The sequence below is a fragment of the Helicoverpa zea genome, chromosome 16, assembly GCF_022581195.2.
Source record: "Helicoverpa zea isolate HzStark_Cry1AcR chromosome 16, ilHelZeax1.1, whole genome shotgun sequence".
NCBI lineage: Eukaryota > Metazoa > Arthropoda > Insecta > Lepidoptera > Noctuidae > Helicoverpa > Helicoverpa zea.
Window position 1 is genome coordinate 2006129 of NC_061467.1, and position 65206 is coordinate 2071334.

The 65206-nt window shown below is 34.5% G+C and overlaps 1 protein-coding gene and 1 non-coding gene across 4 annotated transcripts; one reads left to right on the top strand and one right to left on the bottom strand.

Moving 5' to 3' along the window:
- The first annotated feature begins 10226 nt into the window (after window positions 1-10226).
- On the top strand, window positions 10227-56775 carry LOC124637411 (broad-complex core protein isoforms 1/2/3/4/5). Of its 3 annotated transcripts, XR_006985238.1 has the most exons (9): window positions 10227-10384; window positions 27149-27189; window positions 36821-37038; window positions 39181-39363; window positions 39860-40324; window positions 42108-42267; window positions 42653-42700; window positions 48945-49268; window positions 49849-49985. XR_006985238.1 is itself a non-coding variant. In XM_047173847.1 (8 exons), exons 3-8 carry the CDS (start codon window positions 36853-36855, stop codon window positions 50193-50195), a joined length of 1389 nt encoding a protein of 462 aa, XP_047029803.1. In that variant the 5' UTR covers window positions 10227-10384; window positions 27149-27189; window positions 36821-36852; the 3' UTR covers window positions 50196-56775. The 3 variants fall into 3 exon arrangements, 2 of the variants coding, with proteins under 2 accessions (XP_047029803.1, XP_047029802.1); XM_047173847.1 differs by lacking the exon at window positions 48945-49268 and having other exon boundaries at window positions 49849-56775; XM_047173846.1 differs by lacking the exons at window positions 48945-49268; window positions 49849-49985 and adding an exon at window positions 43965-44206.
- Trnal-uaa lies at window positions 37807-37890 on the bottom strand. The gene has a single exon. It is a non-coding gene; the product is annotated as a tRNA-Leu (tRNA).
- Window positions 56776-65206: the final 8431 nt, after the last annotated feature.

A 65206-nucleotide genomic window follows, 5' to 3' on the forward strand; every position in this document is an offset into this window, starting at 1 on the left:
GTCAATAGTCAGTGAAGGAATAGAGAGAGTGACCTGTATGATCCCTTTAGAGAAACTGCTGACATGACCACAATCGGCTTGAAACCCATTATCATTATTGTCTTAGACAGTGCTGAAATATTATGTTTTTTTATCATAACACCGAACAACGTCCCTTGCCTAGGCGTCAGTGTAGTAGATATTTTCTATGCTATACGTACGAAGTTAATTGGGACAAACTGTAGCTTATAAAGTGGTAGTTATCTACGAGATGGTAAAACTAATATTAGGTGGACATCTGCTTCAGGGACTTTCCTTAGATTAGTCTTCAATATTTCCGAAGTACTCAATAGGTAACCAAATAATACATAAGTTTTGCTCTGATATTAGTGCAATTAATTATAACGGAAATCAAAGAGACGACGCTTTTTGCACATGCATGTTGTAATTAGCTAAAAATAGTTTCAATATTTTATAATCTTTAGAATTTTGTAAGTTCTATACAATTTCAAGTATAGTGTAAGTCATAATATTGGCAACATTCTGTTTGAAAAAGAGTCTATGAAGTTTCTTGCCGGTTCTTCTCCATAAGACACACTCCTTGGCATCATGCACCTAGCTATTGAAGAACCTGTAATACGACTATATGACAAACTTTTTAAACAATAAAAAAGTTTTAAACTTTTATAATTATATAGGTAGGTATAACTTATAAATTGACATTATTTGATGTCAATTATCTTTTGAAGTTTTTACTTAAATAACTTAAAAATAATTTAATTTAATTACATAGTTATATACATAGATATTTACATCATACAAAAAAAAACTATCTTTTAAAGTTAAATCATTTACAAGACCAGATCTCATATAACATATTTTCAGAAGCCTCTTTAATGAATTTCGCGCTCAAAATTTTTTCGAAACAGCCATCCTTTCAGGCGTATAACGTCAATTTCCTGTAACGCAATCACCTGAAACATAATCCTACATAATAATATCCTATTAGTGAATTTAAAAAGCCGGCAACTCTGCGTCGGGCTCGCATCGGAGCCACAGGCTTCGACAACATCCCTATATGTTATCGGCATATTAAAAATAAAATTATATTGTTATCGGGGTGGCAGGGGCGTTCCCAACCCCACACGATGTATAATAAATTCATTTGCTGTAGTTTTTACAGTAATAACCCTATTGGTGGAAAAATGACTACTTTTCATTTCGGCTACATGTGTGCGTGTTGTTTTATCTCTTTTTATCGCCAATACGCCTGTTTTTCGGGTGTAACTTTTTTTGTGCAAAAATGGTGGTTGATGTGTACTTGGACGGTAGTTGATTAATGTTAAACATACGCCCGTGTGTGTGTGTGTGTGTGTATGTGTGTGTGACGAGTGTTCTAGGTAATGGATACTGAATGTATGGAATATTCATTAAAAGGATTATAAAGAAATATGGGTAATGATGTGTTAAGATATTAATTTAAAATACTGAAAGGAAATTTTAATGAATTCTATGATGCTTTTCATCAACGCATCTACTATACTAACTCGTTACCGCAACTTTGTCTGCTCAATTTTATTAAATCTGCTATTCCTGAAGTCAAGCAAATATTATCTACTATATTTAGCTGTAATTTTTAATTGTATGCTGTTTGGAAAGCTATTAAGTACTTTACTACTAGCTTGGACACCACCAACTATACCTATAGAAGATAAGCAAGCTGGATTTTATCATAACAATAGGTATTAGTTTCCTTTATTTAAATCAACTAGTGCCCATAAAAAATACAGAACATAAACCATACTTAAAAACGAATACATACAAATCCTTAACAATATTTCAAATGCAAAAATAACTGTCTGGCTGACTAACGCTCTCACAGAAAAGCATTGATACACAGACAGTCTACAGTTTATGGTACAGAAGAGCGACACAGACCACTTTTTATCCCGATGCGAGAAGTTGGGAGCCCCCTTGGCACGGGCGTGGAACCATTGGCGACTTCTCAGTATTTTATGAATGAGTAATTTTTATCAAAGTCTTCTTGATGTTTTATTGAATATTCAATATAATTTTAATTCTCCCTAAAACTACCAAAAACTTTTAATTCTTAGCCGTCTTACCACAAAAACTTTTAAACGTCAGTTTATGCCTTGTCTAAAAAAATGACAAATTATGACGTGGACATATGGTTCATTTTGCAGCCAAATTTTTTTTAGACAAGTGTAAAACAGGGGTTTAAGTTTTTGTAGTAAGGCCATAGTAGTTTTAGTAGTTATTTAAGTTTCACCTGAAAATGTTCAGTTAAGTGAGTTATCTGAACGTGAAAGTAATTGATGCAAAGCGCGTTAGTTAACTAACTCGACTAACACCAATTTAGTTCACCTCGCCATCAAAATATTACTACCCGGAAAATGGGATGCTGATGCTGAAAAAAAACTGTACAGAACTGAGCAACGAGCTGGGTAAACTAAAACTAATATTATGAAGAGGAAAAATTAGGAAAAAATATTGTTTTGTGTTGTACGAAACTAAGGAAGAATTTCAAAACGAATTTCAAAAAATCGATCTCTTTAGTTTCTTAGCTACAATATTGCATAGATATAATGACAAAGACGGTACGGTAAGGTTATCCAGGTACGGGAAGTTTTTCCGGTATGCGGGTGAAACCATAGGAAATAGCTAGTAACTTTTAATTATGCTCATAACAAAATATGCTAATAAAAAAAGAGTTTACATGTGTCCAGGTTAGGCTGAAAACCGTAGAAAAAAAAACGAAATCATTCATTATCTTGATATTGAAACACTTCTTAATATTTGTTATTATAATCGAATACCTTAGCGGCTTATATAGGATTATGTGTATGTTGCAAAATAATCTAATTAATTTTATATTTCCGGATTTTTGGATGGTTCGAGAGTAAAAACTCCATCTAGCGTATCAAAAAGTGTCAAACTTTGTTCTTTACGATTTACAATAGAACACTCAGTATTTTAGTCACAGTTTTTAATGGAGAATTTAGACCAAAGGCAAAACACTATTTCTGGAATTAAAGATGGTGATTGCTCACTAGCATCATACATAGACAATCCCCATGTTTAGTATCATAATAATTAATCAAAGATTGATGCAGCTTGTTACCACCCCTGATATGACGACAACGACACCTCTGCCAAGAGTGTGACGACAGAGAAGAATAATCAAGATTTTGAAAAAAAAAACTTACTATTTCAAAGTCAATACATTTTATACTAGATCAGTGTTATTAAATTAGCACCTTTTCACGTCATTTACATTGGACAACACCTTCAAATACAGTCAACTTTCACCTCTTCCTAGTGTTATGGCTGGTGATAAGAAACGGTGAAGACCAGATTCAGCAACGGATCCCAGTTTATTTTTCTTTTTTTATTAAATTAATTATTTAAAGAAAGGAACCGGAATACCTCATTTCTACTAGTTTTGATTAGCTGAATAGACTTTAAAACATGTTCCAATGAAATTAGATACTCGTTCGTTTTCATTTAGATTTGCGTCCAAAATAATTCAAAACTGCCTAAAATGCGTCTAACTCAAATACAATTTAATGATTAATTGATTTGTTTTTAATTACCGCATGCTATTTGAATACCATTCATTTTCAACTAATCTGGAATGCATAACACATTTCATTGATAAACATATTTGAGCAAAATAAAACTAATTTTATTATTACTGCCCATAATACACTAACTTATTAAGTCTGACAACCAGTCTTACCTAGGGGTATTGGGTTGCCCTGGCGATTGGGTGGCGGAGGTCAGATAGGCAGTCGCTTTTTGTAAAACACTGGTACTGAGATGCATCTGGTTGGACTGGAAGCTGACCCTAACATAGTTGGGAAAAAGCTAAGCAGATGATGATGTTGATGAATACACTAACTTGTATTTTTAGTCCAACTAAGTAATTATTTGTCGACGTATACCGTAGTTTCAACTGTCAAAATTACCCTTTTTAAACCACCTATAAATAAAAAATTTTCGTCATAAAATACTAACTCCTAGCCATACTTAAAAATATCTAGCTACATCTGTCATACACATTGCACATTCGTAGCCGGCTACAGAAACTCGTAGGCGCCTACGTAGTTTGCTACGAGCATAACCCCTTGCGTAGCATGGTTTATTTTTATTTCTACCCTCTACGTGTGAGGCTATACTTGGACGGGGGGTCTGTCCACATTGCTTAGAGGGTTTTAGAAGGTTTTTTACACATATGGATATACACATTTTGTTGTGAATTCGTCTTTGATGACGGTTTTGATTAGGTATGTCTGTTTTTGAATTGTTCAAAATAGGATTGTCAAAATTGGACTTTTGATTAGATTGCTTTTGGCAAACTAAACCCTTACTTGGGAAAAGGCTAGGCAGATGATGATAAGGTTTTAAAGTGTGGGTTTAAGTGAAATGCGAATAAATAATTGAGTATTGAGTATAAATTTCTTGCAGAAATAAATACTAATTATCACTATAAAAAATTGTTGATGGTGATAAAATTCTAGATTCGTGTCAATTTAAGTCAAACTGTGTTCACTACCAAACATAAAGTCTTGGTTAAATCAGACGACAATTTGCGATTTCCTTCAATTGAAGCATTACCTTTACCTTTAATTAGTTTGTAATTAAATACAGTTCATAGCATTTGGTTCATTTATATAATTTTTTTGTCAAACAATATTTTAATGATCATTAATTGATACACAATAATTTTTTTGCTATGTATTTGTCATTAAATATTTTCGCACTGTTCAAATTATATAAATAGAACCGTATATTTTGCATTAGTAAAAGACTTGTAATTTACTCGATGCATATCACTGTAGTTCGATTTTTTTTATTATTATTGATTTATTGCCGTATTTTGTAAGGCTTTGTTAAATTAAACAATTTGAATATTCTTTTCTTAATTATAAACCAGTTGATTAGTATAATTTTCTTTATCACAAGTATATTTCAACTCAGAAAAAGCTAATATAATGTAAATTTAAGAGTAACGTATAAAGATAGGGGCTTCCTCAACCTTCGATTTGAAGATGACCCAAAAAATATTAGTTCATTGCAATCGAAAGCCACAAATAAAACACGTAATGTAAAAACAAACATTCCGTGACTGTAACCCATAGAATTGTCATCGCAAATCATCTGATACCGAGTAACCCGGAAAAAGGCAAAAAACAGTACATTCTCTACTAATAAAAAGTTCTAATAAACATGCAACTAAGCACAGGCTTCCGGGCAAATAAAACATAAAAATATATCCTATTTTCATAGGGCGAGGGTGTGGGTACAGGGTGGTTTTCCCACCCCTGGCTGCGCAAAAACCCAAAAACATCGAAATGAAAATGAGTATAACGGGGAGGGAGGCGCGCCTATGTGTTGGTAATTCATTTTTAACATTACACTTGTGTGTGTTTTAAAGTACAGTCGCGATGAAGAATTGTTGGCTATCGTCGTAATGAGCTAACTCTGATGAACTAATGTTTCTGTAGCTTTGATTAGTTCTCTTGTTGTATGTAATTTGGGAAGTACTAATTAAGTGTAGGTATATAGGTTTGACTAGGAATTAGACAAAACCAAAAAGACGCCCGAATTAGATTTAGAAACCCGCATTATTTCTCGATCGCGGAACAATTTAAGAATGAAACCTACCGATTTATATTGGGATATAATATCATAGAATATTAACTCTCTTTTTCGCTGCTCTTGCGCATTTCAATTCTGTTATATTGACACTGACTGTTAAATAAATTTTATACTATCTGATATTTAGGATATTTGAAAATTAAATATTCAATTCCAAATCAATGCACATCTATCAAGAAGTGTGAAGTACCTAGTTTTTGGTTCGTCCCATATACCCTTTTTATCCATGGAAACTATTTCCGAGCTTTCGTAATCTATAGGAAAAAAAGCTGCTACTTTGTTTGATTAGTTGCAAACGGCATTTAACTAATTCAGAAACTTTTTTAATTTATTGCTAAGTTCTACTAAGGGTATAAATATAGACCAATATCTATATCTTAACATTATGCACATTTATTGATCCTTTTTTTTTCTTCTAATTTGCTTGAAAGTCATTTAAAATCTGGACTTTAAAATGTACGTTCTTACTCTTATGTACCAAATAGAATAGGTATTAGTCAGCCATTTCTAATATCATGTACATACGTACATTCCATATGGGCGGTTTGACACCTGTTACATTAGGTACGCCAACACGCCGTGCAAACACATATTCTAAACTATGCATAACTTTAATATTAGTTGGTACTATTTACGTTTATAATATTATTAGAGCAGTGTCGATCATTATGTGGTGTGGTGGTCAATTGAAAGTTAATTAGTATAGTTAGATACTTAGTTTATTATATTATTCATAAAGTCAGTTACGATTGATTGTAAAAAAGTGAAAAATAAATTAATAATGGGTAATGTTTAATTTTCTAATCAGGGTGTTGGGGGCGACTGTACGCCGCGAGTTCGCATTGTGCTCCCCTACACACATCTACACTAGCATCAACATAAAACGCAATTTTGTATTAGATTTAATTTGAGCCGCGTCTGTGTGCGTGCGTGCTAACGTGCTTGTGTGCGTGCGGAAGTGCTTACTTCCTACGCACAAATTGATTACGATCGTCGTCGAAAAGAGGAATTTGCATACACGGGGAACCTCTTTTTTCTCTTTCCGTTTGAAAAAAATCAATCCATCTCTCGCTACGACGCATTAATTTCCTTTTATTTATTTATTTCTATTTTCTGAATTATCTGTATTCCTATGCCAGGTTTCTGGGAGTGTAGTAGCTAAGTTACTAGTAGGTGAGTACGCTTGAACTTGGCAGTTGGTGAAGTGTGCGCGAGGAGTGCATGCGTGCTAGTTGGGCATAGTGCGGTGCAGGGAGCGGCGCGGTGCACTCGCGGCCTCCGCCCGCCGCGGCGCCGCGCCGAATGAGCGCCCGATTTAAAAACTATACGGACGAACCCGCGCAGCGAAGCCCCGTAATACCACCCCCCGCGTAATGATTTTTTGGCGATGAATTTATATTCGCGCGCGAGCGGTGCCACTTTTTCGACCCCCCCACGAACCCCCTACCCCCGCTCATTAACGCAACCCAGATATGCAATTCTGATCTTTGACGAGGAGGCTGTAGTGTCGGCGGGCGCCTCGCCGGGAGAGGTGCCCCGTTTTGTTTTTTCCCGCCCGGCTTCATTATTGATGGCATCGGGACGGTAATGCGGAAGCATGTGTGAACGTTTCATTACAAAAGGTGGACGCGGCTCGTGTTAATATTGCAGACCGGCCGGACCCGACCGGACGGGTGGACGCCTCGGAAAAAAAAACTTTACTCACAAAAAAAGATAGAAAATTATATAACAGCCGCAATTAAATTTTGGAATTACGGGTTCGGTCATAAGAAAAAATAATTTTGAAAGTTAGGTTTTGGCGCGCGGCGCGGAACTATCGGGACGCGTGTCGGGGAAAGTTTCTGTGGAAGTTGGAGCGAAGTTTCGTCACGTGCGTGTGTGGACCGGTCGCCTGACGGATTGGCCGGCCGGTCGCCTCGCGCCAACTCCTCCTCGCGCTAATTCTATCCCAATTCTACTATCCGAATAGTTTTTATTGGTGCATATTTGTCAACAGTCGGATTAAGTTTGTTTATTTGTCCGTCGTGTTCTGTTACCGGACTTCGCTTCTCATATAGTGACTTTGTTGAAGTTTTGTTGTTTGTTTTTGTTGAGTTACATTTTTGTGCGCTCGTCGGCGGCCGATAGAAAAGGTAAGTCCTCTGCATAATTACGGCATAAAGTACGGGAATCCGTTTATTTTCTCACATTAAACTCTTAATTTATTCGTTGAGTAACGCGGAAGTAAAATTTGTTTGGAAGTTTAAAGTATTTTTTCTTTTGTGGGGAACTATTTAAAATTTTATGAAGATGATGAATTTGCATATTAAAAATGTGAATGGTCAATAGATATTCTGATTTTAATATGTGTACAATTAGCTGCCCCTGGGTGTATATTGTTATGTAAATGTGGTCTGGTGGATGCAGGGGCTAGGTGAGCTGCAGGTCGGCTCGGACCTCGCGTTAGACAAATCTTGCATAAATAATGACCATCGTCGAAGGATTGCATCGGCTGACCTTAGCATTGTGTTCGTTACGAGTCGGTAATAACACGAATTTATTATAGCCAAACGGATTTTTCGTACTTTTTGCTGTAACAGATTTTTTTTCTAAGATGTCACATTTTTTTTTAATATTTCTAAAGTTATGTTTTTTTGTCATCTTTTTTTATTACAATAATTTAGGTTTTATTAGGTACACATGGACCAGAGAAAATTTAATATTATTTAGGTACTAACGCCGTCTCAATATTAGGAGAGCCCTAAGCCCAGCAGTGGGACATTAACTACGATAATACTATGTACATAGAAACCTATTTATTTAATTAGTACGTCAAATTAAAAACTAAAACAACAAAATTTGACGTTACAAAAAAAATATTGTAGTGTTAAATTATAATTACACATACACTTCATTAGTAATGGAGGAAATTGATAGTAAAAAAATTACGTATTAATACGTTGACCTAGAACTTTCTGAAACTAGAACTATCGCGAATTTTATCTTATCGCTAAAAACAAATTATCTATGTGTGTCGCTAAACTATTGGTCTAGCACAATTTTTGCATACGGACAGACATTTTTTATCTTCAATTTAAATAACGACTAGTTTTTTTACCTTCTATTAAGTTATTTTTTTTCTAGGATATGATTGCAGTTCTGCTTACTCATGTACAGTAAGAGGTATTTTTTATAGGTACTTCATCGTCGTACGAAGAATGTATTTGTACTCCTATTAATTACATTTAATGAGTTACCTACTCCATAAGTGTAACATACATTGTACAATTATTATGTCTTGTATTTTAAACTAGCAAAATAACCATCGTTTCCTACTATTCAAACAAGCAAAATAGGTCAATGTTACATAGATAAACTGTTCAATTTATCTATGAGTAAAAGTATCAATGTCAACTTAATAGATAAATAGGCAAACTTTGCTAAAGTCATATATTTGGCAATACGAGTAATTTTTTACCACTGCAACTACCCAAAAAATAATTACAGTCGACTTAAACAACCCCGCAAAACATAATTTGACTTCTAAAAAAATCCAATCTCTTACCCAAATTACTCATACATTTAATAGCAACCCTTCAACTGCCATAATAGATCGCCATCTCCCAACGGTACCTCTAATAATTAAAAATAACTGCAAAATCGCCGTTGTCCATCTAAACCCTCTGTATGTTCCCACAAATTGTTGCAAGCCGAGCTTCGAACCCGCACCGAGCGAGCTGCAAGCCTGCAAACACCCCTTTGATCTCGACACCATTGTCCTTTCAAAATGGACCATAGATTAGGTGAGCAGGTTTTGAAAACGTCTCGCTATTGTCCGACGTTGAAATATTAATTAATTTGCAGTTTTGTTGCTGGGCTAGCTAAGAAAGAAAGTCGCATTTTGAACTTTTTGAAATGCAAAAGTTTTGCGTCTATGTGTGTAGGGTTTTCAGGTGACCGCTAAGAAAGTATGAGATAAGAATCTGTTAAAATTGTAAATTGTATTTACAAGGAATCTGATTGCGTTTTAATTACTGTTCCTAAGTCGATATCCAAAAATCTATCACAAGACTTCCTAATATAAGCCATAAAACATGAATAACTAATTAGACGATACATATAACACGCAATATCTCTCAACACACAAATGCAATTAATAAACATTGAGTCTAAAAAAATGGCGCATCATCTCATTTCTTAGATAACGGAGCGATAAATGTATCTAAGTTACCTACGCTGTACTCAGCCAATAATCTAGTCAGACAGACCATCGATTTAGTCTACCTAGGCATTCGTACACAAAATGCCAGACTAGGAAAAAAGTAAAAAAAAGCGGTGACAGACTCATTCCGTCCGCCGTCTCCTTTCTAATCGCGCCCCCACACGCACGCGCGGCTTTTTAATTGCATCCCCCACCCCCCTCCCCGGAAAAAAGGGCGAAGCACACGATGGATTAGCATAGAACCTCAGCGAGAGAACGCGGAGCGCACCCCTTCAGTTTTTGCGTGTCGGATCCCGCCATATTTTCGCGGTTGTATTTTTTCGGGGGGGCGGGGAGCGTGCCGTGCGTGCGCGCCGCCAGTCGGCTGCTGCCGGCGAGCGCGCGATGTGCATACCGACCGCGGCCTGCGACGCTGCACCCGAGGGACACACATGATCCGCTAACACATTCCTACTTATTACGTACTGTGACCAAAGTGTTGTGCTGTGAGGATTTATTACTATTATATTCATATTTATTCCGGTAAGTTTTTCTAGATTGCCTAGTTATCAATGTGACGTTAGGACTAGCAAAATTTGGCGATATCTGGGAGCAAGGTCGTGGCATACAGATAAATTTATTTGCACAAAAAAAATGTGTTAGACTTATACGGATAACCTCATTTCTGAACAACGCGCGCTCTTGTGTTACAATTTATGTTTCATTTCGCAAAATTTGTAATGTCTCATGTTCCTAATAAACGCTTTTATCTTTAAAATTGCGCCTTCGATTACTGAGAAGCTAAATTCTTTCGGCAACTTCAGAAAACCATTTTGTGTTAACAACATACTTTCAAAGTACCTATTTAATAATAATTGAGAGTTTTAAAGTGAATACTTTAATTAAAACTAGAAACAGTTTTGCCTATAAATAACTTAGAGATGACTGATTAAAAACGATAATTTGAAAGTGACGTGAATCTAAGTAATCGCTTAATTAGATTAGACTCGATATATTTTACAATATCGAAAGACCTCACATATAGTCGCACCCATATTTGTTCGTAAACTAATAATCCTTTTATAATTCAAACTTGAGATATCTAACTTAAAATAAGTAACGTATAAATACATTTTCATATCATATCATAAACTCTGAATCTTAACTTAAAATAAATATAAAGAACTTAACTATAGTTTTCTGAAAACACGAATAATACTCTTTACCAATCACCACATTTATTTATGCAGAGTTTGAACTTAAGATTTTTAAACAAACCTGAAAATAGAACTAAACATCATAGTTTCAGATAGGAAAAGAAGAACTAAAGAAGTGAATTTTATTGCTATTAACAATATTAATATTACACAACAAAGAACAAAATAAGGAAAAAAATACAAAGCTTAACAAAAGCTTACAAAAACATTAACTTAACAAAACAACATTCCGTTACTAAAAAAAACTGCATTTAACTACTTCACGCTTTCATTAAACAAGTCAGTACAAAATGCATTTTTTCCTTTATCAATCACTAAGTGCATACAACGTTATTTACCTATATAAAAGTGCATTCAACTTAGATGCATTTAAAAATAGTTCTAATGCAAGCTAAGTTGATAACGCGTTAGTCATTTTAGTTATTAATTTTATTATACCTATAGTTATAGACTCAATTTTCCGTAGAAGGATTAAATATATATCTCGGAGTATTAATATGTAAAATGCGACGGACGGACAGCGAAAGCCACGTGACTGAAACTGTCAACACTTTCTAGAGTTAAGCTACATTGAGCTGTGAATTTAAGTCTGAAAGTTAAATCGTTGTATTTTTGCATGTAAGTTAAAATAAAAATGTAAATTATAAATAAGTTTTCAATATACTTAAAATTAGACACAATAAAAAAAACTTCAGAGTAAATACATATCGAAGTCATTATTGTTGACGGCCTATAACTTGTGTAAATTATAAATCAATGCTAATAATAATGTAGAATATGATTTCGCTTCGAATACCTGTTATACCGCGGGAACCTCCAGTTTACTGAAATTCTTAACTATCACCTATTTCTTATAAATAACTTTATTCATATGATAGTCATTTATTTTCTAAGACATTACATTAATATCTTCATGATGCTATCTTTCTAACTCAAAGCATAGGCCTGTTCTCACACTGAGAAGAAATGCGCATTAATCGCCACGCTTACTGTAGGCGGATTGGCCTTTTCAAACTTCATATATCCAGGTTTTCTTGCAATATTTTAAGTCAGTTAAAATAAAATACTTAAATAACTATATTTATGATAAATCAGACCAAATTCTTTTTGTTTTTACTTTGTCATAAACTCTAGTATTTATATTAACTTAAACTAGATAGTCTACAGGATTCTGTTGTAAAATATCTACATATTTAGTGACCTATTTGCGCAACCGATCGGACTCATAATTTTGCACGTGCGTCTACCTGGCAGCTAGATAAAAATAGGACTGCTTAAATTATCTCGTAATATTCAGGATTTTTAACGGTGATTGGAGATTTTTTAAACGTAACAACAGGCTCTCTTATATCATAATTTAGGGACCTGTTAAAAATGTCTCCCATTTAATGAAATTACACAGTACATAAAATTATTAATTAACATTTTAATAAAACTACTTCTAACAATATAAATGTAGAAAGGATATTCTACATACACAATAATGTACAAAACGCCTAAATCTTTGCAAAACTTCAATCTTTTTCAAAACACGATGACAATTTTATTCAAATGCCAAATGGAGACTCCATCTCTCCAACTCCATCCACTCCACTCCTTAATAAAATTAACAAGAAGAATCCTAGGCGATATCGGGAATCAAGAAGTATGTTCAAAAACATACACAATATTAATACACATTACTATAATTAACATATTTGCAGATTACAATTGTCAAAACGTTACACCAAATACATTAAAAATTAAATAAAATTGGTTACATTTTCGCGTCGGTAAGATTTCAACTTTCCTAGGTTTAGCTTTAGTTTAATTAATAGTTAATTGTAAGCCGCCTTTAATAATAGTCTTTCTCTTTTATCACTAACTGAAAAGCGTATTCTAATAGAAAAATTATGAATATTCTTAATATTATTAAAGCAAGGAAAAAATATAAACTATGGATATTTTTTCTACTAATAAAACGGTCTTGTGGATTTAATTGAACACATTACATTACGCTTTAAACAATGTTTAAAAAAGTCTTAAGCGTTTTTTACTTACTCAGTTACACAGTAAATTAGGTTTTTGGTTAATTAAACAATCAAGAAAGATGTAACGGAATAATTTCACATAATAATTAAAATTAAAGACAAGACAAAACAATAACAGAGATAGTGATAAAATAATAACTACGTAGAAGCGTCCTCAAGGTTTTGTTCCTTATTCTTATCCTGTTTTCGCAGGATCTAAGTACAAAATGTAAGAAACGAAGTAAACAGTCCTAACCTTGTCCTTCTATAGGTCAATAGCGTTTCGTCCTGCCTAGATTATACCGAGTTACTAGGAAAATAGACTCAAATAGTATGTAAATAAAGATAATTTTAGTATACCTACGTGTAATTAGCGGTTTGTTCTAGGAAAATTGTAAATACTAGTGCTATTACATTTATTAATACTTTATTTTTTGGCTGTTAACGTTGTTTTGTAAGGTAGGCTTGGCAATCTTATTAATTGTGTTGCTTAAACGTTTAAATAAAATGTATCATTCTTAAAGTGAGTTGTAACATTTCACTATAATTTTTACCGATTACCGAACCATTCTTACTTGTCAAATGGCTGATTTGACCAACGGACGGCGAATAGGTACATATACATGTTATGGTTTATTTATTGTTCTAGTTAAATGGTGCTACCCGCCCTTAGTGATCCAACTCAGTAAATAACTGATTATAAGTTTTACCTATGTATAAAACAGATCACGCCATGTCTACATGCAATATTCAATTCAATTATTTAGAAGCGCAACTACATACTTGGAGTCCAATATTTGAGTTTTACTTCAAGTATATTAAAAAAACTACTGGTTTATAGTAGCGCTATGATCTAGAACTTTTAACAAATCGCTCGTTTTGATATATGGAAACTTTCTTGTTAAATATAAGATATGTCACTTGCAAGTCAAAGTCCCTCGGATACCAATGCGTCTTCCTCGAGACTTCACCTTACTTTTAACTAAAATTTGAAATATTTTGTAACTATATTTATCTGTAATAGCGTATCCTGTAGTTATTTATCTTGTCTTAAATTATAAATGCGAAAATAACTATTTGTTTGTCCGGCTTTTACGAAAAACTACTGAGCCGATTTAGAAGGTTTCTTGTTAAGAAATGACATAGGCTATTTTATATCTGTCTGAGGGAAGTAGATCCCTACATTTCTACTAGTACGAGAAAGTGCATATACTATCAGATTTTCAGGTCTACTTTGGAAAATTTCTAGAACATTACAAAGAATGTTATTCCTCTTTTTGGCCTTATGGCCTATATAGATTGCCTATTTTCCTGTTTGAAACAATACTCAAAATTCAGTCATTGCTTATTTAAATTCTTAATTAAGAGGTAATATTAAAATTATTTTGTGGTCTGGCCGAAGGTATGTTCACTAAATTAAAGGTAGGTACTAGGTATACTATAGTCCCAAAATAATCTTTCTAGCAAGGTAAACAAGGCCAGTCAAAATCAAATTCTAAAAATAAGTATTTTGCGGTCTAGAGGTATATTGCAGACTGAAACCATATATTTGGGCTTATAATACCTATTATAAAATAAATAATTTGCATGTTGTAGAGTCAAAACTAATTGGATATAGCGCGAATTAAATTTTTCACTACTTCAATGAAAAAAATCGATAAAGTTAACTATTATTATCAGTGTGACACGTGTATCCTAAACGTCCCATAGACTAGACCATGGAACGCAAAGGGTTCGCTACAAAATACCGCCAATTTATTATTGTATATTTTAAACTTTAAGAATCATGACATGTGTAGAGAATAAAAAATATCCTATCGATAAAATAGATATATAGTTGTATTATTTAATTAAAATATTAGAATTTTAAAGATTTAAATTATCGTGACCGCCATATTCGTTCTGAATTTGGAACGTTTTTGTTTTAATGTTGTGTGATTTAAGCATTGTCATGTCTTTATTCAGCCTGTTTATTTTTTTGGTAGATTAATTTTAAAAATATTATGATTAGTTCAATAGTGAATTAAGATTCTTAAAGACTGATATCTAATAAAATTATAGTGTCCTATGATTTTCGTCTCGTTTCGATAATATTTACATTGGAACGGAGTTAGTTTTGCCAACTTCTGTCAGTAACACGAGCCAGGTTTAATATAGCGGTTCTACTCAACTACTATTGGTTTTTATTATAAATAACTATTCGTTTCCTACGGGTAAGGAACGAAAAAATTGAAGTAAATAGAACAAGGTAAACAAAATAACAAATTACCAGTCAATAAAAAAGTCTGTCTATTTTAAAAATGAACGCTATAAATTGTTAAATTTTTATCACAATTTCAACAGCATAATGTGTAAAATTCTACATACTATATAGTTCATAGATTTCAGAGTACCCCCTCCCTTTTAACCCCCCACCGCGGCAGTTAGTTGATCTAGATTGAAGCCACAGGTAGCCGTTCAGATATAAATCCTACCTAACTACGCACTGACAGGTTACCGGCCGTTCAAGGGTTAATAATATTGCCATGGAGAACAAAATGACTAACGGAGGTGCCATAACGAAAAACCGTCTAAGAAAGTAGCGCTAAAATTGAAGGTGAGCGTGGGGCGTTACTGTCTTCGCCCTGAAACACGTCTCGTTATTTCGTTTTTGTCATGGTCACTATACAAAGACCTAGAAGAAGGCGCCTGACCTATCTACGTAATGGGATGTCCGCTCATCTTTCCTTACTTCATGAATATTGCCACCATTGGGGGGTTGGTTTTGTCACCTACTCGCGCCGCTGGCTTGTAATAAAGGTTTTGGAGTCAAATCGTGTAAAACGAGCAAGGTAGAGAATATCTCTGTCATCTTGAAGTCATTTACTGGGAGTATGTCAAAGTATTAACTGTCTTTCCAAATGTTATTAGTCAATCAAGTCGTAAAAAAAGTTATTTAGAGAGAAAATGTCTACTGAGAAATCGGGATAGAAAATAGCTATAAGTAGCGATAATAAAATCTACCCTGCTTTAAATTTTTTTTACAAAGACTTAATCAATTAGAAGTAGACTTAATCAATTGTCCAATCACATTTTAAATACGTCGTTTTCTACAAAAAAAAAACTAACACAAAATCACATTTCTAAAATTCTAACCAATCAAAATCCAGGCCTTACCCGCCGCCGCTTAACCTAGTATAGCACATCTAACTTACGTACATATATACATAAATATATTACATAAAGGAAACAGTCGCTTGGTATATTTTTTTATCTTTTGGTGAGCGTTGAACCTAGATAAGGCGAGCGTACAGCTCTGCCTAGATAGCCTATGTTAACACACTTTATTTTTTATAGTATCACCTCAATTGATTTGGATTTTTTTAAAAAGGGGCATCGTTAGATACCCAGATACATTGTACCTGCGTATGTAAAATCAAAATATTTGGAAAAAATACTAACCAGCTCATGTTATATTTGTTCAGAAGTTTTTTTGACGATAAAATAGTGAGGAGAAGAAAAAAGGCATTTCAATTGAGAACCTCTACCTTTGTGGGAAGTAGGTTAAAAAGGTAGATATTATCTAAAAACACGAATTTTATGTCCAGTTACAGGAAATATTTAGAGTACTGTGCAAAAAACGTAACCCAACCTTTATAAAATGTAAACTAAACAGGAGCATCCCTATTTTCTTTGAACAGTCCGATAAGCAAAGAAAACATCGTATATTTTTCTTAGCCTACCATATCAATGTAGTACAATTATCCGCCATTCTTGTTGCATTACATACAGATTCTTATCTACCATTTAAATATTTTTATCACGTGCTTAAATATTATAACAGCAAGAACAAGAAACTAAACCCAAATTAAAAAGATCTGAAAAACCGCATGCTCTAGGTATAACCTAATACTAAAAATAATATTCCAAAATGAAGATAATTAGTTCAAATGTCAATCAAACTCAAAAAAAACGTGACCAATTTGAATGCCAAAGCCTCCAAAAATATATATCAGTGTTACGAAATTAAGACCCAAAAACCGTCTTTATCTTAGCCTGGACAGTTAAACACACATTTAAGAGTAATTTGAATTCAATCAGTTTATAAAAAGTCCGTTGATTTAGACGCTCGAATCCAGTAATAACGAGCATATAGTTAAGACTTAAGCAAATAGCGTAATATAGTTATATTTTGACGGCTTACCGTTATAGTTTGGCTAAATAAAATTCATACTTATAATTCACCTCGCGTTTAAGTAACAGCCGTGGGATTCGATCGATCTTAAGGTTAGGCCAGGCTAGTTCATGGATAGGGACCATCTTATCATGACGAGTTCCTCCGTGTTCAGGAAGGCACTTAAAATTGCTGAGTTCCGGCCCTCATTTTAACATCTTTGGCTGTAGTCAGAAAGACTGGCAACCTATCTTACCAATAGGTATCACGTTACCCGAGTAACTGAGTTTAGGAGACCAGATACAACTAGAGATTGAATTTTTAGTACTCAGCGGTTATACTGGAAGCCGACTCCAAACATAGTTAGAAAAAGCTAGGCATATAATGACTTATTTCACTTTCAAAGTTCTACAAAAAGTAATCAAACTTCCTAAAAAATAATGTGAATAAACAAAACATTGCTGTAGGTAACACAGTAGTATCGTGTTTTGAAATAAATACATACATATTAGACCACCCCGCGGCTTCTCTTGTTACGGTAATTCTTAGATTCCGAGTTATTATCTATAAAACGGACGAACAGACCGGAATTGTGTGTGTAAACAGTTTTTTAGCAGTAATTGTTGCTTGAACCTTTATTGTTTGTGATAAAAATGCGTTTTTGCATCTATCTTGAGCTAGGAGTCATGTTCTAATGTTATCAACATGTTTTTGTTTCATAGAATTGTCCCACACTGAGAGTTAAAATGATATTTCAAGTTATTTATGTCTTGAACAGGGGTGTAGTAGTTACTAGTCATTGTTCGAAAACTACACAGTAGCAGGTTTGATTCCTGAATTATGTCAATTAAAAGTTCTCGAGCATTTTTAAGCTATGTTTTTTTGACCAATTAATAGTATTTAATACCTACTTAATACTTGAAGCTACAAAAATAACTGTAGGTACTGTTGGTCAATATTGAAGTCAAATGCAAAGCTAGATACCTAGAAAAGCTAGTGCCTGTCCATTTAGTACAAGCAATAGTACTAGACAGCGATGGCTATTGAGTACTAGACACTAGAACTATCTTACTAAGAAAAATGTTTACTGCATGTCAATTATTATTTATAATCATTTACCAAATAGCTGGCAAGAGTTACCGCTCACAAGATTTAAAAAAAAACTTTTCAATTTATTAATACAAAAATGTTATTACGCCATTAAGGATTATTTAGATGACAAGACAATAGATTCTTTTGACAAGACCTAGATTAAGACATTTATAACGCTTATTTTGACATTTGCACGCCATGTTATGGCAGGATATGCTGAAACAAATTTATTGTAACACCTTATGTACCATATTCTAGCAAATAAATATTTGAATTTGAATTTGAATTTACTTGTACTAGCTATTCCTTGCGTGTTCACCCACTTTCTGGGAGAACCACTTCCCGCACTCGGATAGAAAGTAGCCCAAGTCCTTTCTCAGGCCATAAACTATGTAGGTATATGTGTGTCAAATATCTTTTAAATCGGTTGAGTAGTTTTGTCGCGAAACCGCGACAGACAAAATAACTTTCGTATTTATAATATTAGCAAGGATTTTTCAAGGAAACTTAACATCCAGTATGAATAGGTAACTATTCTACCATACATAGACAAATTCATACACTTATACCTCTTTATAACTTTAATGCGGATAAAAGTAGAGCTGAATCATTTGCCTAGGCTTTTCCCAACTATTTTGAAAAAAAATTACCGGCACCACGACACTTTTCGATATCGCATAATATGAAAAAATATACTATACCCTATCCAATACGTATCATATATCTATCCGTTGAATTGCAACTAGAGATTGAATTTTGACATCCATCTAAATGTGAAATTTAGTTCGAGATAGGTTATAGAAATCCTTACTACTTAAATCCTTCATGACCTTACAATACAATAAGCGTATAAACAATAATTCAACTCTATTATGTATATGTATAATTGTGTGTTTATTCACTGCGGTTAGTTTTTTCGTATCCTGTGTGACGATTCGAGTCTAGCCGTCTGATAAACTGTACTAGCGAGCACAAAAGTGTCTACTCCATTTTGCATACTGAATGACGTTTGAAATGAGTGCAGATGTACTCGGAACCATAAGATAACAAATAAATAATAATTACAGCTTCACGTAATAGAAATTAAGTTGATAAAGTTAAGGTAATTTTAATATACAGAATAAGTATCAGGGCTTTTCCCAGCTGAAGTTTTCTGTTATCACAATTTCCGAGAATCCTATAATTTTATATAAAATTTCAAGCCAGAGTAAAATCCAGGTTACCATATAAGTCTAACACTTTTGTTCGCGACTATACGGTAACATTAATCAAGGAAAACAGGCAAACCTATTTGGGAACTATCTGGACCTAATATTAATTATTATAGTTTTGAAATAATAGTTAATTAACAGATTGACGTCATCTGTTGCTGTGCTTAAGTTACTATTAACTACGCAGTTAGTGCAGTTACGGTTAAAATTAGAGATGCATCGTTTTCGTAAACATTGTCCAGTGTAGTATTAATCATGTACCTGTGTTACTACTATATTTATAAGCTGTCTACAGTTCTAAGTTGTTTATATTGTTTACTTTGTAGGTATGATAATAGTTAGAAGTTATCCTCATAGTTTTCTGTCACCCCTATATATTTCAATAGCTTTTTTGTAACAACTTAAAATGTACCACTAAAGTCTGTTTTTACAATCGTTAGATATCTTCTATCTGATGAATAAGTTTGACGTTTTAACAGCTTTTGTAGAGATAATATGTCAAACCGCCATATTTAATCCTCATAATATATTGTATTATGATATTATTATTAAATGAAGATTGAAAAATCCGCCCTAAAACTACGTATAAATATAATAAATTCTATCCAAACAAAAGCACAAAACATCAAAACAATTGAAAAGAAACGTGTCAATCTAACCGAATTTCTCAGTAACCGTATTAGTTAATTTTAACGAGAATATTGCGCAAACCACGGTTAAGGAATTTAACTGCATATTGTTTTAAGAACTGCACTATCAAGTCAGCGATTTGATTGAGTGCATCTCCCTTTGTTAAATATATCTTTTTGTCAGCATTAAATAGTTTCCCAGCATTGTAGAAAGTTCTAAAAAGTCCTTATAGTACATACTGCAGATCTTTTAGTCGGCCGATAGTTAATTTATACTCATAAATCAGTATGAAGATGAACGGTAGTACGCACATTAGAAAGATCAGGTATTTAGCCAGTAGTAGTTAGTAGTTTAGACTAACTGAAAACTTAATTGGAATCATGATTTTTCTTTTAATACAAAATTGCCAACTAACTATAATAAGTATTATAAATGCGAAAATAAGTACATGTGTGTACCTACCGTACTTTCACGCCAAAACTCATCATCATCTCTCGAGCGTTATCCCAACTATATGTATGTTGGGGTTGGCTTCCAGTCTACCTGGATGCTACTTTTAAACCAAATTAAATGTTATGTACACAGTCTTGAGCTTGAGAAAAGACATAAGCTACTTTTTATCCGTGTGAGAGAAGTAGGTCCCTCGGATGCAGAGGGAACCTTGGGGCACTGTTTTAGAAGAAGCCTGCACAGTGGGCTTATAAATACTCCGACGCTAAAAAAAAAACAAAGTCTAACCTTTCAACCAACCTTCAAAGGAAGTGATTTCACCTATGAGATTGTTGAAAAATAATTCATGTCAATAAATGCGCGCGCATCCTGATGGACAAGACAAACAACACATATTTAGGCGTCAGTTACAAGTAAACATGGTTTGTAATTAATTATTTTGACGTTACTTTTAATTGGTGGGGAATAAACTTGTTAGCAACTCTAAAAATATAAATACACTAATATTACAATGTAAAAGTATACGACTTATAACAGATCTTGTCACATAACTGTACCCCTCTGAAGCTAACTACTAACGACTGTGCAATACTCAAAATGTATGAACAAAACACTATCGCGCATGCCCGCCGAATGACATGGCTGACTTCAGAACGATAAAGACATTTGACAAAAGTTTAGTGTTTAGTACTTTTCTTACATTTTAACTATCATGACGTCTCTAGTACATACCATAGGAGGGATCATAAATCTATTTTTCTGCGATATATCTAAATTAAAAATATCTATTTTAGATATTAAGTAATTGATATTTTTAAAAGGGGCATCCCCGATCCGAGATAAGTTAGTATGTATTGCCGTATCATTTACCTAGGTAAAGATTAATTTTATTAAATGCACTTGTATGCATACGGAACTTTATTACATTTATTAAAAAACCATCTTGCTATTACCCACGGTTCCACCCACTTTTCGAAGGAACTGCTTGCACCCGGATAAAACAGCCTTTGTCCTTTCTAAGAGTCTATAGACTATCTGTGTACCAAATAATACTTGGTTCAGTGTTTATAGGGTGAACACGTGACGATGGATAGACAAACAGAGTTACCTAGGTCTTTTCGCATTTATAATATTTTGGATTATCATTCAGAAACAAAACAAATCAATCAATGACACTCCAATATATTTTTTTTTTAAACAAAAGAATGTATCAATTTATCGATAAAAATAAAACTAATATCAAATCCAAGACCCAAAACTTAGTAATTATATAAAAACCGCTGATTATATTTGAAAAATATATTAAAAATCTAGCTTATATGATGTTTGACACGTAATCTGAAATTATTTGGCACACGTTATCAACATATATCAAATTCGCAATCTCCTGCAACGATAACTAGCCCAGCCCTAGGTTAGTGATGTGACGTCCATTATTTTTGTCGATATAATCGTACTTTGAACTGTGACAAGTATTGTGAATATTTATTTTGGATTCTTTTATCAGGCCTTACATAAGAACTTAATATACTCGTGATAAAATGTTATGTCATCACGATTCTTATCTTACCTACACGATTTTCAATAGCTTTCATTGCTAAAAGCTGGCACTTTTACAAAACAGTTTACACTTTATTTACGTATAAAATCTTAGGGAATATTTTTATAAATCCATTTTTCATTTAGAGAATTTGTTTTCCACATTCTTAGCTTACTCACTATTCTCACAAATATATTAAATCAACATATACATCATTAAATATATTATCAAAATATCGATAAATCGACAGTGTCCCAGCCCTAAAACGTGATGCAGTCCTTATCAGAAACCTAACGTTTTTAATACCGTGCATAAATATTTGTGTATTAACATAGGCTAGTTTTTATAACGAACTTTTAGACTAAGATTAAAAATTGTAGTAGTAGCAGACATATTGAAACTTAAAAAACATTTTAATAAAAAAAAACACGTGACACCCTAGGGTGCGCAAACGCAGTTGTCCTAATCGTCCACCGTGATTGGTGATTAGCCATATCAAATAGATGAAATACTCTGTTGTAATATTTGAAAAGATAAGAAAATCACCTATCACCGATTTCGATACTAATTATGTAACACCTGCAATAAAAATGGCGGATGAATATAAAAGAGTAAAAATAGTGAGATATGTCATCATCGGCCTTTTAATCGTCTCACTGCTGGGCACAGGTCTCCTCTCACACGGAGAAGGATTGAGCGATAATCACCACGCTTGCTCAATGCGGATTGATGATTTCAGACTTCATAGTCCAGGTTTCCTCGAGATGTTTTGCTTCACCTTGAATCATTTATGAATGTCCAAGATGTTCTTTAATAAGGACGTATAAAGTTAGATACGAAGCATTGGTAATTACCTGACCTGGAATCGAACTCATACTTGAAAGGTAAGTTCTTTACCAACCAGGCCACTACGACTTGATACATATAGTTATGTTTTATATTGCATTTAGAAACAGTTGTTTCAGTATGTCCACTCCATTAGAAGAATGTAAGATAAGATAAACAAGACAAATATGCAATCGTAATCTTATTTGATATTTTTATTACCTTTTGGTACAAATCTAGTGCGTTGTGGTGAGTCCTAACGTCCTGGGTGAGCGATCTCGATGCGAACGCGAAGCGACGATTTTCCATGAAATGGCCAAAGTGACGTACCGCGGTATAGCATAGCATCGCGCTTTGCCCATGCAGGACGCACCCTTACAGCCAGTTTCTTCATCAAAAATTAAAGCCACAGTAAAAGTCAAAGTTATGTCTAAAGTAAAAGTAACGGTCAAATTCAATTTTTCTATTAGTTTTGCTGTCACTTTAGCCTTGAAAAAACGAATTTGACCGTTACTTTTACTTTAGACATTACTTTAACTTTAACTTTTGATGAAGAAACTGGCCGTTAGACTGTTACATACATATTATGTGTTAATTCTGTTAATCGATTACATATTATCAATATGTATCGCGTCAATTAAATTTTCATTTCTGAAGTTAGCCATTTGTCGCCTCGTGCTTGCGTATATTTGGTACGTCTATGGGCAAACGGCTAAAAAAGTATTTTGATACAACTTGGCAGTGCCCTAGCGTATAGATCAGAATTATATGTAGGCTTCAGGAAAGAAGTGAACCTGCTGGCAAAAATAGTACGGTCATAAAGCGATTGTGTCACTAATTAGGTAGCACTTTAAATACATTTTCGTAAACATGTAGGTAAAAACCTCCTCTTTGGGAAGTCGGTTATAAAATCTAATTTTACCGCGTACGTGGTCAACGACACACATTCTTGGTTTCTTTGTATTTTATCGTGGAAATAATAAATGCTGTAATATTTTTATAATAGTACTATTATTATATAAACCAGAGATAAGAGGTTCACTCTTCCTTATGCTGTTTTCTAAGAGGTTTTTGACCTTAGGGTCGGGAGGACTACGCTCGCATAAAAATAGGGATGTGATACAATACTGAGCACATTACATTATATTTTTGAGTAGTAGTGAGTAGTTATTTTTTCTTTTGTTCCTTTTTTAATTAGTGAAAAATATCTGGGTTTATTTTTTAAAGATCCCATAGTATTTTCTATGTAAGTACCTAAACAATACAAAAAAGTTTCGTTCAAAACTCGCCATACCTCCGTGGTGTTTAATTGACAAAAAAATGCGGATGATAAAAAAGATTTTTATCAATTTAAAAACACAGCTCAAATAAGCACTAAAATATAAGACGTACTATTAAGCAAAACCAATATAAAGAACTAGTATATACCTCCTAATGTTTATCTGGTGACCCCGAACTAAGAAGTATGAAAAAAACATTATACCAATGAATAAGTCTTTGTTTTAATAGATAAAGACGCAGTATGTTCTGTATATAAGATTATTTATTATATATAGGTATTTGACATTATATTCGCTATAGATATTTAGTTAATTTAGTGTTTGATTTGAGTCATTATCGCAATATTACTGACGTTAACTAGAGTCTTTTTCGTATAAGTTACTGTTGATATAGGTCCGAAGAAACGTTCTGTCTATCTTTCGTGTCTTAAAATGGTAACATGGCATTCAGATAGCTTGGTAGGTCCATAAAACGGATTTTTATATGACTCAGCTTAGACTTAGTTGTTTTCATCTTCTTTATATACAGAAGAAAGTCATGTTCGTTACACTACTTATAATTCAAGAATGGCTTAACCGGTTAAGCTGAAAATTAGAGGGGAGGTAGCTTAGACCCAAGAGAAAGACATAGGATAGTTTTTGTCACCATCAGACTACGGGAAGCAGTCATTTCCGTGAAACCGCGATAAAAGGACTAGTATTTTATAAAAAGGTGTCTTTCAGGCAATGAATATTAAACACGTCATCGGTTTCTCGGGACAGAAGGAAAGGAAAAACATCGCAGATACTAGACGGTTAAAATGACTAATGTATACTGCGTCATAAAAACCTTTGTACCAGTCTTTTTTCTAGACTTAGCTATACCTAGGACGTAATTCTGATTCCTTAGAGACGACTGCTCATACCTATACCTACTTCCGAAAATTGATACTTAAGATTTTTTTTCTAGGAACTAGAATTATTTGATTTGTAAACATCTTTGTAACATAGACTTCGATATTCTTTGTTCGATACGTTTTTAGAACATCACGTTCTTCTTGGAACCTGTATGCGAATAAGCTCAATTTTAGATAATTTTGCTAATGTGATGAGTCTTAAATTATATTATACGCGTATTCTGTTATGTTAACAGAGAATATAAAATAGTTTAAGCTACCCTTTCGTATATAATGACGGATAAACACACAAGGAGAGCAATTAACCCTCACTAATCCGGACGAAAACCCCGTGAAGGATAAGTCATGCCATTAAAACAAACAGCGACCCTAAAATACCTAAACAATAAGGTTTTACGGGCACAAACGTATATAACTCCACATCACTTCCGTACATAATCCTTACATATGAGAATTTTCAACCAATCGCGTGGAAGGTCAAAGTTGAAACGACCAATCGGGCGGCGTCACTCGGTATTCAAACTATGTAGGCTTGTAGCGAAAGTGAAAGTAGTCCAATCACGCGTGTGTTGGCTATGTGTGGGTATGTGTACGTGTGTGTATGTGTTGGTTATGAATGAAGGCTGTTTTAGTTAGTATGTTATATTCGAGGCTCGCGATTTATCCGCAATATGTACAGGAAATGTGGGTTAACTTGTTGGGAACTGGCGAGCTGATATTGTCTTGTGGACAGGCTTGAAGGCTTTACTTTCAGGTATAGGCAGAGGTCTTGACTGTCACTAATATAGAGAATATGAAAACCAAAACAATAAAAAGGATCACACAAAAAAATCATCGATAAGTATCTTAAATACAAATAAGTATTATCTTTCTTCAGATATTGGTCTCAAAGTTCCAATTACCAAAATCGAATGCCTAAAAACCACCAAACCTAAGAAAGTTATTACCCTAAGTGGTGATAACTTCTTTCATAATTGGACCAGAACAATTTATATCATCATCATCATCATCATATCAGCCAATTGCCATCCAATACTGATCATAAGCCTCACCCAATAAGGCCAACTATTCTGATAACAATATATGTATACTATACTTAACTAAGTAATTATAAAAGTACCTACTTATAACTACTAAGAATCTATATAGTTATATTTGTTCACTAGTTGGTCACTCGAAGATCAGTGATAAATACAAGGTGTTGATTCGCATTTGTGCCATACTTCAGGAGGAGGACATAAAATACGTAAATAATCGATTGGAATTACAGTAGACGGGAAATAGCTAATATGCACTGCTTTTTTTGTCATTGTAATGTCGTAGTATTTCAGAAGTAATCCAATTTTATGAATGAAATTTATGAATAATCGTTGCGTATGCTTTGTTTTTGCACTTGTGTGAGGGCACAGCACGGTTTTAAGGCCAGTAACACACGCACCAAGTTTAAATACGGCTAGAGGACATTGACGGAATTCCGAAAAAAAATTAAAATCAAAAATTTTCGTACCAATTTTTTTGTTGATTTGGGTTGAGAATCATTAGTATAATTACGTCCTTGACTATGGCACGGATGCAAATCAACAGCTTGTATATAAGGAAGGTCATATATATATATTGATCCTGGCCGATTTCGGCCACAGCGACTTGGATCTGCGCTTAATTTTGAGAGCTTCGCTGGTGTGCTCTCCAGTGACTGACAAAGCCAATTTTTGCAGTGAATGTCCGTTCACATTCACTGCAAGTCAGCACTCCTCCGATATAGGTGTATTGGATGGCCGCGGGTGGTCGGGCCTTCAGCTCATCTCGCTTAGCGTCGAGCTGTTCTCTCCGCCGGCTCTCAAACTAGCACACCTTGTCCTTAATAGTCCGCCTCCATTTGGTCCTATCTGCCGCCATAGCCTCCCAGTGTGACGGATCTAAGTCACATCTCTTCATGTGGCGTTTCAGCACATCTTTGTACCGCAGGTCATATGTTTTACTGAAATATATATTCTTTTGTTTCAGGTTTACACAAACAAGCTAAGAGGACTTCTATTATATTTAAGGTTAGTACTGAAATTGTTTACGTTTATTTCACGCTAAACGTATTCCCGCGGCTTCACTCGCGTCCCGTGGGAATTACTACCCGTACCGGGATAAAATACAGCCTATGTTACTCGGGAAGAGTGTAGCGCCCCAACGGTGAAAGATTTTTTCAAATCAAATTAGTAGTTGGGGTGTTTAAGGTACAAATAAATAATGCGTGTTTTTTTTTTTGTTATTCAAATGATGAACTGGTCACTTCAACACACTACTGCCAGAAGTTCCTTTGCTTAGAAATCGAAATGGTCCAAAAAAACCCTTGGAACATAATTTCAATCGATATTCCCTGAGATGCAAAAGCAAATTGCATTTGCACTCAAACGCATAGATAATACTTACAATAATAATTATACCTAATCCTGTTGTAGTAATCTTTATTTAAAACCTGATCACTTTGATAAGATATGAATAGGAACTAATGTATCTATTTTGGTCCTTTCTAATCGTCCAAGGTTCAATCCTGACTTGACTAAAGTAGATTAGCAAGAACATCCATCTATCTAGGTATAGTCATCATCCTCCGAGCCTTTTCCCAACTATGTTGGGGTCGGCTTCCAGTCTAACCGGGTTCAGCTGAGTACCAGTGCTTTACAAGGAGCGACTGCCTATCTGACCTCCTCAACCCAGTTACCCGGGCAACCTAATACCCGTTGGTTAGACTGGTATCAGACTGATACCAGTCTAACCAACGGGCTTCTGACTAGCCGTAACGACTGACAAGAACATCCATCTATCTAAAGTCACCCGTCCATATATTAATTAATAAGATCTATGACGACTTAGCTAAGCTTACCCATATTTCTTCAAAAAATCTATTCTATCTACAGACGCTGGTCAGCCTATCCGAACCTGTCTTTTACCAATCGAACATTAACCTTCCACTATTGTGATAAGGTTGAAAATGTATTGCAGATTGAGGTAGGTTGATGTGCCAACTACACACTACTGCTTAAGCCCCACCCGTTTCTAAAGATAACCATAATATTTGAAAAGATAAAGCAATGCCTACTAAAATAATGATAACATTTGACTACATAAACTGCATTAACACATGAAAAAATAGGTACAAAAAGAACCTTTCAGTACCCCCAAAACTGAACAAAACAAGATTATTATTAAAACATCATTTGAAATGTTAATACAGTACCTATTAATTTTGATATTGTTAATTAAAGCGATTGCAGATAAATACAGGTCATTTGATAGCCTGCCACTAAGCTAGATAGGCTAAAAGTTTAGACTTTTTGCTCGAGATAAAGACTGAATGGTATCTTTTTTATTTGGTATGCGTTCACCGATCACCTTAACGCATATTTCTTATCAGTTTATTTTTATGTTTTATTTATTCATTAGTCAGTTTTGCTTGGGTATTTCAGTTGTACTTATAGGCATTGATTTTCAGGAAAACGGGGTTTTAGAAAACTGGTATAGCGTCGCAATGTATGGTGCAATAGTATAATTATGAAAAAATCGTCAATGGTGCCTAAAATCTCAATTGAAGCTATAGCGAAATATGAATTTTCATTCTCTATAAACTATTAGCACCTCAAAATTGTTCAAAGAAAATATTTCGTCTAAAAATACAAATGTTTCGAATGATGATCTGAAATTGAACAGATGTTAACAGTTTAATAATTATTATTTAAACAACAGGCTATTAGATTCGCCACTATTTGTGAAGACCTTGAGAAAAAGTAAATTTTATTCATATTTGTTTTAGAACATAGGACTGTGTCTTTAATTACAGATCTGCTATTATTCTGTTAATTTTATGCTCCATTTCAATTCCGTAATTATTGAATTCCTTTTTTTAAGTATATTGGTTAAAGTCATTACGTAAATGGTTTTTATCGGGTTAGAGAAGAACTAATAGTAAAATATTCGTTTAGTCAAAAGTTTAAGTTATAATTCTTTAAAAAACAGAGAAGGAGAACAGTAGGAAGAATAATTTGAACAAAAGTACATAAAACTTATAATTAAACTATGTAGGTACCTAAATTGTACAATTATCTGTTTCTAAGTATAAACTATAGATATAAAAAAGCTGCTGAAATCGTTGGCTGTTATTATTTTACAACGCTAGTAGGTACGGCCTGAAGCCTAAACTACATGATAAGATACGTCGCCTAGGTCTCTGATAAAACACTAAATTTGCTAAAAAAATACATTGATAACACTTGACTATCGTGCCAATGTACACAATTTGTGTCTAATTCACTTATTTTGTGGCATAGTTTTAAGTTAAAATCTGTATGCACGGTTTTTATGTCGATGTTAAATTTGTGGTTACTTTATTGATGGTTATGTGTAAATTAGAAATATAGTGTGTACAGTTTAATGTAAATTATGTAAATTACTTATAATCGGTATTATTATTTTTTTTCCTTTTACCTGTTTTTTTCTCAGTTTCAACGGGTAAAATAACTTATGCTTGATCTTCTAAGACTCGGTTGCATTGATACTTAAAGTTTCGTTACAATAATCAAATAAAAACTCAAGTTTTTTACAGAATTTTATTTAAGAAAAAATCATTCAATTTTTTTTTTTTGTTATGGGAGTTGTTAGCCTTAATTTTTAACCGATATTCTAATCCTTAGAGCCGTTTGTAATACATCATAGGACCCTTAACCTTTTATATAAATAGCTCACATAATGGGCCCTAAGTGAGCCATTCACACTAGGGCACAAAAGGGCACAAATGGGCACAAAGTACCAATAGTGTCACAAACCACTACATAACATATTTTACTGAAAGACCTCCATATGACACGGACCCTAGAATATGGTCTAAGTCAAAAACTTTTGAAGTAATAAAAAAAACATTTTCATCAATTAATTTAACGATAACCTAAGGGTTAAAAAAATACTTTCATAGGTATTAACGTATTTTTTCTAGAATTACAGTTATATGAAAATCTTTGATTACAAATATCTTAAATACATGAATGAGTTGATAATTGTAATCTACCTATATCTTTTGATCTGAGATTATCAAGCTATTTTATTGTTACTTAGCAATTCAAACTAACTGATTCACGTGATACTATCTTAAGTATCTTCCTGCCTTTATACCTAACAATTTTATTAAAGTTGATGCCTTCTTATTCTGTACCTACTCGCCTTTTTGACGCCAATATTATCAAAAAGAGAGATTTGATTGGTTGTTTGTTTGACATAAATAGACTAAAAAAGTTATTCGATATGAAAAATCTTTCATTGTTGGGAAGCTAAATATACCTCAGTGAATATATTTTATACTTTATTTTCCCCGGTTACGGGCAGCGGTGAACATAGGCTATATTTTATCTGGGTACGGGCAGTAGTTCTCAGGCGAGCGGGTGAAACGGCTAGATTTATACAATCTATCCATCGTTTCTAGAGTTATCCATATCTATCCACGTTGATGCTTGAAACTTCGAATCGCTATGTGACCTCTTCAAACTTGGACCCCACACCAAAACCGTTTGTGTTTCAATACAAGCGTTTTGTCTCATTCAAAATTCCCCATTTATCTCTGTAACACATTCAAAATAGTTATTTTTTGTTTAACCATTTTATTTCACACATACTAGGTAAAAAACATTATGTATAAAAGTATGAAAGAAACTAGTAGTTCTGTTAACATAACCGCCATTTTGTTCTCGAATTTAAATGGTGTCCTCTGATTGGTCAAACTTTTGTTCTTATATAGTTTATTATAATATCGATCGCGGATGTCGAATTACAGTTAATTCTGCATTTTAGCTGCTTAATTATTATAGTAGGTTTTGTTTTTCCTTTTTCCCGGCGATTATCGCGTCTAATTTTGTCAATTTTATATCCTGGTTTGCACTATATTTCTTGCAAATTATATTCTTTTGAAGTGCATATGGTTATTCATAGTATACGATTTTAAATAGATAATTTGTATTTGAGGCTGATTCGTTTCGTCAAAATCATTTTAATTGTATTATATTTATTAACATAACCAGTAACTCGGGAAGTCCAATTATATTTTATTTAATTATTTTCAAGTACTTATTTTTATTTCCATAACTTTTATTTCATATTATCAAAATCAATGTTAACTCTCCGTACATACAAAACTATCACCAAAAAAGTCTAGCTACACAAAATCCGGTCAATTTTCAAAAGGTTAGACACCACAAGCTAGAGTAATGAAGGCAATTGCATTGTTTTCAGTGTCAATGCATGCCAGCAGGTAACTCGATTACCTATCATTGTGAGCTAATATGAAAACCTCTGTCTTTCTTATTGTCTAACATTTGTTTTCAAACTTACGTGTCATGCCAACTTAGTTATGCGCACCGAAACAGGCAAATATAGCTCTTATGTTGAAACAGTTAAGAGTGTAGGTACAGTTATGTGGCTACCGGATAAAGTGGTTGTCGTGAATGTAAGAAATGCACTAGTGAGAACTAGGGAGCGGTTCAAGTCAAGGTTTGGTCAGTTCAGGTTAAAAGGAGAAAACTACGTAAAATTGAGTTTTAAGTAACTTAAGGATATATTTCGATGTATTTTAATATCTGAGGACAACTTCCTTCGTTACTTATATGAAATTACATGTACCTATCTAAAATCTCATATTTCTATGATACTATATTTTACATCAGGTATCACTTTTTTTTGGGTGCGGAAGACCCCTCGCATCGCGGAAGAAACAGACAATATTGAAAAACAACAGTTAAATTGAAAAAATAAAACAACCAAAACCAAAGTACATATATCCATATTTCCTATTTTTATAACAGACCCAATCTTTCAGCTAATCCTGTTGACAAAAACTTCGAAAAATTTGTCAAAACACATTTTATCTGCATGCACACGGCTCGTGCACTGATCAGATAATGCAACTAATACGGGCACTAATGATAGTTTTTCTAACCCGTTATCAGTAGATAAGCAATGTAGGTATAATTCAATATGGTGACGTTAGATTATATGCACGATATTGCAAAACTTATATAACTGCGTTTTTGTTGTAATTTGAAATTGGAGCTATTAGCCCGGTCAAAATAGACATAAAAGTAGTGGTCAAATAACAAAAATTCCCACAGAGCTGATTTTTGGTGGAGAGCTAGATTTGATCATTATAAATAAAATACTAAAAGTCCCCATCGATCCCATGTGTGCGTCAAAAGTTATTCGAGGTCAAATGTCAAAATTTTTGGTTTTTTGTGTTTTTTTCGAAAACGGTAAGTTTTATCAAAAAAGTACATCAGACTAAAATTGTAGATTATACAATTTTATACAAAAATGGCATTAGCAGTTTTGTCCTAAATGTTACCATTCCTGAGATATCGCGCTTCAAAGTATATTCCATACATGACATGCACACATTTCCACGCCACCTGTGAGGTAGTATACTCGGCGCGTTTTTTTTATCGTGGTTTCCCCTGTAGACCTACTCCACTAACTGTCATGACAATTTTAGGATAGTTTAAGGGAATAATTGCCGTCAAGTTCTAATATGATGTCATTATTGATATTAACTATTATTGTGATTGTTTTAGATTTATCAGATTCATACAAAAACTCGTGGTGGCCTAGTGGGTAAAGAACCAACCTCTCAAGTATGAGTGGGTTCGATTCCAGGTCAGACAAGTACCAATGAAACTTTTCTAAGTTTGTATGTACTTCCTAAGCATATCTTGGACACCAATGACTGTGTTTCTGATGGCACGTTAAACTGTAGGTTCTGGCTGTCATTGAACATTCTTGGCAGTCGTTATGGGTAGTCAGAAGCCAGTAAGTCTGACACCAGTCTAACCAAGGGGTATTGGGTTGCCCGGGTAACTGGGTTAAGGGGGTCAGATAGGGCAGTCGCTCCTTGTAAAGGACTACTTAGCTACATCCGGTTAAACTGGAAGCCGACCTCAAAATAGTTGGGAAAAGGGCTTGGAGGATGATTTGATACTACAATCATTTTTGCAATTGCAAAAAATAATGTCAGGAGTTTTTCTGGAGCAGGTGGGAGTAAAGTTTTAATAGGGTCCAGATATTATGTATCAATTTCCAACCCCAGTCTTCTGGATAAAAATGGAAATGTCGAAGGAAAATTAGCATGCGATAATTTTCTACACTTTAAAAGCGGATTGTGCGCGACTTCAGCGGTTGAAAAAATTTTGTTCTGTGTTTAGTAATGCAGAACCATGCCTTAGGACTGCAGTACGCTGATATTTAGGATTTAAAAGTGGGCAATCTAGCCTTAGCGACAAGCCACGTGAAGGTAATTCAAAACCCCATATGACCCAAGATAATATCGAGGCTATGCGGCAGTTAATTATTGTCGCAGACCAACATGTAACATACCGTGACATGGATCCGTGGGCATTACGATTGTTTTACATTCCCCAAAATTAAGTAAAGTCTTCGTGGTAAACGTTTCAGCACACCTGAAAAAGCTGTTGACTCATACAAATCGGCCAATTTGACTACCCCCACTTCAGAATGGAATAAATATTTCAAGAACTGGGTTTAATGCATGCAAAAGTGCATTAAATATTGCGGAGAATTCTCTGAAAAACAATAAATGGTATTAACCTATTAGATTGTCTATACTTATTTCAAACGACAAAACTTAAAGGCAGCCGTCGTACATACGTGGCTTGTATGTGCATATCATGTGTAGTGTGACTTTTTGAATCGCGATATCTCAGGAATGGTAAGATTTATGAGAAAACTGTTAATGCCATTCTTGTAGAAAATTTAAAGATCTACAACTTTGGTCCGGTGTCTTTTTTTGATAAAACTTACCGTTTTCGAAAAAAACACAAAAAACCAAAAATTTTGACATTTGACCTCGAATAACTTTTGACGCACACATGGGATCGATGGGGACTTTTAGTATTTTATTTATAATGATCAAATCTAGCTCTCCACCAAAAACCAGCTTTGTGGGAATTTTTGTTATTTCAAATGTCTATTTTGACCGGGCTATATGGTCATGTGGTTTGGGGGGTAAAATATTTTTTATGATAAAATGGTAATTTTTTGACGACATTTTCTTAGGTTATACTTAGCTTTTTTCTTGCTATTCGAGTTATAGTAAAAATAAAGGTTTTCGTTCATTTTAATTTCAAGATATGCTGATGTTTTTCTTTTACAATTACTCATTATATTTAGATCATAAAACATGTACATAGTTAGTTAAACAAAGTTGGGTATAAGCTGAACTTTATTACGACACATCTAAAAAGAACGGCTTTTCACGCCTTTTTCAGATCTATGAACAGTTTACGTTCAAATAGGATGTTAGAAAATAGGTCAAGAGAAAAAGAGTTTCATAGTTGGAGGTTATGATCAAAGCAAGCTTGCCAGAGACAAGAAATAAAAAATTTACATGCTTCAGCTTCGTTGAACTAGAAAATAGTCCGTGTGTGCATTTATTTACTTTTTATCGTCTTAAGTTGGTAGAAAAGCAAATATTTCTTTAATTTTCGAAATGCCTTGATTCAATGTGGTATTGTTAGGAGATATCAAGAATTTATTTAAAGAAAACTTCGCAGACATTTGTCAAAAAGAAATTCTTATATGCCATTCTCATTTGCAATACAATTTCATTCCGTATTTACATAGCTAATTATTATTAAGCCATAATTTTTCACAATTGTTTAAACAATAATATTTCAAGTTATGGCGCACAAAAAAAAATACCCTTGACTCGCTTAAACTTTTCGGTAAATTACAAAAACACAATTGAAAGAAAATCGTAAACAAAAAATAATAGATTTTTTGAAAAGTCCAAACAAACAATTGCGATTACGAATGCCATTATTTGCGAATAAAAAAAAGAAATTTGTAAAAAAAAACAGTATTTTCTAAGAACTAAGAAAACAATAAATAAGCCACGTAAAGCCTGTTCTCATTACATTCCCGATTCAAGGAAAAACGAAATAATATGAAGCCACATAAAATGGTACCTAGTTCTCTTATTTTTTTGTTCCGACCAAAAACTTTGGAAGTTTAAAACTTGCGGCAAAGTCAAGAAGCCCAAATAATTATGTGAAAAAAAAATATAAAAAAAAAACAACATCCGAACGTGAAACTTTTGTTCTAACGTAAAAAGAGGTCGGACAATAGACGAATCGAAACCTTTTTTGTTATTCAACCTTTGCAAATGATGTTCTTTATTTTTTTTAAAGACAAATCTTTGAATTTGGAACACAATACCTTTATTACTGGGAAATTGTTGTGTTATATTGCAATGTCAACAAATTGAAAACATTTCTTAATGTATTTACTATAGTTCGGCCATTCAGAGAATGCGTTCCTGACACGTCGCGATTGAACTGACGACGTAACTTTGCAATGGCGTTGCAGTTACGATAAAAATATTTTTGCTGGTTGTTTACCGTTTTAACAATTGAGGAGCATTAAAACAACATTATTATATCAATAATCAATGAATGTAGTTACGTCGTCAGTTCAATCGCGACGTGTCAGGAACGCATTCTCTGAATGGCCGAACTATAACTAGCCGTTTTCCCACAATTTGCTCTTAGATAATTAATATAATTATATGAATTTTATCGAAGTTGGCTTAAGAAAAGACAATATATGCATTTAGGTACTTACTATTCATAGACCATTAAATAGATATTTTTAAAGTTATTCTGATGGATATGTACAGCTATTTGAGCTTCTGAAAAACCCAAGATAAAGTTCAAATGTACCTATTAGGTAATTCCCAAGTAATCATGAAATAAATTCCTCTACGATAAAAAAATTACTAACACATTTTCAACATATTTTTACTTTGAATATCATCGTCGTCATCTGCCTTGATTTTTTTCCAAATATGTTGAGGTCGGCTTCCAATCTAACCGAAAACAGCTGAGTACCAGTGTTTCACGAGGAGCGACTGCCTATCTGACCTCCTCAACCCAATACCCCTAGTTAATACTGAGATTTTTCCGTTGAACATATTTTTCAAATTCACTAGATACTTTTTAACTGGAACACATAACTCTTATTTTATCTCCGCAATAGGGCAATTGCAAATATAGGACAAAAGTAAAACAATAACATATAATTGACACTAAGTTATTGAGACGTAGGTTTTTATCACTTCGACCCATTTTTTGTAATCTTTACTTTGTTATTTATAAGTTTTCTTATAGTTTTATAATATGGTTCTGTGATAGCATAGATTTTTCAAGGCTTTATGGCTTACTTCTTATTTATTTCAACGTTATGTTGTAAGTAAACTGGTCTTTCCAACTATCATTTCTTTTTGGTGAAATAAATGAATATAAGTAATTATATACTTTCATAAACAAATAGTACCTAATTATCCTAAATGAGAAGAAGAGGAGACTTGTGTTATTTTGTCCATTTCCGTAAAAACAATGTCCTACCTAGTAAAAAAAGGAGAAATAATACTTTTTTAGAACGAAGAAAAAAAATCAGAAAATACAATATTTTCCAAAAATTGTGAAGCAAAAGTAACAATATCTTTTTCTAGTTTTGTTTTTTTTATAAACGCAAAAAAAAAAAAAGAAATAAGGCCTACCTTTGACCTTATCAGCATTAAAGTACGCGTAACTGTCTACATTTCAAGGTTCCTTCCACTAAACCTACCTCATCTTGCAGACCACAACACACATGACTCCATAGTCTTCAAGATGGTGGACACACAACACTTCTGCCTCCGGTGGAACAACTACCAGAGCAGCATCACCAGCGCCTTCGAGAACCTACGGGATGACGAAGATTTCGTCGATGTCACTCTCGCCTGTGACGGCAAGAGTTTGAAGGCCCATAGAGTGGTCTTGTCGGCTTGCAGCCCGTATTTTAGGGAGCTGTTAAAGGTGAGGATTTTTTGAATATTTTCGGTTTTTTTAGATCATAGTTGGAAAAATGGTAAGGTTGTGTTGCTGTTGTGTAAAAAATGTAGTAGGTATATAAAGAACTTCAGACAGGAATTAAAAATATACCCATAGAGTAATTTTGAATAATTACCTACATAATAATGAACACTGTTTAGAGAAAATGAATTCTAGGTCAATTTTATTTGAAAACAAGTCAACTAAAATAACTACTTATAAGAAATGCATATTAATTAAGCACCTAATTAATTCAATAAGTAGTATGAAATTAATATGAAGTTAACGAACACATTATGGTTGACTTCTACAGTACACTTTCGCGCAATTGGTGTTAAAACAATAATGTAAACATCGTAATGTCGATTGGTTCTCCTTCATTGGTAAAGACCTTGATCAAGATGAATCATTACTAGTCACAAATATGTTCCGTATACACACCGCTAGATAGCGCACTATTTTAAAATATTTATTTTCTTAGGAAAATAAATTAAATAAAAAACATTAAACCATACGGTCGCTGAAATTACATTTTTTCTTTTGCTAGGAACATTATTTATTCACAATATATTTACATTAATTGAAAATAAAATAAAATAAACTTATATATATATATACAACTTAACTTTTGCTAGTAAATCAATTTATAATACTATAAGATATGCCTTTTCTTTTAATTCATAATTAATACAAAAAAATATCCCTGAAATATCTAGTTAGACAAAATTGTTGCAAAAAGACAAAAATAAGGTTTGTCAGGTGTGGGGTTCGAACCCACGCTCCCTCTCGGGAACCAGAGCTTAAATCTGGCGCCTTAGACCACTCGGCCAACCTGACTTGTTTTGCCGTGGCGAAATTAACGAGTCTTTTCTAAAGGTAACTTAAGTAACATGTACAAATTAACTTTGTGATAATAATCCTTCGTTTAGTTTATCAATAACTTGCAAAATATTTTAATTTAAATCCATTGATCTGAAACTATCAGCAATTCGATGACTTTCATTATTTTTGCGATAAACGAATTCTTTCACCTTCATAAGACCCCTATGGGCTGTTAATGGTAATATTGTTATTTAAAATTACATGATATATTTCCATAAAAGTTAAAAGAAAATACAGAAATTATGACACAGTTATCTTAAACATAAAATGCGAATAAAATGATATGCAAAAAAGTACAAATCCACCCAGTTATTTGTTTTATAAAAACATTAACTGAATAAAACATGTTTAAGAATGTTAATTCCCATATTAAACCATATTTTTAACTGAATCGAATTAGCATAATATAGCTTACATACAACAATTAACTACTAATCAAACAAACGTTTAAAAAGTATTATTTTTAATCTGTTTTGGTCCATAATCCGAACAGTGTTGCCACGCGCAATAAATAGCGGAGTAGTTTAATTCAGCGCGACTAGAGCTCGGCTGAATATTTTATTATTTATATTCATTCCATAGTAATTGAGTTTTTTGTTTATTTATCTGATAGCCGAATGATATTTTAAGCTCCGTAGTTATTTTAGGACTGTTAGATGGATGTTTTTTTTATTATTTTTGATGTTACGGCGTATTTTTTGATGATGATGATATGCAGTGTTGCTTGCAGTTATATTTTGGAAGTACGTCTAATAATTAAACAAGATTATTATGTCTCGCTCTGTTCAGTTAATGTTACTATTGTATTCATTAATAAATTAGATAAATTATAATCTAATCAGTCCGTCTCGATAGTAAATAGTTAATCTCTACTAAATGATTACAAGCTTGACAGCTACAAATATTTTCTTACCCTTCCGGTTTAAGATACATCACAAAAAGCATATCAGAGAGATATTCAAACCATTTTCTATACTTCATCTTCTTCTTCGACGCAGCGGTAATAATTTCAGCATACAACCATAACACCAATTTAAACCTAACTACAATCAAATTAAGACTCAAAATTGAACCACTACTTCTCCAATACAGCATACCACACCAATTTGTACCTTACTACAATCACAATAAGACTCAATATGCCACATCTATGTACTTCTCCCAAATGCAGCAACCAACAAAACCTCACACCAATTTAAACCTTACTACAAACAAAATAAGACTCAAAACCCCTTTCTCCCGCAGTCAACACCATGCAAGCACCCAGTGATCGTGCTCCAAGACGTGGCGTTTACTGATCTTCACGCGTTGGTGGAGTTCATCTACCATGGAGAGGTGAACGTGCATCAGAGGAGCCTGTCTTCATTCCTCAAGACAGCTGAGGTGCTTCGAGTGTCGGGGCTCACGCATAATGATAATGCTCAGGGGGTAAGTGGCTTTTGAGGACTGGTTGAAAAATTGACACATTTTTTGTATGGTGTTGAGATTATTATAACCATGTAATTCGTCCTATTGTAATTTAAAAAATCTATGTTTGTTTTTTTGGAAATTCAAGGTTTTCTAAAACACCTGTATCAATTTCAATATGAAACTAATTTGTGAATTGAATTACATAATTTTACTAACTCATTCACTACATGAATACAACAGGTATTGCATTTACGTATAATAACACTTACTAAAAGTACATATACCTACTGAAAAATATTACATTTAATTGTGCAATACAACAAAATAATCTCGATGAATCCCTTTGCACCTGTTTTAAAGACAATAGATACAATAAACTACTACTAACTACTACTAATAAAAACGAAAGTAGAAACTTCAATTACTAAGCTCTCATGTATATTTTCAACTCAACTCATTACAACGCTACAATTGCTTATAAGAAACATGATCCTAACAGCTAATCTCCCAACAGCCACTACTGCAGCCGATGCGGGCTCCGTCAACGACTTCCCCGCACACGCCGCCCCACTCAGCCCACAGCACGCACATCAGCCACGCGCCATCCTACGACCGCCTGGAGGAAGCCCTGCTGCAGCCCACATCCTCCAGCGTGCAGCAGCTCATGCGCCGTACCCCTCTCCCGCCGCGCCGCCTCAGCCGCTCCGCCGACAACAGCCCTGACGTCATCAAACGCCCCCGTCACGACAACAACAACGAACAACCCCAGATCCATGCTACCGACTTTTCCACCAAGAACAATACTCATAGTCGCCATGAGACGGGAAACAACGGGAATGGCATTTCCAACAGCAGCTCGTCCCCTTCTCCCCGGCTGATCGATGAAGTGAAGAATGAGCCGATTGATATGTGTCCGTCTTCGAACCCGGATATTGATAGGAGCACGGATGATACGCCGCCTCATCATCATAGACCACTTGTGAGTTGGTAAAACTTTCATTTTATTATTGTTAAGAGTGATGGCTACCAAGCATGGGTTCGATTCCCAATGATTGCTGTATTTACGTGATTGTTTATGCAGACAGGTATGATTGCTTTTGATAGTTTAAGCAGTTAATTACGTAGATCCTATTATTATATTGAAAAGAGTTTAATTCTAACTGCATATATATAATAAGTAGTCGAATCTGGAACCTACCAAGTAAGCATACCCAGTAGAACGGAAAACCAGTTCATAATTCTTTAGTTACTAATTGTTTCATTAAATATTTCATACGACAATGGCGTAATTTTAGAAGCTGCCGCGAATAATTTAAATAACCTTCTCAAAACAATATTAAAACAATATGAACGTTGAATAAAACTGAAACTCAAGGAAATCTCATGAAAACACTGAAGAGACAATAGTTATGTCGTACTGACACGATTTACAGAGATAAACTATGTTTTAAGTTATGATTTGGGAGTTAATCGTGACGCAGAATAAAAATTGCTTAAATGAACAAATTCTTCAATACTGAGTAACACAATAAAAACACAAACAAATCGTCAAAAGTACTAATAAGCAATATTATCGTATTACGTTTATAGGGCTTGCTTAACGCATTCTATGAATGTTAATTCATGGAATCGATTGATTACTAAATCAATAAATTTTCCTTTGAGACTACAAGTGGAACTTAGTTAGCACAAATATTTCGACTCTAACATAAACAATTGAAGCCCAAAGTTTATACAGTAAAAATATGTAATGGTCATTTCAGTATCAAATGGCCGCCATCTTGGTCAAACATATCAATTCAAAATTGGAACACGTTCCATTCTCAATTTCCAACAACCATAGAGTTATCACCAAGGAGGTTGGAAGCTACCAGTGACAATGGCCAGTTCCAACTAGATTTGACACTCGTCAAATTTCGATAGCCTTGAAGCACCTTTATAAGAGTCATTTATACGTTATTAGTACTGAGTATTAGAGTGCTAGACACTAGAATTTGTACCCGGAACTGTTATGGTGTCAAGTGGAGTGTCGGGTAGACTGACAGCCGATAACATTGTCTCAGTCTTTGAGACACACAGAATTAGGAACCTTGACCGATGATCGGGACTGGCACTTAATTTTTTATGATTAGAAAAGTGATTAAAATATATGTTTAAAAAATGGGGAGAAAAGGCAGAACACGTAGGATGTTGGTATATTTTTGGGCTTAATTCTAAAATGTTAATTAAAAACTAAAAATGTCTCTAACTACTTCAAATTCAGACTCCGCAAAACTTCCTGAATACGCATTAAAATTCAGGAAAAAACCCCGATTCCAGGGAAAACAAACCATTTAAATAAACAAAAATAAGATCCCATTTGCGGAGAAGAGCCTATATTTTTATTAGGACGCAAACTTTAGTTATTTAGAAGTTAAATTGGTGTACCTCCTAATAGTTGACGACTCCTACCGACTTCTGTTAATATCGCTTTCTTGAAATAAGGCTTTAGGGAAAGAAAAAAGATTTTCATTTTACACTTCGTTTCCAACAAAAAGTTTTAAGAACGTAAATAATGATAGACCTACCTAAATCAATAGACGGCTTCCTGTTTCTGGTTTCAGATTCGACTACTACTTAGAAATAAACAAATAAAAGCCTACAAATATTCCTACGACATCTATTAATACTCTTATATCACATAACATACCTACTTAAGTAGCGGCCATAGATTAGTTAAATATAGCGGCGTGAGTTTAATGCCTAACTTTGTACGTCCTCAGGGAGGGGGCCCGCCGTCCCGCGGCAGCTCGGCCGATGCTGAGGAGTGCACGCCGCCACCGCACCCGCCGCCTTTCATACAGCCTCCGGAAACCAAGCTCTTCAACCCGGCGAATACATACAACTTTCCCATGGACGCACTGACGCATCCCTCTTTGACTGGTAAGATATTCTTGTTTTATAGAAAAAATATATAATATTGTGTATAGAAAAGAAAATGGACTTATCGGAACATCCAAAGGATTACAAATCGGATTTTTAATATCTAAAGCATTCAATGAAAGCTGTATTTTTTTTTTAAGTCTGAAGAATAAAATTAAATAACTGCAGCAATTAAGTTTTGAATAGGAATACATTATTTTGGCAACCAAACGTGGCAAGTGGAAATTGATGAATGTTTTCAAATAGTGATTTCTTTTTGTTGTGAAAAAGTATCTTGATGATTAGGTATTCAAAAGTCATGTTTGGTTGCTAAGAAATGATTGATTGTATTGAAATTAACTTTTATGAAAAGAAAGATAGCATATGAACGGTGTAATGTTTTCAGGTCTGCAAAGTCCATTGACTCCGGACGGCATCGCAAGTACTTCCCAAGGTGAGTGCCAGCTTGTCTAGCAACGAATTTATTTTATTGCATTACTACATATATTGAGACAAACGATATTTTTAATGCACTGTCTGTCGTATGCCACCATCACCGCTTCCTCTCTGCTCTGTCATATTAGGTTTATATATCATTATTAGGTTTTTTTTTATTATAATTTTTGTTTAAAAGTGTATGAGGCAATTATCACGTGACATATAATTTATTTCTATTAATATATGTATATTATTATAATTATATACTATTAACCTTGTATATGTCTTCATTTTGTGCTCTGTGTTTCTGTATTTAAATTAATTAATGTTAGCTTTTTGTGTTATGGTTCGATGGAGACGCGTGTAGGTACAATACTTATTCGATTTTTATTTTGGATTAGTTTGGTCTATCTGTACGATTGGGACGAATGTTTATCATTGAACCAAAACGCAATGTGGCGTGCATGTAACTGTTACTGTAACATAGTGTAATGTAACCATACGAAGATATGCTAGCTTGTTTTATAGATGTTAAACAAATTGTGTGTTAGGAAAACCCCTCACTCCCATGTCTCCGAATTAGGTTTTTGTTGTTACTTTTTGTTTCTATTTGCCGATTTATTTTAATTCTCTCATTATTTAAAAACCATCCGACGGAAACGAACGAAATGTTAACGAACCAAATTGTACCACGAATTGGCTGTAAACATTACTTTCAAAAATTTATAAAGAAAAAAACCTACTCGAAAATAAGAAGAAAACCACAAAATTAGCTTCCGAGAAATCCAATCATAACTTCGATATAAAAGTTGAGCGAATTCAGTAAAAGTTGAGTTTACTTATTGTTCGGAGCATAGCGGATCTCATGAATCATTTCTAAATACACTATCGGCTTACACTCGATCACATTGTCTTGGGAAACGGAAAATATAATAACAGGGAGATCGAACAATGGATTTTTAGTAATGGTAACTTGGTGTCGGTTTATATAAAATACGCTCAAATTATTTCATTGAAGAATTAAAAACGCTTTTGTTCGGGAAATTTGAAACAAACGTTGCGCGCGTCTGTTATGACAACGGAGCTAGTCGATCACACAATCATTGCTGAGCTTTACTAGCGAGGAGTAGGCGACAATGTTGCGTTACTAATACCGCTTCGCATAATCCGAGGCGGGATCGCCTGTCATCGTAACGGGGGGTGGCGGTGCTTATGGAGGCTACGATACGAGAGTGCATTAAACGAGCATCGACGGGGCTAACTGCTTGTGTTGTGACCAGGTGGCGCCCGCACCCCCCAAGAAGATTACCGCTGTGAGCCATGTAACAAGAGCTTGTCGTCCCTGACGCGGCTCAAACGACACATCCAAAACGTGCACATGAGACCGTCCCGGGAGCCGGTGTGTAACATTTGCCGGCGGGTTTACTCGAGTCTGAACAGCCTCCGCAACCACAAGTCCATCTACCACCGCAAGCAGCAGCCGGCGGCCGCGGCGCCCGGCCCGTTCTACTCCGTCAACTGACGCTCGGCCCGCCGGCCCCGGCGCGCGCCCCTCCCGTTGCCATTCGAAGAAACCGAGCTGCCATCCTAACCACCTAAACGCCATACTCTTGCCCCTAGACTTCGTTAAGTTAAACAAAATTGTAACGCGATATGTTCCTAACATTTGTATATAGCATAGTAATGCATGCGCATCGCAAACTTTATCTTATATGTATGTATAATTTATTATTTCTCACTAAACGTATCGTATTAACGCTCGGTGGGAGCGCAGCGCGTTGCGACGCCGCTGCGCTGCCACGTCCTCTATGGAACCAATTGGGACATCTGATCGGTACACGCATAACCACCAACCGTTTTGTAAAAAGCGCATTAGTCAAATTCGTGAAACACGTTCAATTGCCTCTACTAGGTTCAAAATTGCCACCGAAACAATAGTGGTACACTTATTGTGCCAATTGGTTCCGCTACAAGGGACCCGTTGGATGCGAGCGGTCGCACTGGTGAGGGCTACGACGGGCGTCGCGTGTTGACTAATGCGCTCATGTTGGTTGTTATGTGTGGCGCAGTTGGCCCTCTGGGCGCGGGCCACCGCTGCGACGTCTGCGGCAAGCTGCTGTCCACGCGGCTGACGCTCAAGCGGCACACCGAGCAGCAGCACCTGCAGCCGCTGCACTCGGCGCGCTGCTCCCTCTGCCACAAGGTGTTCCGCACGCTCAACTCGCTCAACAACCATAAGAGCATCTACCACCGGCGCCAGCGCGCGCCGCCGCAGGCGCAGCCGCAGAACCTGACCACCGCGCCCGACGCCAAGCTCACGCCCCAGCATCACAACATCGACTTCTACAAGTTCAAAGACCAGTTCAATGTCTAACTTCTCCAACACTCAGATTTAGTTTTTCAAAAATCTTTTATTCTCTATTTAAAAGGAAAGTAACTATTTTTATTATTTTTTCATATACTTACCTTTTTATGTCCGTAACGGGACTTGTATATTTTTTGTTTTTCAGATTGTTTTTCTCTATGAAATATTTATTTGTGAACTTTGAACTTGTAAGTAAGGGTTGACATTGACTAACATCACAATACTTATGGCTTTCTGACATTCCACTTGTTACAAGGGAGGGCGACAGATCGAGTTCCACATCATGATTGTTTATGTTAGACGTGATCGATCGATTGCGCCCGGAGAGTGCAATACTGCGGTATCAAAATGATTCCTGAATTTTTACACTATGTTAAATGTGCGACAATAAGGCGAAGAGAAAAAAAATAATATTTTGAGAAAAGATGAAAAATCTTGGTGCTGTAAATTTATATATTAGGCTTAAATTTATATAAAAAGAAACGGTGTTCGTGTAAGTAACAGAAGAGGCATATTGTTTTCAAATTATTGTGTTCATTATTTTCGGCAATTATTTATTTTGTAATTAATCTGTATGATCTCACTCTTAGATATTTATACGAGATTACTAAACGAAAATATGTAAAAAGTATAAAAAAGCTATATACACAGATATATAATTGGCTTAAGAGGCTTTCAAATTTTTATTTTTATTTTAGGTGTTTATTTTCATTTTTAAGACTGAATTCAGGATATAATAGCACCAATAGAATGAGATGAAAGATTGATTTTTGCAAAAATATATATATTTACCCGCAGATAGCACTACCACAGATACAACAGAAATATACCGGACTTTACACAACCAGGACACAGCTACCGACACACACAGATACAGACTACTCTCGCTTACTTTTGAAGTCGACACGTTATTTATCATTTATCAATTTATTTATATTATTTATCTTATTTGTCGACTTTTATACATCCTTTGCTGCCTTTTTATTATTATAATTATTGACAAACAAACATCAGTCTACGAAATTGCATTTTACAAAGTGAATCGCAAGGTGCCATTTTAAATGAATATGGCTATTTTATTTTTTAGATTAGGTCCTTTTTAGTTTTCAAGCATTAGTTTTATCGCAATCTTGTGTTTGTTTCTTTTTTTTATTATTATTATTTCGTTGAGCCTTTTTACAATAGGATATTTTTTAATAATATTTTTTTCGCTTTTTACCGACCTACATGTACTCGTATTTTTTGTACATTAAACACTCACATTTTGTTTTTTGTTTTGTACAATTGTAATTACACATTATAATTATATTATACATAATAGGTAATACTGTAAAACAAATTTTTAATAATTCTCAGTGTTAAATGTTCCTAAATTTCAACAGTGTGAACTTTTCATCTATATTGTTCCATGCTCGATGTTATTAGTAACGGAATTTGCTTGCCATAAAATAATTTAGTAATATGTCTCGATGTTGGGTGACGAAACTTCAACGCGGCAACGAAATTGAATGGAAACATGAAAAGCAAAAGGTAATGTTTTTTCTATATATATTTCGGACAAGACGTACATTTGAAAGTTTTTACATAAACGTAACATTTTAGACGTCCAAAAATAAAATACTCGTCTAATTTAGGAGAGATTGTCGCGTTAAAGTTAAATCATCCAATATAGAAATTAATGTGCGTCTTTCCTTTGTGAAGAATATTCTAGTTCATGAAACATCACTATACTGACTTTATAAAGTCGATAAAATATCACTATTGTTAAAATTTTCATTTCATAGCAATAAGGGAACTTTGATTGTAAATGTTAACATAATTTATTATAAAATGATATACACCTTAAGTAATATTAGTGCCTGCTTCATATTATTGTGTTCTTATTGACAAAAAAAGACATATTTTGCGTATTTTTTCGTGAATTTGAAAGCATTGTTAGGTAGTGTTTGACACACTTGATACCTAGATATTGATGCTTTACCTTTAAACAACTAAGAGGCTTCCTAAAATGCTATATGTTATCAAATTCTGTTGTTATTGCTAGATACATAATGCTTAGCCATTACTCGTTTAGTTAATTAGTAAGCTTTATTATGATAGTTTGGCCAATTGGAAGACTAGAGATTTGGTGCTAAAAGGAACGATGTTCGTGTTAGAAAACATAAGGGAATCGAAAAAAGGAATCTAAATTTTGTCAAATATTTCGCAACATTCCGTGTACGAAAACTAAAATCATTAAAAAAATGTTAAGTTTTTATTTGCGTAACATTGCAAAGTTTGAAACGTAGGATTGTTGTTTTTTGATTAGTAATTTAGTAATAGTTTTTCTTGTTAATTTGGGTTTGGGAAATTAAGTTAGTTGACTAAATAGGATTAAGGTTTATCTGAATTCATATAGCTAATAGAAACACATGTTTAATTTACGATTACAGGGATGTGCTGCAGTGGCAGTACGGTATTTCAGCTATATGCTGGGAAATTTAAGAATTTATTTAGTAAAAATCTTGTCTCTGGTTGGGAAAAATTTTGCCAAAATAATAAGCGCTATAGACTGATTAGAGTAAGTACGCGTTTGACTTGTACACTATTAGGCGTATTTTATAGATAAAAAATGTACATTATTTACTAAATTAACTGATAATTTTATAAAAAAATGTCGAGAACTGTTGTCGCACAGAAGGCGGTCAAAGCGTGATTAATTTTGGTATTAAAAAACTCGAAATTTATTTGTGATTTCAAAATGATCTTTGGTTGGAAATTTTTAGGGTTTAAGTTATTTTGGGATCTCGAGAGGCCGAGGCCTCGGGTTTGAAAGGGCTAGCACTACACCGTGTTCTAAGGAGCAGAACACATCCCTGTCAAAAACTATATTAGTTAGGATCTTAGCAAGTTTAAGACTGTTTCTGTGACCTGTTTAAGTTTTTATCTTTCTAACGAGTTAAGAATTTTTTTCAAACGCGCACGAATGCGTGCGTTGACTTTATCCAATGTGTTCTTATACTTCTTGTTGGCATTTTTACTTATTTTATAAGGAATCTAAATTAATTTATTGGTTGTTGTATTGAAATTTTATATATTATTTTTTCTTAAATTATTGTTCTACTATCCACGAATCTAGATATTTTTTGTTAACAATTGGCATCTGTGTAATGCAGTCCATTAGATGTTTTAATATTATTCGAGATTGTGCCAAAAACTTCGGTGTTTTTATGTTTTGTCTTCCATTTTGAGGCGAATTAGTCTTGAACGTAGCGTGGAACGCCAAAAGTAAACAAATAATTTTAATGGGCTGCACTTAGTTAATATATTCTATAATATAAAAATGATTTCGCAACACTATATTATATTCATAAATAGTTCTTTTCCTTCCTTACTTTTTAAATAAAAATAATTGAAGTAACTACTCATAAAATGTAATCGTTAAACCGAACTTCATAAATCCTAATATTGATGATAATGGCGTTTTTAATAAAAACAAATATACAAAAACAACATTGCCAGTTTTATTAGACCTCCTGTAGGAGCCCCTATATGTGCTTGTTCGTAGCGACGATTAGGTCATTCCATAGTGCACTGTTTTGTTTTATTTTCTGATTAATTTCGAAACACGCTTAGCATATCTAGTTTTCCCGCCTCAGTATTTATTTTCCCGCCTCAATCGCATGCTGACTGTTAACACCCTTCATGAGCCACTGTAGCTTCGCCATCATTTCAATTTATTTTTATTTTATTTATCATTTTATTTTAGTCACACTATTTTTGTTTTTTTAATTTTTTCTTTAAAAAAAATCAATCTGGTCTTAATGAGATCCCTGGAGTAGGTTTATTTTTTTTTAATTTACACCGCGTTCGGGGACCAACCCCATATTTTTTTGTTTTTTCGATCTGTTTACAGGTAAAAAGGTATTCACGTGCACGTTATGCGGGAAGGTTCTGTGCTCAAAGGCGTCGTTGAAGCGGCATATCGCTGACAAACATGCCGAGAGACAAGAGGAGTACCGATGCAATATATGTGAGAGGGTGTACTGCTCCCGGAACTCCCTGATGACCCACATATACACGTACCACAAGTCGAGGACAGGGGAGACAGATCAAATACGATTTTTTTAGTGACTACTCGGACGGAGTTGGCGCGGCGTGCGGCAGTATTCTTCTAGCAAAGAGAATCTACTCGAGCACAACCTACATGAACCCGCCGTACATAGCAACACTTACAAAGGTTAGATATTGTTTATAGAACCAGAAACAAATTAGAGAACAGACGATCTAACTCATTAACAATGGATTTCCTTTATTAGACTAAGCTAGGTATAAGGGTCCTTCTTAATTTTTTTCATTTCATATATTTTCTGTTCAATTTTGAGTTTATAGATTTTAGTTTGGATTTTATGTTTTTTAAGTTCGAGTGTACTCCTGAGAGGCCCTCCCCCCGCCGCCCCCCTCGCCCCCCCCTCCCGTCGGGTTTCGCAGTTTTGACGTTGTTGTGTTGCTTGGAGCATGCTTCTATCATTTTTGTTATCACGTGTCTATGTGTTATTGTGGTTGAGAGACTTTCCTTAAGATTTTGGATATTATGAAAATCTCGTGATTATTGTGTAGTTAGTCAATGTGTACAGTGCATATTATTAGTATTATTGATAACTATTAATAACCTCATACATGTATTACTGAATGATAATTAACAAACAGAAAATCACTCTCTCGATTTTCTCCATGCCTCCACGTGTTGCCAGCTAACGATATCTACCATCTTTCTGGGTAAATATGCTTAATGTAAATGGGTTGTTTTTGTTTTCCAGCAGTACCGCCCCTCCGTATGCCCCCGCCCACCGCCGGCGGTATCAACGAGCCCCAAGAGTGTCCTTACTGCCGCAGGACATTCTCTTGTTACTATTCCTTGAAACGACACTTCCAAGACAAGCACGAGCAGTCGGACACGCTGTACGTGTGCGAGTTCTGCCACCGGAGGTACCGGACCAAGAACTCGCTGACGACGCACAAGAGCCTGCAGCACCGCGGCTCCAGCGGCATGCTCAAGCGGCTGCTGAAGACGTCGGCGCTCCACTCGGCGCTGGCGCCCTCGCCGCACCACCTGTTCGACCTGGGTGCCGAGCACGGCCCGCAGCTGCCGCCCGGCCTGCAATGACCTCAGACCATGGCCTAGACCCCGGGCACAGCTCCCCGTTGCGAATACTCCTGGCCTGCTCGCCAGGCCTATTCGTAACGCGGCTCGACACTCGCGCTCACGACATGGACGGCATCATATGTGCAATATAACGGACAATGCCAAAACAATGCAGGACTATGCCGCATTTATGGTTAATCGTATTATAATTAGTTAAATATTGACGTTAGGGTTAAAAATTACATAAACAGTATTGTCGCACGCGACTGCTAGGAGTCGTTTAGTGTACGCTTCGAGGATCGGACTTCGCTTTGTGACTAGTTCGTAACAGTCGCGAGTTACGCCATTTTCTAGTGAAAATGTTCCAACAGTGTTCAATATGACAATGTAATCCAGAGCAATACTAAAGTATTAATATTTCTAGTACTGCCAAAATTATGCCAACTGTATTCTAAAATGAAATACATTTTTTAAAATCACTTTTCGATAAATGTCTAGTGTCAAATTAGATTCGATAACTGTACAAAATGAGAACGTACAAATTTTAAACCGTAAATATTAAAAGAAATGCAAAGAAAATATTTTTTAAAGAAACTTTTTTCGGAACGCCAAATCTAAATTAATTAAAATGATACAGATTATTTAGCGGTTAATTACAAAAATGTTTAGATTAAAAGTAAAAAAAAAAAATGTTGATGTTGAGTAAAAAAAATTAAAGACTTCTTAGAATCTGATTTCGAAAGTACAAAATTTAACGTCTAACAATATCTAATCTATGTGCGTTTGGCTTCAATAATAAATAAATGATTATGATCAATGTGTAAGTAGCCGTGCCTTCGTTCGTCTTCGAAATATTAATGGATGAATTTCTGAACTGACGAGGAGTAAAGGCAAGTGACGGTTCACGGACGAATCAAAGTTGGCGGTGACGTTTCGAAAAGGGAAAATGCTCTAGGGTTGCCACGCTCCGGTGGGATCCTTGAATACAGGGTCAAGAGTGAGTAAACAGACGTAGGAAATAGAGGCGCTGGGTTGCCAGAAAGTGGGTCTTCGAAAAGCAGTTCGACGATCGTATACGTGTGCATGATTACAAATCATGAAACAAAATCAAACATTTCTTCTGTATAGGAATACGTAGACTTTAGGTATTAATTAATAGAATTATATTTAACCTGTATCCATTTTCGGATTTCTCTCTATGAGTGTATAGTGGTTCTTATTTAAATGTCGACCAACGTAGCTGATGTCTCGTTATTGAAAATTTATTAGATTATTATTATATTATTCTCAAAAAAAATCTTAGGATTACCTAACCATAAGATGGCTGCAAATTGTATAAAAATTTATTTTATTTACTTATATCGTAGAAAATTGCTTGCGAACCGCGTTTTTCAGGTAACACGACATATCTATTCAGGGTGTTTCAAAACGTAACTCGATAATATCTTCAATCGCGACCCAATCTCTTAAACCACATATCACAAACATAAATATCTTTAAATGAAAGAAAGTATTTTTAACACCGTGATATTTCACAAAGCCAAAGAAACTAAATAATGTGAATAATACTTGCTGATTTGCATTTAATCCCGTAGAAATATGAAAACTTTCTGAAGATAGTTAAAATACTAAAATGTATTGTGCCATATCCATTTTACGCGTTCTATAGAATTCTCCAAATTAACGAACATATCAAGTTCTGTTCACTCAAAGTGACATGAAATCATCATTTCGCAATTAGTACTAAAACGTCAATGCAACATACAATAGCAAACATCTATACAATACGTTGTTTTAGAGCAATTAACATTATTTTTTTGCATTTATTTTTCAAATGTTAAGTAACTTGGGTATAGGATCGTAATGTAGGTATTTTTTGTATTTTTACTTTCTTTTTCCGAATGTTACATATATGTGTACTTTGTGATATGAAATACATTTAATGAGAAGTTGTTTGGTATAATCCAGATATTTTAACATTTAAGTTTTATCATTTTATCCTCAGCTTAACTAGATGTTAACGGCGGGTTGATTTCGAAGTAGTTTTACATGGACATTAGCCGGTAAAGCCCGTATACCTCCATTTATGTAGTACCTCAACTATATTATTTTGTTTTTTTATTTTTATTTCAATGTTACAGGCTGTTTAATTTTTAATATAAAAAAAAGAAACACGTCGATGAAATAATTTGGGAAATATTAAAGATCATAGAATCATATTTAGCTGGAGCTTAGAAGGGAAAAGCAAGCGGGTAGTTTGAATTGTAAATATAAGTTAGAATACTTACATAACTGAGTATCGTGGCATCGTTCGGGAATACAAGCCTCGTGATATTATTAACTAAATAGTAAATAGATAAAATCATTAATGGAAAGGATTTTTATATATTCTACTAATGGATTTATTAATAGTGAAACTTAGACTTAGTCTTCATAATGTTTTTTAAATGTTTGTGTTTATTGTTTTCGCTGTGCAATGATTTCTTATTGGTTTGGCTGTTCATTGAGCTTATTGTTGACTGCTTCGTTGAAATATTGGATTTTACATCCCCACTTCTTTTGTGGAAGTTCTTTTTGTGAATTATTTGGAAGTAATTTATCTAAATTGATCTCAGTTGACAGCTGCGTACTACATCAATATCGGAGACAGCCGTTGGTGATTGTTGTTAGCTCTTAAACTATTGTAAAATTTGTGTTAAGTTTGGATTATATGTCGGCAAAAAAGGAGGTTCAAAGTCGCAGCGTAAAAATTTAAAATTCAATTAAAAAATCACGAAAATCAGTCGCTAAAAATACAGCGAAACAATAATAATTAAAAGTATATTTTGCAATGTATACCAAAATACTGCATTTTTAAATAGTAAGATGAAAGTGAGAAAATCTTTTTTTATATATATTACGTGTAAATTATAGCAGCCCTTTAAATCCGCAATATAATTTTTCGCTTCTTCGCCAGTTAATAACGTTAAGTTTAAAGAAATAATTTAATAAACAGACTGTGTTACTAATTAGTGTAATGCACAAATGAATCAACAACGGGATGCCTTCTAACAGTACAACTTTAACAATAGCCTACACTAGATAAATATATAAGAATCGCGTACTTTAGAATGACTATATGGGCGTAGCTTTCGTCTCAAAATAGTTGCATAAAATATCTAGATTAATGTACTCTTTTATGAGGAACAGCTAGATAACGATCTTAAAGTTGAGTATTGATCCACGCTCAACACTCGGGCGGTACGTTGTGGATCTATGCTCAGTTTTCGGATCGTGTTTCGCTAGCTCTCTGGTAGCTTTATGTAGTAATTAGGCTTCAGTATCTGAGCCAATCTACTCCCAAATGTCATTTTAAAGTATTTTTATGGTCAGTTTTACTTTGCAAGATCAGGCACTTTTGTAATCAGAATAAAGTTAATACTGCCGGTTTTTTAATCCGTTTTGTATGAGTTGATAGGGTTTTCCATGATTTTCCTTAGGATTACTCGTGGATATAATAATAATTACCTAATCTTATGATAGGCAGGTAACTTGAACTTCTATATGATCGAAGTTAATCGTCTTGCGGGACTTCTCACCTGACAAATACATGTTCACAAACCGCTTCACAAAACTGTTTTCTTTTAAGAAAATGAAATGCTTTTATCGTAAGTATTACCTCCTATATTTTTAAGTATTACCTCCAATTATATAATTTAATTTCTAATGTATTAGTTTAGAGCGTTTGTTTGCCTCTGAATACAGGCCGATGTATTTATGTATGTATTACAGTTACAGCATACAGACAGGACAATGTTTTATATTTATCTAATTATATTGTAAATCGCGAACGAGATATAACACTTGTTACATAGTATTTTTTCCCATACAATCATTTTTTGTTGATCCATTTCCATGTTTAAAATGCAATAGATATTATCCGTTATTATTTTATTTGGAAACCCTGTGGTTATTAAATAAAATAGTAGCGAAACCAGATCATACAATAGTTATTTATAAATAATTTAAATTGCTCGATCGGCGGAGGGACACCATCTTTTTAAGAATAAATCGACTGCATTTTTTATTGAAACTGTTTTTTAATAGTTGCTCACAAATTAATATAAAATACTTACGAACTTGTAGTTTTCGTACGAGAGTCACAGGTCGATGTATTCTTAAGTCAATAGCTTTAATATTTATATCAGTATCTTCCACTTTAAACGTAATATAATTATAATAATTACAGTTTTAGCAATAGTTCCCAATTCGCCACAGTACCTCAATATAATAGTTACATTTATCTATGACTTATAATAAGCTACAATCAGCAGATTTTCCTGTTTTTAATGTCAATTAAGATTTTAAGGAGCTCTATTTATTAATAGTGTAAGTCTTATTTCCCATTTTCGTTTTAAATCGCCGAAAAGCGAAAAAATTTCAGACTTCAAAATTAACCTTTCAACCCCTAAATGTTTTTTGTAGTTTATTATTTTATCTTATAAACATTTCGTATCAAAAAAATCTTAGTGCCAAATATTGACAATACAATTAAAGTCAAAATGTCAATGAACATCTCTTTGTATAATTTAACTAACTATAGTATCAGTGTTAAATCTGCTAAACCTACAGTAAATAGTTACATTAATATAGTTCCGTAACTCAAAGTGCACTTACAACTTTTTATATAAAAATAATAAGTATTATATACTAAGTAACACACTTGTCCCCCCGGTCGAGCAATGTCGTTGATATCCCGTCTATAACAGTACATAAAAGAAAGTATTTACAATATACACACTATGACATACAATATACTGACAGTTATATGCTAGAAGTAACTTTTATCTACAGATAAAGTAAGGCGGTGGTGCAGTTTTACCAAAAACTGTTAATTTATAAGCAATTTTATATACAATCCGAATGTTGAGTGTTGATACTGTTGAGCATCGGATGTCGAGTTGGACGCGTGCTCAGACGCCAGTTGAGCATGACGTGTTGTAGTATACTCAGTACTTAATCTATTAAGTGACGAGTTGTTTTCTCATAATGTTTACGTTTTTATTTTTAGTAAAACTGTGCCGCTGTTTCTTGTTATGCTCGGTAACACATTTTATACACAGAAATATTTTTTTACGAGAAAAAAATACAATTTATATTGTGAAAGTTAATTAAGTGGCAATTCTAATTTACTGCATTATATTTTTGCTGACACACTTAGGATTAGATTTTTCTTTTTTTCGTAATTTAATGTATGCACGATCTGCGTTTTTATTAGCATTGATTTTCTTTTGTTTTCTTTATAAGCTGGATTCGTAAGTGATACATACGTTTGATTACCAAAAATTGGAAAATTAAATTAATAATTTATTGTATTTAGTAATTTTGACAAAAAAAAAAACAAAACGATCAAGCGTAAGTATCACTTGCGACGTTTTAATATGCCTAAACTAATATTGTGTTACTATGTAAAAGTTATAGTTTGCCATCGTTGATCAAAGATGAAAAATATGTGTTAAATTTAGTTAAATGGAGTTTTGTTATACTTTTAAAGGGTCCGGGGATGAGGTGTGTACAAAAATGATTTATAGTATTGTGTATTGATCGAATAAGGTTAGATGTGGGGCCGATAGGACCTGGTAGGCTTCTCTTGAGAATTGTTGTAAGTTACACCAGTCGGTGAAGGCACTTACAGTACTATTGTTGTAGATACCAGGAGGGTTCACGAGGGATTTTAAATCGTCACTGGATGCATGAGGGGAGCCCCGTCGGAGAACTGAACCCGCACCTCATTAGTGCCAATATTATAGGTTTTATAGTATATATTGCATAGTATGTAATTATAAAAGGTTTTCTCCAGGCTAAGTGCGCCTTCAGTTTTCCGATAAGGTTCTTATATTGTAAATTAATGTAAGGTATATTTCGTGTTGTATATTTTTCGTATGAATGCAGTAAATCAATCAGTATTAAAATCGCAATAGATATAAAATGGGGAAATCATCCAAAAATAACATTAATATATTTAAAGAATAGGAAGCCTGATTCGTATTACATTACTTGTTGGATACACTTCAAATACAAGGAGTGACGAATGTTCTTGAATAAAAAGCGCAATGTACAACGAATCAGTAAATCTGCATTGATACTAAAAGTAGAAAACTCATGTTTCAGTGATATTTAAAAAGTGGTGTCTTTACTTGTTTTGATGTTGTTGATATATGTGAATAAGGAATCAATTCGGGTTGAGTATGGTTGTCACCACGAAAATAGATTCTCGGTCACATCTCCCATTTGCGTTCCATTGCCGGTCCACAACGGTCTTTATCATGACAATACTTTACAGAGCCAGCAATGGAACGCGAAATGTAACCTGTCAATCGCGTGTCATTTTCGTGGTGACAGCATTTTTGGTAGGAAGTTAGGAACATATCAGATAGTCGGAAAACTTAGTACTATAAGTATCTTTGAATCTGACTCTTTCGTCTAAACTATACTGGAGAAAAATATATCGGTTATTTTTAGGTTTAGGTTTCTAACAAAATCTGCGTTTCGAATTCTCAGCGACGTATAACAGTTGAATGTAAGAAAAGTATAAAAATAAACTCGCAGTGATTCCATTGATGATGACGTCTTTTATTGTTTAGATTAGAACCTTTTCCCTTTACTTGTAGTCTTACATCTGCGTATGCGCAAGTGTGCACACATCTTCAGTATTGATTACTTACATAAAATTGTGGTAAGTTCCTATTTTCAGGAGTTAAGTATGCTCCAGTCTTTAATTGAAGGTTCAGGACAGTAAAATATGGTAAAAATATAATCAAAAAGTCTGTGCATCATATGCTTATGCGCAGAAATTCTGACAGCAGAAGTGGCAGTACCAATATGACTAAAGTCAAGTACCTACATGGAAAATATGCTATGAAAAAAAGTAACTAAATATAACTTTTTATTCATCTAATGTATGGCTAACACATACACACTAAGTGGAGAAAACAAATAAATAATATACGTAGGTGAAATAAGTAAGTACTGAACACTTCACAGTCAATGCAAGCGAATGGTCAATTTCGAAGAACTAAGTAAATGAAGTTTCTGAATACCATAACTACTTTTATACAACTTACTGTCAGCTACAACTTTAAAGATACTCAAAAATTTTTGTTCCAATCCCAACAATATTATTAGAAATTTAAAAATATTGTCCTCTCAGAACCGTAAAAAACCTACATATAATGTACGCTATACCGATATGACATGTATACAAAATGTCCCAGATAATCAGAACCATTTTATTAAATAAGGGTAATTGCAATCCTTAACTGGCAACATTATCAACCACGGCTACCGGGAGTCCCCGTATTTCCGTTTGGATACGCATACTTACAAAAAACGACGTATTTGCTTAAGAATACTAAATGTACGATTGTAATCTTGTATGTCTCTACCAGACCTCGGGACTACAGAGTCCCGGATTTTTGGGAGGCGAACGTGGGGCCGAAGCCAACACGCTGAAGCCCTTTTGAGACAACTTTAATGAAATGGTGACACAAAACCGACGATTATCCCTGTATACACTATAGAAATGTACCCAAGGACAATCCCCGGTTCTGTGCTAAACTATTGCTAACTATGGATGAAAACTACTTGGGCTATTGTGATGGGATGCTAGTGGACTAAGAATGGGGGAACTACGGGAACTATGGCACCTGCCGATAACAATGTAATAAATACACGTAAAAATGGCAGGTGGAGACTCGCCAACTCACTTACTGGGCCCCCGGGAATCAGTCGCTAAATCGCAACAAGGGGGCAACAGGTACATGAGCGGCTGAAGGGTGAGGATACCTCGGCGGACTTTAAACGCAGATCACGCGCTCCCTGTGGGTCCAGCATCACCGGCCCACTCGCCACTTACCACGAGGCACCTACCCTCCGAGCGGGCTGCTAACCCTACTCTAGCGACTCCACTCTGACCGGCCGGTGAAGGCAAGCCAAGAGGCGGGAGACCTATCCCCCGTCATGCTTCACTCCGGCAAGCCGGAGATGGGGGACAGTATACTCTCCCTGGAGCACTCGGATATATAGCCCCGCGGGGTTGCTACTCCCCGTCATCCGCCTCAGATGCCCTGCGGGGCCGATTGTAATATTATTATCTTACTTTTTATTGTTATCTTTTTTTTTTCATTTATTTATTTTTGAACAATACTTTATCTCAAGTAAATTTTTATAATCTATTTCTACAATGTACACACTATACATATATACAAACTTACATTACTTATCTTTATACAAAACTAAAAATAAAATACTATATACAAAATATATATAAACATAAAATATAAAAGAGCATCGATCAGGCGTCGAAGTATTCCTCCGCATCACTGTCCTCCGGAAACGTGCCCAGAAGACTGGCTGCATTGCCACGTTGAATGGCAATGCTAATTCTTTGTCCGAAGAATAAGCCAGCTTTTTGAACATATATTTTACATTTTTAAATATTGAATATAAAAATAATAAAAAAAAAAACATTTAAAAATTATCATTATTATCTTTATTTTTGAACATATATTTTACACTTTTAAATATTAAATATAAAAATAAAATACATTTAAAAATAAAAAAAATAGGTTGCCACCGATATCGGGCACAGGGTCCAAGGAACCGGTGGTTAGGGTCCCAGAGACAGAAACCTCCTCACAATACGCGCCGTATCAAGGAGTACTGCCTTCTGAATCAGTCCCTTGATCCAGCCGCCTAACGAGAGCCTCCTGAGGTGTTGGTCGAGGCTCTTGGCTATTAGACCATTGGCCGTAACGACAATCGGCACAATGACAGCCGTGTCGACATTCCACATGGCGACAACCTCGTGCGCTAAGTCAAGATACTTTATTTGTTTCTCTTTCTCAGCTTTCACGAGGTTCTCGTCATGCGGAACGGCGACATCGACTATCATCGCGCGGCGCATTAATCGATCTATCACCACTATATCAGGCTTATTGGCTGCAATAGTCCTGTCAGTGATGATAGATCAATCCCAGTACAACGTGATATGGTCGTTTTCGAGAACTGGGTCGGGCGCATACCTGTAGTACGGTACCTCAAGATCTACAAGTTTGTACTGCAGAGCAAGCTGCTGGTGGATGATCTTGGCCACTTGGTTATGTCTGTGCAAATATTCACCGTTAGCCAAACGAGAACAACCAGAAAAAATATGTCTGATAGACCCACCCGGATGGTGACATGCCCGACATATGTCAACCGTCCCGTCTCTCATGTTATTATTATCTTTTTTTATTAGCTTTTAATACATTAGTTATTTTTTTTCGTGAAATTGCTATTTCGCTGTGATTAAACACAGAATATACTTAGAATTATATATTTTTCGCGATCTGTTCATGTCTATCGTGGTTTTCTCACATTCGTATCCAAACAAAGCTTGAGTCAAAGAAATGACATGCGACATTGATGACAGTGACAGTGTCAAATCATTGACAGATAACAGCAGGGGCTGGTCACTGCCGTACTTGACTAGATTTCGGTAAAAAATTTAGAAAAGCGCCATCTGCAATCCTCTTCCTAAAGTATTTAATATCTTCAAGTGATAATAGATGGCTCTTTAATCAAAAATTAACTTCCATAAAATATCACTAAAATTATTGAAATCTAAAAATTATTTTATATATTAGTATTACGTAGGAAATCTATCAATTATTTTTATTAAATCTGTACACTATTTTATATACATAAATTATTTTTCTATAATTATTTTTTTGGTTGGCAATAAACCGTGCCAACTGCCAATGCTGAAGTTAGAATTTGAATTTTAATGGCGAGTACAGTACATACAATTTGTGTGTTAAGTTTTCGTCCATTTAAGTGTTTTCTGCTGTTGACTTGCGTTGATTTGAGTTTTACTCATCCGCTGTGTTTTCGGTGAATTAGTGAGTGAGTTGAGCTGTGCTCCTCTGTTTCATTGTTTCACATAACTTGCGAAAAGACGCCATTAGTGTTTAGTATTATTTGCGATAAAGACGCCTTTTTTGTGATATTTGTGAAATAGACACTGTTATTGTGTTATTAGCGATTAGAGACGCTTGTTTGAGTGCATATAATCATGCCGAGGCGGTGCGAATTGGGATGTTCACACAACCCGGGTAAGTGCTTTCTTTATCAAGTTCATAGTACCTAGGGCCCGATTCTGTTAATAGTATCATTAAGTTATTAATATCAAAATTGAATAGAAATTAAATCGCAATATCAGTTTTAACCATTTCGGGCATTCTGCTACTAATATTTATAAGACCAATCGTATTCCAACGACATTCGATTGGTTGCTATTGGTCTGCCGTTTTGGTTTATAGGTACATATTACCATATTATTCTTAGTCTATATTGCCATATTGCCTCAAAGTCGTGGTGGCCTAGTGGGTAAAGAGCCAACCTCACAAGTATGAGGGCGTGGGTTCGATTCCAGGTCAGGCAAGTACCCATGCAACTTTTCTAAGTTTGTATGTACTTTCTAAGTATATCTTAGAAACCAATGACTGTGTTTCGGATGGCACGTTAAACTGTAGGTCCCGGCTATCATTTAACATCCTTGGCAGTCGTTACGGGTAGTCAGAAGCCAGTAAGTCTGACACCAGTCTAACCAAGGGGTATCGGGTTGCCCGGGTAGCTGGGTTGAGGAGGTCAGATAGGCAGTCGCTCCTTGTACAGCACTGGTACTCAGCTGAATCCGGGAATTATTCCCAATAGTCCCCTCTAGCGCTGTCCTCCGGGGTGACAGCCGGGAATTGTCTTCCCAGTTATCACCGGGGTGACAATTTGTGCCGACTGTTCCCTTTGAAAACTGACTAGAGGGGACAAATGGGAAGTCTATTTCTCAGTTGTCACCGGGGGGGTGACATTTGCTACGGTTCCTTCTTCCTTCCTAAGAAAAAAAAATGTAATTACCATAGATTTCAGGTTTTTTATTTATTATGTTACATAGAATCACATAAAAAAATATATATATTATTATTTTAACTAACACAATGTCAACAGGCTTACAAAAATCGATTTTTTTATAGTAGTTAATACTACTATAAAAAACAAAAACAACATTATGTTTCCTATAATAGGCACAATCACAGATAACTTTAATTAATACTAATCACAGATAATCACTAATGGTTAAGTTAAAAGTGCTTATTAGTCGCATGCTTATTTGTAACACAGTTTGTAATCTTGTTAAATTAAATAAAATTAAGAAAACGATTGGTGTTAATAGAAATTAATAATATGTGATGTACCTATTAAAGGAAACACAATGTTGTTTGTTATAAGAAATAAAAACCTGAAATCTATGATAATTACATTTTTTTTTCTTTGGAAGATTCTATGTAGCATAATAAATAAAAAACCTGAAATCTATGGTAATTACATTTTTTTTTCTTTGGAAGGAAGAAGGAACCGTAGCAAATGTCACCCCCCCGGTGACAACTGAGAAATAGACTTCCCATTTGTCCCCTCTAGTCAGTTTTCAAAGGGAACAGTCGGCACAAATTGTCACCCCGGTGATAACTGGGAAGACAATTCCCGGCTATCACCCCGGAGGACAGCGCTAGAGGGGACTATTACTACATAGTATAAAACAAAGTCGCTTTTTCTGTCATGTGTCATGTTGTATGTCCCTATGAACGCTCAAATCTTTAAAACTACGCAACGGATTTTGATGCGGTTTTTTTTAATAGATAGAGTAACTCATGAGAAGGTTTTTATGTATAATAACATCTATTAAATAATGGAGAAATACTGTTACCCGTGCGAAGCCGGGGCGGGTCGCTAGTTGGGAATAATTCGAATCCGGTTAGACTGGAAGCCGACCCCAACATAGTTGGGAAAAGGCTCGGAGGATGATGATATTGCCATATTGCAATCGTAAATCGTTTGCAGACAATATGATTCATTATTGAATCACAGAAAAGGATAAACACGTTTATTTAAAAGAAAAAATAGTGGAATGCCACATACGCTTCAATCGTAATTGAGTCGTGATTGGATCTCAGTCGGATGTGAATCGCATGTCGCTAAAGTAAAATTAGCAGGGGCAGGATTCTGCGCAATTTTTTCTTTGAAATAAACGTTTTTATCCTTTTCTGTCATTCAATAATGAATCATTTTGTCTGCAAATGATTTACGATTGCAATATGGCAATATAGACTAAGAATATTATGGTAATATAGACCAAAATGGCAGACCAATCGCAAACCAATCGAATGTCGTTGGAATACGATTGGTCTTATATTAGTAACAGAATGCCCGATATGGTTAAAAAAGCTGTTGCGATGCAATTTCTATTCAATTTTGACATTATTAACTTAACAGAATCGGGCCCCAGAATCGTGCTCCTGAAAGCTCCTAGTCATCCGGATAAACTTGTCATCACGGGAGATACCAACTCAGTCAATTATAAGGTTGGGCGTTTAGAGAAACACAGTTCCTTACGAGTAACCATTTATTACTGAATCCCATATGAAATGATACATGATTTAATAAGATAGACATACATAGATAGACACGCGCACACATACATAGGTAATAGGTATTCATTCATACATACACTATACAATATCAGCATACAAACTTCATATTTTTGTAATTTATTTTTCAGGTGTGACACAACATCAATTTCCACACCCAGAAAAGAATCCTGAGTTATTCAAAGCCTGGGTTAATATAGTTGGTGGAAAACTGGAGACTGCAGATGATATCAAATTTTACAGAAAGCGAGTCATCTGTGACATACATTTTGCAGACAAGTTTAAGAATCGCAACAACCGTTTAAATAACATAGCTGTTCCTACTCTCCATCTTCAGGGTAAGATTTAGATCTTTATTCTTGAACTAGATCGCAATGCCACCTACTGAGTTAAAATTGCCATTAAGAAAACAAAATTCTTAATTATTCACAATTAAACTGAACTGAAATCTTTTAGGCCACCTGTTTGCAGTATATTAATATTTAATTGGATATAAAATGCAGTTCATTCACCCCTTAACCAACTCGGTGAAGGTTGTTGTTTAGTGGGATCTTAGACTTGTTTTTACTATTTCCAGGTGCTCCATCACAAGATGCTCATATGCCTCCTGCAACTCCACATATACCAACTGAACTTCCTATGCCTGAACATAATATATGGAATCTGCCTTCTACATCAAAGCAAATAGTCACTGGTACGTAAATGCTTGGCTACCTACATTCTCAAATTATGTTTAACTAGCTGCCATAATTAAATACTGCATTTTTTTTATAATAATAATCCCCCCCCCCATGGGGCCACCTTGACGTGATGGGGGAAGGCATGAACGCTTAAAGAAGTCAGTAAGAACTAGACGACCCTGTGCCAATTGGTAAACATGAGGTACCATCAGAAAATATAGTCATAACACCTCGGCTAACCCTTTCCAACTAACGGTCCCAACTTCCCAACTAACCTTCCCTTTCCCTTTACCTTCTCTTCAGTGTCTGATAAAATATATATCTTATTACTTTAAAATATGTACTCTGCAGTCACCTTCTCTCTTTCACCTCTTAACTTTTCTTTTTCTTAAGTTTTAAAACATTGCTCCTAATATAATTTAATGCGACTACGAAATAGAGTAATAATACCCCAGGCGGGTACCGGAGCTAATCGCGATGGAGAATCCCGCCCCCTTTGTATTCTGGGTGGGGGCGACGCTTTTTAAATTTCATTTTTTTCATAGATACCTTTAAGGCCACCTGTTTGCAGTATAGTAATATTTAATTGGATATAAAATACTGTTCATTCACCCCTTAACCAACTCGGTGAAGGTTGTTGTTTAGTGGGATCTTAGACTTGTTTTTACTATTTCCAGGTGCTCCATCACAAGATGCTCATATGCCTCCTGCAACTCCACATATACCAACTGAACTTCCTATGCCTGAACATAATATATGGGATCTGCCTTCTACATCAAAGCAAATAATCACTGGTATGTAAACGCTTGGCTACCTACATTCTCAAATTATGTTTAACTAGCTACCATAATTAATTACTGCATTAAGTAATATGTAACTGTTGTGTAGTCATTACAAACACACTTCAACTTGATTTATTGTAATGACAATTTAGGTTAATAATCCTCATGTAACTCACACTAGTAATTTTGATGTTTACAATGACAATGGTGAATTATTATTATTTTATTTTCAGCTGCACCTCCCAATGCGTGTGTTATAGCAGCAGAACATAATTATTGCAGTAAACATGGTATACAACAAAGACGGAAACTTAAAGGAGACAAAAGTAAGTGCCAATGTAGTTTATACCATAAGATATCCAAAAAAAATGTTTATACATAGGCTACTTTTTATCTGGGTGTGGAAAGTAGTAAAGTAAAAGTTTTTTTTTTTTTTGCAGAAAAACTGAAATCAACTTCATCGCTGGAGAATGAATTAAAGATTTCAAGATTCCAAATGAAGAATTTAAAAACCGAAATTATTCGGTTACGTAAACGGAGTAGTAGTTTGAAAGAAAGATTAGCCAGCGTTGATAAAATTAGCAATACAAATTGTTTAAAAAAAATAACGAGAAATATGACAACTGCAGCAAAAATATTCACAAACATGCAGTACACCCAAACTCACAAGAGAGCTCGTGGGCGGAGGTTTACTTTAAAGGAAAAAGTTTTGTCTCTCTCCATGTACAAAAAGAGTCCCAAGAGTTATACTCTTTTATATAAATACTTTACATTGCCCTCTATAAAATCATTAAAAAGGCTTCTTGCGAAAATTGAAATAGAGTCGGGGCTAAATAAGTTTTTATTCATAAAAATGAGAAAGACTGTGAAGGAATTAAGTCCAGAAGATCGCCTCTGCTGTCTTATTTTTGACGAGATGTCAATATCGCCGCAGATCCATTACGACGGATCTAAGGATAAATTAAAGGGATTCGCTTGGCGTAGTAAAAAAATTGCTGACCATGTTTTAGTTTACATGGTCAAAGGATTAAAGAAAAAATTTAAACAGCCTGTTGCATACTTTTTTACAA

Coding starts and splice junctions, on each gene's coding strand:
- LOC124637411 (XM_047173847.1), top strand. CDS start 36,853: ATGGTGGACACACAACACTTCTGCCTCCGGTGGAACAACTACCAGAGC. Junction 40,325..42,107: donor CTCATCATCATAGACCACTT/GTGAGTTGGTAA, acceptor GTACGTCCTCAG/GGAGGGGGCCCGCCGTCCCG. Junction 42,701..49,848: donor CATCGCAAGTACTTCCCAAG/GTGAGTGCCAGC, acceptor TTTGTTTTCCAG/CAGTACCGCCCCTCCGTATG.